The 65,412-nt window shown below is 44.9% G+C and overlaps 5 protein-coding genes across 7 annotated transcripts; 3 read left to right on the top strand and 2 right to left on the bottom strand.

The window, feature by feature from the left end:
• Positions 1–14,268: 14,268 nt before the first annotated feature.
• Positions 14,269–19,982, top strand: LOC147989778 (uncharacterized). 3 transcript variants are annotated; one of them, XM_087545782.1, is made up of 13 exons: positions 14,269–14,428; positions 14,512–14,583; positions 14,937–14,998; positions 15,056–15,110; positions 15,233–15,364; positions 16,199–16,338; positions 16,871–16,954; positions 17,077–17,202; positions 17,610–17,762; positions 18,444–18,545; positions 19,035–19,205; positions 19,293–19,372; positions 19,583–19,982. In XM_087545782.1, exons 1-13 carry the CDS (start codon positions 14,374–14,376, stop codon positions 19,605–19,607), a joined length of 1,257 nt encoding a protein of 418 aa, XP_087401908.1. In that variant the 5' UTR covers positions 14,269–14,373; the 3' UTR covers positions 19,608–19,982. The 3 variants fall into 3 exon arrangements, with proteins under 3 accessions (XP_087401908.1, XP_087401906.1, XP_087401912.1); XM_087545780.1 differs by having other exon boundaries at positions 14,937–15,110; XM_087545786.1 differs by lacking the exons at positions 14,269–14,428; positions 14,512–14,583 and adding an exon at positions 14,636–14,830 and having other exon boundaries at positions 14,937–15,110.
• Positions 19,983–22,659: 2,677 nt separating this feature from the next.
• On the top strand, positions 22,660–25,613 carry LOC147989777 (putative F-box/FBD/LRR-repeat protein At5g44950). Its single transcript, XM_087545774.1, has 3 exons — positions 22,660–24,498; positions 24,590–24,718; positions 24,851–25,613. Exons 1-3 carry the CDS (start codon positions 22,912–22,914, stop codon positions 25,241–25,243), a joined length of 2,109 nt encoding a protein of 702 aa, XP_087401900.1. The 5' UTR covers positions 22,660–22,911; the 3' UTR covers positions 25,244–25,613.
• Positions 25,614–27,906: 2,293 nt separating this feature from the next.
• Positions 27,907–33,004, top strand: LOC147989776 (uncharacterized). The gene is made up of 4 exons (XM_087536088.1): positions 27,907–28,217; positions 28,644–30,633; positions 31,603–32,556; positions 32,636–33,004. The coding sequence occupies exons 1-4, from the start codon at positions 27,907–27,909 to the stop codon at positions 33,002–33,004; spliced, it is 3,624 nt and encodes a 1,207-aa protein (XP_087392214.1).
• A 548-nt stretch (positions 33,005–33,552) lies between these two features.
• On the bottom strand, positions 33,553–35,140 carry LOC147989775 (uncharacterized). Its single transcript, XM_087514449.1, has 3 exons — positions 34,825–35,140; positions 34,572–34,718; positions 33,553–34,107 (listed from the first exon to the last, which is right to left on the bottom strand). The coding sequence occupies exons 1-3, from the start codon at positions 34,885–34,887 to the stop codon at positions 33,583–33,585; spliced, it is 735 nt and encodes a 244-aa protein (XP_087370575.1). The 5' UTR covers positions 34,888–35,140; the 3' UTR covers positions 33,553–33,582.
• Positions 35,141–39,024: 3,884 nt separating this feature from the next.
• LOC125529856 (uncharacterized) lies at positions 39,025–42,495 on the bottom strand. Its single transcript, XM_087514399.1, has one exon. The coding sequence runs from the start codon at positions 42,359–42,361 to the stop codon at positions 39,344–39,346; it is 3,018 nt and encodes a 1,005-aa protein (XP_087370525.1). The 5' UTR covers positions 42,362–42,495; the 3' UTR covers positions 39,025–39,343.
• Between the last annotated feature and the right edge of the window lie 22,917 nt (positions 42,496–65,412).

Raw genomic sequence — 65,412 nt, 5'->3', positions numbered from 1 at the left:
GCTTTCCTGATGTCCTTCTACATATATATGTTGGTTGTAATCTTCTTGAAGAATGCAAGTACTTGTTATTCCATTCTGTTCTTGTAGGTGAATGGAACTCCGTTGAGGACTTCTACCCATGTTGAAGAGCATCTAGCTTTTGTACTGGCAGAGCGGTCTATTTATAGATCCCAATATTTATGATTGTGTGGATCTGGGTGAAGTTTGAAGTTCTTGGGTATGCAAGATTCGATGGTTAAACTGGTTGATGTCATGTGAATGAGTGTATGGAAACTGGTTGTTGTGATGTGAATGAGTGTATGTAGTTTCACGTGTTCTGTTTTGTATAGCATATTGTAATAAACTTATTTTAGCTGTTATTTGAAGATTTTCATATGCTTTCTCTCTTCTGTCTGTTTGATATATACATATATATTGCTTATTAATAAGCTGTGAAAAATCTGACATTTGGGACACATCTGTAAACTGGAGCTGGGAAAAAAAAGCTGGAAATAAAAAATAAATTGACTGCAAATGTTGTGCGCTAGAAAATAAAAAGGCCAAATATAGGCCAGGCCCATGTAGATAACTGAAATTAACATAATATACATATATTAAAAGGGTTTGCTTAAAAAATAATACATGGGCCGAATTACTGGGTCAGACCCATGTAGCTAATAAAAGCACAGGAAAAAACATTAAAAAGGCCGAATTGTTGGGCTAGGCCCACATAGAAAATCGAATTGGACTGGGCTGAATCTTGTGCCACGTCAGATTGCCACGCTGGATGCCTACGTGGCCTGGGGAGGTTGCTAGTGACCAAAACGCCACAGTAGACGTATTTTGGTCATAAACGTCTACGACCAATCCAGAAGAAAGGTCGCTATAGTCAGTTTATGACGACCAGCTTTTGACCTTATGTTTTTGGTCACAAAAAGGTCACAAATGAAAATTTGTGACCATTCAGTGACCAATAGTGGTGGTCACAAGTTGACATATTTCTTGTAGTGCCCGGGAGGGTGAGCGCGTTCTTCTTGCCACCCACGTCGACCGTGGGTTTTCCTTGCCTCCTCATCCTTTCTTCCGAGGGTGTCTGAACTTCTTTGGGGCTCAACTCCACCATTTTACCCCCAACTCAATCGTTTATCTTGCCGCGTTCATTTCCTTGTGTGAGAACTTCCTGGGTTGTCAGCCTCACTGGGGTCTTTTCAAGCATATTTTCACTTGTCGCTCCCAGACAGTGAAAAAGGCTAATCCGAGTGACGAGAGGACCCAAGTGATCCAGATGTGTAGGGGTCTTGGCATCCAGACGAGGGGGAAAAGCTCCTTTCCGGCCATGATTCTTCCCGACTCAGTTCGCGGATGGCAGTCGACCTGGTTCTACTGTAAAGACAGTCGACGCCAGGGCAATCGACTGGCCTCCCTCCCTTTACCATGGACCGAGTGGAAAAACCCTCCCCTTTGAAGGTGCTCCCGGAGGAGAAGGCGCATGTGAAGGTGTTGGTCAACCGAGTGGTCCAGCTTATTCGTGACGGGGTCACTAGTATGGATCTCTTGGAGGTCTTCCTTCAGCGGCGCATCCAGCCTCTCCAAGCCCGAGACCATCCGATGTGGATGTATTCGGGTCTTGAAGACTCCACTCGGATCCACCCGGAGGAGGTCGACAACGACACACTGGAGAAGTGGCTGTCGAGCATCACCGGGAACAAGGACAATCCCAAAGGGGCCAGGAGAGTTCCCCCATTCGACCAGTCGCATGCACCAGAGCAGGTCTGATTCTAAGTTTTTGCTTGTAATCTGAATTCACTCACGCAGATGTCTGTATTGCGTCAACTGACTTTGTCCTCCCTGCTTTCTTTCAGGCCATTATTGAAATGTATTTGATGCCCAACGGGGAGCAAGAGCAAGCTCTGGAAGGCGAGGCGAGTGGTGGAGAAAGTGGCGAGTGGACTTCCGATGGTGAAGGGGATGGAGGAAGCGGCGACTCAAGTGATGGGGAAGAAGTCGAGTCGCCTCCTCGCATAGAGAGACGATCCAAGATTGACCAAGACCGGCCGAGTGCCCGCGACAAGGCAACTGCTCAGGATGGTCAGTCTTTGAAGCGTCCTCGGGTCTCTTCACCAACCACGACTGAGAAGGCGCCAAAGCACCTCAAAGTTGTAGAGTCGAAGACTCGGAAGGCGCTGCCGAAGATCAAGATCGATATCCCTGTCGCCTCCGCGTGAGTGTCTCCCCTTGTATTCGCTCGACGCTCCGCGCTGTTGCTGTTTGTTTTTCTTATTTCAATTGGACGAACTTTGGAATTGTCAGCGCTGCCACTTCCAGGACCTCAGCTTACAGGGATGATGATGAGGTGATGGAGGATGCGGTCACTTCTAATCCGGGTATCACTTCTGCCATACTGTCTTTGTTCAGTCGATTCAACTGCAATGTGCACCATTGGGTGACGTTATTTTGGCAATTGAACTTTGCACAGCTCCCAACATTATTGACCTCCCTGATGATGATGAAGAGCCCGAGAGGCCTTTGTCAAGGAAGAATAGGCGAGCTCCTGCAAGCGAGGCGCCACAGTCGACGCTGAGGGCGGAACCAGTCGTTTAGGACACTAGTGACGTCAATCGGGGTTCTGTTACCTTCGCTGAGCCCCTGTCGAGTGCCTTGCCTTCTTCGTCGGCTGCTCAGGCCCCTGTCGACCCGCCTTCAGTTTTTGCGACCCATCATGTCCCAGAGGACGAGGTGAATGCTGCTAGGGAAGACATACGCCAGGCGGGCATTATGATGGAGAAGATGAAGACGGTGCGGGACGCCAGCCAAGCCGCCTATGATGCCAGCTCGGCTCTCGAGAGCAACGTTCAGGTTAGTCGGCTATCTGAAGATTCTTTCCGAAAATCTTTGCATCTGTACACCCACTGGGTGCATTGGTTAAAGTTTTGGACTAGTGGGGGCACGCTGAGTGCACCCACTGGGTGTAGTCCCCGAGACTACGGTGGACTGCTGGCAGTCGACTGTAGTCTTTGTATTTTGTCAAGTAAAAACCGAACTGGTAGTTTGTTTCTTCCGCTCGATCTGGTCGAGTGGGATCAGAACCGGTGGGGGCACGCAAAGTGCACCCACTGGGTGTAGTCCCCGAGACCGTGGTTGACTGCTGGCAGTCGACTGTGGTCTGAGCTCTACTTTGTCTCCCTTTTTTTTGAACTCGACTCCGGCGGGCCGGTTGAGTGGGATCAGAACCGGTGGGGGCACGCAAAGTGCACCCACTGGGTGTAGTCCCCGAGACTATGGTGGACTGCGGGCAGTCGACCGTAGTCTTAGTACTTAATGTCTTCATCGTTTTTTGCTGTGGAATAATTTCTCCCCTTTGATTTCAGGAATCTTGTGATCTTGGAGCTCGCTTCGCTGATTTGGAAAGGTAGCAGATTCAACTGAAACTTGACTTGGAGCTGGCCAGGACAGAACTGCAGACGGTCAGAGACGGCGCCGCTGGTAAGACAAGTTTGTCGACTGGTCAGTTTTAGGCTCGAGCACCCTTCTGCTATTTCTGAATCAATCATTATTTCTTTGCAGAAAAACTGAGAGAAGCTTTGGCGAAAAAGGATCAGGATTTGGCTGCTGCCCAGAAGGAGGCTGACGACAGGACCACTCTGGCCAAACAGAAGCTGGCTTCAGTCGGCCAGTTGGAAGAAGAGAATACCAGGATGAAGACCGCTCTGAATGACTCCAACAAGGAGTGCTCGCGCTGGAAGAAGGCGAATCTAGTTCAAGGCGAGAAAATGGAAGGCATTGCTCGCAGGAGGGATGATCTGGAGAGCTGTCTAAGGAGTCTTGCCAAGAAGCTGTACATCAAGCTTGAAGGTGCACATTCTGTTCCGACTGATTTTTTTTGTGTCGACTCAGTGTATGAAAATTGACTTATCCTTGGATCGTGAATGCAGAGTTTTGCCAGAACTTTGAAGAGGAGACTAGGCGGATCGAACCAGGTCTGGATCCAATCAACTCTCCCGTGAAAGATGAAACTGCCATGAATCTGCTCCGACTGGAATCTCGCATCGACGGTGCCGTGGACTACTTGGCGCGACTGAAGGTCGCCATGTCACAGATCGACCCGTCACTTTGGCCAGAGGCTACGCTCCAAAACGATCTTGAGTCTCTGATGACTCGACTTAATGGAATCCCGGACCGAGTGCAGGAGTGGAAGAAGTCTTCTGCTCGGTGTGGCGCTGATGTGGCTCTGTCCTTGGTTTGTGTCCACTGCAAGGAGGTGCGACAAGACAAGCTGGCCGCAATCAAGGTCGCCAACACCCAGAAGCACGACTTCCGAACTTTTATGGAGACTTTCATAGCTGCCGCCACTCGGATTGTCGATGGCGTCGACCTGGATGAGTTCGTCGAGCCTGCCAGCCCTTCTCCCGCGGAGTGAACAAACTCTTATGTCCCACCTTAAATTTGCCTCGGAATGCCGAGTGGTTTTTGTAACCGTTAAACTTTTTCGGGCTGCGTGCCCGAGTACTTCGATCTGTGATCCGGAACCTTTAGAATTTATCTGAACTTGGTTTACCGTTGAATATCTTTATGAATCTCCTGCTGAGTGAACCCATTCTTTATTCGAGACAACTTTCTGTATTCGCAGCGCAGCTCCAAAGGAGGGGGAAGCAGTCGACCCATGTCTTGTATTTGTGGCGAAGCTCCCCAGGGGAAGGTGGCAGTCGACCCGTACTTCGTTACTGTAGAGCGGGATGAATCGCGCATTGTATTTGTGGCGAAGCTCTCCAGGAGAAGGTGGCAGTCGACCCGCCCCTCGTCGTCCTTGAGGATTGAGATGTGTTTCGTACTTAGGCGAGTACTGGACTGCAGCTAAGCCCCCGAGTGGGAGGATCGCTCTCCACTTAGGCGAGTGCCGGACTGCAGCTAAGTCTCCTAGTGAGAGAACCTAGGCGAGTACTGGACTGTAGCTAAGCCCCCGAGTGGGAGGATTGCTCTCCACTCGGTAGGATTTTTTCAAACTTAGGCGAGTGCCGGACTGCAGCTAAGTCTTCAGTGAGAGAACTTAGGCGAGTACTGGACTGCAGCTAAGCCCCCGAGTGGGAGGATCGCTCTCCACTCGGTAGGATTTTTTCAAACTTAGGCGAGTGCCGGACTGCAGGTAAGTCTCCTAGTGAGAGAACCTAGGCGAGTACTGGACTGCAGCTAAGCCCCCGAGTGGGAGGATTGCTCTCCACTCGGTAGGATTTTTTCAAACTTAGGCGAGTGCCGGACTGCAGCTAAGTCTTCAGTGAGAGAACTTAGGCGAGTACTGGACTGCAGCTAAGCCCCCGAGTGGGAGGATCGCTCTCCACTCGGTAGGATTTTTTCAAACTTAGGCAAGTGCCGGACTGTAGCTAAGTCTCCTAGTGAGAGAACCTAGGCGAGTACTGGACTACAGCTAAGCCCCCGAGTGGGAGGATTGCTCTCCACTCGGTAGGATTTTTTAAACTTAGGCGAGTGCCTGACTGCAGCTAAGTCTCTAAGTGGGAGAACTTAGGCGAGTACTGGACTACAGCTAAGCCCCCGAGTGGGAGGATTGCTCTCCACTTGGTAGGATTTTTTCAAACTTAGGCGAGTGCCGGACTGCAGCTAAGTCTTCAGTGAGAGAACTTAGGTGAGTACTGGACTGCAGCTAAGCCCCCGAGTGGGAGGATTGCTCTCCACTCGGTAGGATTTTTTCAAACTTAGGCGAGTGCCGGACTGCAGCTAAGTCTCCTAGTGAGAGAACCTAGGCGAGTACTGGACTGCAGCTAAGCCCCCGAGTGGGAGGATTGCTCTCCACTCAGTAGGATTTTTTAAACTTAGGCGAGTGCCTGACTGCAGCTAAGTCTCTAAGTGGGAGAACTTAGGCGAGTACTGGACTGCAGCTAAGCCCCCGAGTGGGAGGATTGCTCTCCACTCGGTAGGATTTTTCAAACTTAGGCGAGTGCCTGACCGCAGCTAAGTCTCTAAGTGGGAGAACTTAGGCGAGTACTGGACTGCAGCTAAGCCCTCGAGTGGGAGGATTGCTCTCCACTTGGTAGGATTTTTCAAACTTAGGCGAAACGGATTCGCAGCTAAGCCCCCGAGTGGGAGGCTGGCTCACCACTCGGTAGGAAACTGTTTTTACAAACTTAGGCGAAGCGGATTCGCAGCTAAGCCACCCACTGGGGGATTTCTTACGAAAACAAAAACAATAATAATCACTGGGAAAATTATAACGCTCTTGTCTTTTGATAAATAAACTACAGGAGTTCTTCTTATTACATCTCATCCGAGTGAGAATTCAAGTATAAAAGGGGCGGAGTAGCTCCGCATTCCAGGCTCGTGGCTCATCGATCTGGCGATCGACATTGTAGAGGTGGTATGCTCCATTGTGGAGGACTCTAGTGACTATGAAGGGGCCTTCCCAAGTAGGAGCGAGCTTGTGTGGTTTCTGCTGATCCACTCGGAGGACTAAGTCTCCTTCTTGGAAGGCTCGGCTCTTCACGTTTCTGGCATGGAATCGACGCAAGTCTTGCTGATAGATGGTCGATCGAATCAAGGCCATTTCTCTTTCTTCTTCTAGGAGGTCGACTACGTCCTGCCGGGCTTGTTCTGCTTCATCTTCTGAGTAGAGCTCGACTCTGGGAGCGTTGTGAAGCAGGTCACTTGGTAAGACCGCCTCGGCTCCGTAGACCAGAAAGAATGGGGTTCTTCCGGTCGATCGATTCGGGGTTGTCCTCAATCCCCAAAGGACTGAAGGGAGCTCGTCGACCCTTGCACCTGCTGCGTGCTTGAGATCGCGCATCAACCGGGGTTTCAGTCCTTTGAGAATTAGGCCATTTGCCCTTTCTGCTTGTCCATTCGACTGGGGGTGAGCGACCGAAGCATAGTCGACCCTAGTGCCCTGAGAGGCGCAAAAGGCCCTGAACTTGTCGGAATCAAAGTTTGACCCATTGTCCGTGATGATACTGTGCGGAACTCCATATCTGAATATTAACTCTCTGATGAAACTGATAGCGGTGCAAGCATCGAGATTCTTGATAGGCTTGGCTTCAATCCATTTGGTGAACTTGTCGACTGCTACCAGCACATGAGTGAAGCCGCTCCTGCCTGTTCTCAGTGGCCCAACCATGTCCAGCCCCCAAACAGCGAAGGGCCAGACGAGTGGAATGGTTTTCAGGGCTGACGTGGGCTTGTGCGGCATATATGAGTAATACTGACATCCTTCACATTTGTCGACTATCTCTTTTGCCATCTCATTGGCTCTCGGCCAGTAGAACCCCGCTCGGTATGCCTTAGCCACAATGGTCCGAGAGGACGCATGATGACCACAGGTCCCCGAGTGGATATCGTTAAGGATCAGCTGACCTTCTTCTGGCGTGATACACTTCTAGCCGACCCCAGTCGCACTTTCTCTATATAACTGTCCCTTTATGACTGTAAAGGCCTTGGATCGTCGGATGATCTGTCGAGCCTCTTCTTCGTCTTCTGGGAGTTCTTTCCTTAGGATGTACGCGATGTACGGTTCTGTCCAGAAGGGAGTGATAACCAACACTTCCATGATTAGATCGACCATAGGTGGAACTTCAACTTCAATCGGATCCGTGGTGCTTTTTGGCTGCGGGGCCTCTTCCGTGAAGGGATCCTCCTGGACTGATGGTGTGTGGATGTGCTCCAGAAACACATTGCTGGGAATGGCTTCTCTTTTGGAACCTATTTTTGCCAAGTCATCAGCTGCTTGATTTTTCAGTCGGGATATGTGGTGAAGCTCTAACCCCTCGAATTTCTTCTCCAGCTTTCTCACTGCATTGCAATAACCAGTCATGGCTGGACTTCTGACATCCCATTCCTTCATCACCTGATTAACCACCAAATCTGAGTCGCCATAGACCATGAGGCGACGGACGCCGAGTGAGATGGCCATGCGCAACCCATATAAAAGTGCTTCGTACTCTGCCTCGTTATTGGAGGAATCAAAGTGGATTTGAAGAACATATATGAGTTTATCTCCTCTGGGGGAGACCAACACCACTCCGGCACCGGAACCACTCAGCATCTTGGAGCCGTCGAAGAACATAGTCCAATGCTCCGAGTGAATCTGAGTCGGCAGCTGCTGTTCAATCCACTCGGCGACGAAATCTGCGATTGCCTGGGACTTGATAGCCTTCTTTGCCTCAAACTTGATATCTAGGGGAAGGAGTTCGATCGCCCATTTTGCCACTCGACCAGTTGCATCCCTGTTATGCAGGATCTCTGACAATGGAGCGTCACTGACGACTGTAATTGAATGATCAGAGAAGTAGTGAGCAACTTTCTTTGTGGTCATGTAAATCCCATATACAAGCTTCTGATAGTGAGGATATCTTTGCTTTGATGGGGTCAAGACTTCAGAAATATAATATACTGGGCACTGAACTTTGAAGGTTTTCCCTTCCTCTTCCCACTCGACCGTAAGTACCATACTGACGACTTGTCCTGTGGCTGCAATGTAAAGCAGCAAAGGCTCCTTGCTGATTGGGGCAGCAAGCACCGGCTGGGTGGAGAGCAGAGCTTTGAGCTCTGCAAATGCTGCATCAGCTTCAAGAGTCCACTCGAACTTGTTGGACTTCTTCATCAATCGGTAAAGAGGCAATGCCTTTTCACCGAGACGAGATATGAAGCGACTTAGGGCGGCCAAGCAACCAGTAAGCTTCTGGATGTCGTGCACTCGCACAGGGCTTTTCATTCGGAGTATAGTGCCAACTTTTTCTGGATTGGCGTCTATTCCCCGTTCGGAAACAAGAAAACCGAGTAACTTTCCGCCAGGGACTCCGAATGTGCACTTTGATGGATTAAGCTTGATATCATACCTCCTGAGGTTGGCAAAGGTTTCAGCAAGGTCAGTCAGCAGGTCAGAACCCTTCCGTGACTTGACCATGATATCATCCATGTATGCTTCTACATTTCGACTGATTTGAGTGAGTAAACACTTCTGAATCATCCTCATGAATGTGGCTCCGGCATTCTTGAGGCCGAACGGCATGGTAACATAACAGAAGCACCCGAATGGAGTGATGAAAGCTGTCTTGATCTCGTCAGGTCCATACAGACGGATCTGATGGTACCCGGAATAGGCGTCCAAGAAAGACAGTCGCTCACATCCCGCGGTCGAGTCGACTATCTGGTCGATGCGGGGGAGAGGAAAATGATCTTTTGGGCAGGCCCAATTGATATGTTTAAAATCAATGCACATGCGAAGTGACTTGTCCTTCTTAGGGACCATGACAACATTGGCGAGCCACTCGGAGTGGTAGATTTCTCGGATGAACTCCGCTGCTAAGAGCCGAGCCACCTCCTCGCCAATAGCCTTTCTCTTTTGGACGGCGGACCGTCGGAGATGTTCCTTGACAGGTTTTACTTTTGAGTCGACTCTCAGGCGATGCTCAGCCAGCTCCCTGGGAACACCTGGCATGTCAGAAGGCTTCCATGCGAAAATGTCCCAGTTCTCACGGAGGAACTGGATGAGCGCTTCTTCCTATTTGGGGTCGAGTGTTGTCGAGATATGAGTCGGAGCGGCGCTGGGGTCGGTCGGGTGGATGTGAGCTGTCTTCGTATCGCCAGTCGACTGGAAAGCTGACTCTGTAGCGGGCTTCTTGGCTCGCAACAGATCACTCGGGTCTACAGTCTTCTGGTATTCCTGCAACTCCACCACCGCCATCTGTGCGTCGGCGATCTTCGAACCTTTATGAAAACATTCTTCCGCTTTGTTCCGATTGCCCGTAATGGTGATCACACCTTTGGGGCCAGGCATCTTCAATTTGAGATACACGTAGCATGGTCGGGCCATGAAGCGTGCATAAGCCGGCCTGCCCAGAATAGCGTGATAGGCACTCTGGAAGTCCACAACTTCAAACGTCAACTTTTCTTTGTGGTAATTCTTGGAATCACCGAAAACCACATCAAGAGCAATCTGGCCGAGTGATTCAGCCTTCTTCCCAGGAATGACTCCATGGAAACTCATGTTGCTGGCACTGAGTCTGGACATCGGAATGCCCATCCCTTTCAACGTCTCAGCGTATAATATGTTCAAACCACTGCCACCATCCATCAGGACTTTGGTCAGTCGAGTGCCTTCAACAACTGGGTCGACCACCAAAGCTTGCCTCCCAGGGATGGCGATGTGTGTTGGGTGGTCGGACTGGTTGAATGTTATGGCAGTCTGAGACCATTTCAGGTAACTAGGTGTCGCCGGAGCGACCATATTCACCTCTCGGTTAATAACTTTCAGTCGACTTTTGCTCTCAACATCAGCAAAAATCATCAGGGTGGAATTGACTTGAGGGTATCCATCATCACTGTCCTCTTTGTCCTCGACCTTGCATGACTCCTTTTCCTTACCCTTGGGTTGCTTGCCCTGGAACTGCTGGATCAAGAGTCGACACTGCCGAGTGGTATGTTTCGGGTAAATAAAATTACCCTCTTCATCTTTCTTTGTGTGGACGAGACACGGTAAGTCCAACACATCATTTCCCTCCTGGTCTTTAACCTTTTTGGGGTTCCAAGGCCCTTTAGGTTTCCCTTTAGACTTTCCTTGGGCCAAAGCTAAGGCTTCCCCGGGAGCCGCTGGCTCGGCTTTCCGCTTCTGTTTCTGACTGGAATTGCCTCCGGTTTCTTGGGCGACTGACTTGAGCTTGCCACTCCTGAGTCAATCCTCATCTTCGCCGTTAGCGTACTTGGTGGCAATCTCCATCATCCGATTCAGGAACATATCTCCGGTTCGACCGAATTTCAAATTCAGTTCTCTGTACTTGACGCCTTCCTTGAAGGCACAAACTGCTTGGTGGTCAGGCACATTCTCCATCGAGTGATGTAACGTGATTCATCTCTGGATGTAATCTCTCAAAGTTTCATTCGGCTTTTGCACACAAGACCGCAGTTCCGTCAGTCCTGCTGGTCGCTTGCATGTGCCTTCAAATATGGTGACGAACACTCGGGAGAGATCTTCCCAAGTGTAAATGCTGCTAGGCGCTAGCTGGTTTAGCCACGCTCTGGCCGAGCCCTTCAACATGAGAGGCAGGTGCTTCATGGCCACTTCATCATTGCCGCCGCCAATCTGGACGGCCACTCGGTAGTCCTCAAGCCAAGTATCGGGCTTGGACTCGCCAGTGAGCTTACTGACTCCAGTCGCCAACCTGAAATTGGGAGGAATCATAGCAGCCCTGATGGCTCTACTAAAGCACTCTGGCCCCGAAACATGTACTCTGCTGCTGGCAGGCGCATCTCTGTCGTGGCCTTCTCGGTGAGCCCTGTTCCTGTCGACTAGACCTTGGACGAGGATGGATCTCGCGTCAAAGCCTGGCCCTCTGGGGTCGACTGGAATCCTTCGCCCACCACTATGAGGGCGCCTATCATCCTGCTCGCGAGGCACATACGACTCGCTCCTCGAGGGAGGCGTGGGCACTCGACGTCGACCGTCACGATCGACTCCGTGATCATACTGCTCATGGTTCCCATACTAGTCACGCCGGTCTCCACGTCCCTCACGCCTCGGGGGCGATCTCGGGCTGTGAGCCAACTGGACTGTGTCCGCGGCAACGGATCTGCTGTGAATTCTGTTCCGCGACTGAGAAACAGCGGAATTCTGATCTCCTACTGCCCGGAGTAACGCTCTGATCTGCAGCAAGCCTCTACCAGCCTCCGACTGGGAAGGCTGAATCGACTCTGCTATACGGGCCGCAGCTGCTAAATTCTGAATCAGAGTCCGATATACCTGCGGGGGCGGGAAGAGCTGACGTCGACTGGATTTGGGAACCCGTTGTCGCGCATGCTCGTCGAGTGCTCGCTGGAGGTTCTCCAGTCGAGTGCGCTCGGCCAAGTTTGCCAGGCGCGCGTCCTCCAAGGCGCGAGCCTCGGGGGTTTCTCCAACGATAGGAGTGTGCAGCGCATCCACATTCCGGCGGCGAAGTTCTTCTCTCTACAGCGACGTGAGAGGCTCGGGAAGATACTCCTCATGGGGACGCGACGGGTCGCCTCCTCCCGCGCCTCCGTCGGTGCGGGTAAAAACGGGGGGACTGGGCGGTCCATCGACCATCAGAACCTCCACCGCCGGATCGCTGCTGTCACACTCGGATGCAGTCTCTTCGGAGCCAGTCGAACAGGCCGTAGAGGGATTCATCGGGCTCGATCGCCGCGACTTGAGGGATGGCCGACTGACGGGCCACCGCGTGTCTCACCCACCGCTGAAGTCTCGACCGACCGGAGCGCTTGCGTCGGCGGGAAACGGGGAGGGAGGACAACACAGGAGCCGACCGGTAGGGGGTCGACGGTTGCCGCAGGAGAATGCCGCAGACGCACGCGCTAAAGTGCGTTGCCCCGCGGACAGGGAGCGTGTCCACGTCGAGCGGAGCCTCCTGAAGTCAGGCGGAGTCGTCGGCGATGAACGTGAGCGCGCCGAGACGGATCTCGCGGCCCTCCACCAAAACTCCGTCGAAAACCATGACGATTCGGGTCGGAAAAGATCGCAACTCCTCCAACAAAACGCTAAAACACCCGCCCCACGGTGGGCGCCAACTGTCGTGGTTCTAAGTCTGACAGTAATGTAGGGGGGTAAGTATGGAGAGGCGAGATCTTAGCTATGGAGAAGTTGTAAGGACACAAGGTTTACGAGTTCAGGCCCTTCTCGGAAGAAGTAAAAGCCCTACGTCTCGGAGCCCGGAGGCGGTCGACTGGATTATGTGAGTATGAGTTACAGAGGTGCGAACCCTTGTCTCGGAGGAGGGGGGTGGCTTATATAGAGTGCACCAGGACCCCGGCCAGCCCACGTTACGAAGGGTTCAATGTACATTAAGGCAGGGCGTTACTGGTATCGCTAGTAATAAAGTGCTACGATGACCATAAAAGCTACTTAATGACCGACCGTTAGCGTGCGGAGTGACTTTGGGTCTCCTGGCCGTCGAGTGATTGGATCTTGGTCGAGTGTCTTCGAGTCTGTCGAGCGAAACACCTCCAAGTCGATTGAAAGGTGATTTCTTCTAGAGATGTCCTTGGGTAGGGCAGTTAGGACAGGTCCGTGACCCTACCCTAGGTACATAGCTTCATCATATACTCTAGGCAAGAAGATCTCTATTAGATAGTAAGTGAATGTCTTATTTAGAAACTTCTTATGTGTGTTATGTCCTTTCAAGAATACTCCCGATACTTATGTGGGTTATTAAGGTTAATTTTACTGGGTAGATCTCATGAGGGGTGATGTGTCAAGCATTGGCCTATAATAAGGTAAATTATTATGTCTGATCTATTCCATGTGTGCTTTGGGTGTAATGCCATTATTAGGTTTTTCTGATCTAAGTGTTTAATCGTACTTAATAGGTACTCCCCCCATTTCAAAAACAAGTGTCGCTGATTTAATACAACTTTAGTACCTCATTTTTATTAGAACTTCGTGTGGCAACCAAAGTAGACTACTAGATGTAACATGCACACATGAAAAGCCCGAGATTGCGAGAAGGGGCTCAGTGGCATTGATCAACAACATGATCTAGATTTTGATTCCTGCATCGATGTCGTCAAACATTTTAGCAGTAAATTTAACTTGATCAGCGAGTGCACTCTCCTATCTCTCCGAGACAATCATGGACCGATCAGTTTATGGTCATTTAGTGACTGAAATTAAGTCTTTAATGATTGGTAGCGCGTTTATTCTTCAGAAGCTTTATAGGTATAGATTGCCTGGTAAGGTATAGTTGCTCTAAGCATGTCATGACTGTGTGGCTCGGCATGGGACCCCATATATTGAGGATCCCTTGCCTCTAGAGTGTAACCCTGATATCTTGAAATAAACTACTATTGATCTCGCAAAAGGAAAACTTGATCGTCACTGAAGAAGAGGTCGATAGAGCAAGTTCAAATTCAAAATTCATATTTTGAATCAAGAAGCAAGGCAAGGGAAAGGTCGTGACCATTCCTTGGCTCGGATGCCTCCTACAGTGTAAATTTGTGCATGGACAACACGACTCGAAAGAAAGGGCTTCAGGCTTGACATTTGGGCCGGGCTTGGACCTCATTTTGCAACCTGGAAGGTACTTCAGTCCAGACTTGGGCTTCTCTTTTCCGAAATTTTGGGCCGGGCTTTTGGGCTTCGGGTCGGGCTTACACATGCAAACACTAGAAAACAACATTTGGGCCAAGCTTTTGGGCTTCAAGCTTGATTTCAGGCTGCGCTCGAGAAAAGAGTGCATTTCGGGCTTTGGGGCAGGCTGGGGGCTGAGAAAAGAAGGGCGGACTTTTACAAGCCCGGCCCGAAACCCGGCCCGGCATATGCCCGGGTTTACTACAGGGTCTCACTGTCGCCTGCTCATTTCCCGCCCTTTTCACCCCCCGCACATTCCAGAAGCTTCTTCCCCGTCACCACCACCGCCGCCGCCGGCGAGGATGGGGACCCGTGCCCTTCCGCTCCCTTGCCAATTCGAGCTCCTCCTCGGCGAAGGTACGTAACCTAACCCACTCGATCTGCTACACCTCTCCCTCCCTCCGCCGGCCTTCCAACCCTTGGATTTGCTGCTCGTGCAGACCGCGACCGGTGGCCGCCGGAGGCCAGGTTCATCGAGGCCGCCCACCGCGGCGACGTCCGCGGCATCAAGGGTAAGGCCCTCCGCATCCAATCACCCCCTTCACCTCCTACGTCAGTTCGCTCCCTCGCCACATTCGGGGGCTTAGGGTTTTGTCACCGTGAGGCTTCCGATCTGGCCGCGGAGCGGAACACCGGCTCCCCTCTCCCGGATGTCGATTTCGCCTGTGATTCCGGCTCGAGCGCACGCTGGGGCTTGATGACTCCTCGGGGGATTTTTCTCCGTTGCGACTTGTGGCTGAAATTGGCACTTCTCAAGAAGTAATCAGTGGCGATTTCTTCCCGATTTGGGGGTAAAATTGACCCTTTTCTGTCATGGTCGATGATTCCAAAATAAGATTGTACCCTTCTTTTGTGTGAACTCCAGAGATTGCAAAGGAGCTGGACGTGCACGGGCGCGGGATCCCGGTGACGGTGGCCAGCACGAGCTACATGGGCATGAACGCGCTCCACGCCGCCGGCGGCCGTGGCAGGCTGCCCGCGTACGAGTACCTTGTCGAGGAGGTCAAGATGGACATCAACAAGCCTGACACCTCCCAGGGTACACAATTTGTTCGTTTTCAGTTCACGCCTGTCTGATTCTGAACCCATAGTTTCGTGGCTCGGCCATCATCAGTTATAACTGGGCTGTCTGCAATGTGCCTGTGTGGATCTTATTGCTAGATTATTCACCCGTGGAGCATGCCGTTACCTATGCCAACCTTCCTGCCGTCAGGTACCTTCTTGATCATGGCGCCGATGTGCATCAACAACGTTCAGGAAACATCAGTCTTCTCCATTCAGCTGCAGCTCATGGTACAAACACAAGGATCTTCCCTTCGTTGTTACTTTCCTCTGTCGCTAGACTATGCCTTAGCTTCATGCTCAGGTTGCCTTGCTCCCTTGTTTTGTGCTGGACCTTTTTCTGTTTGAGAATTGTCTTGTGTTATACAGATCATGCATGTAGCATCAGATGTTATGTTGGAGAACCTTTAGCTGAATCTGAAGGGAATGCTATCACGATAAATATAAATTGATTTATTTTACCAAGCCCAGCCAACCTAATATAAACAATTTTCTTGTTGCCGTAGATAAATTAAAACATGGCTGAGTTTTTTTTTTGAGGAATATGGCTGATATTATTTGCTTCTCATGTCCAGCGGCTTCTGAATAGCGATTAGCTTTATGAAACTCTAAGCATAGTTGTCATATTAGTTTGGATTTTTCTGCTCACATTTGTGTAAAGAGTACATGTGGCATCGTGTTGTGACCAATTTATTTTGGCACTGCACTATTTATCCTTATAGTCTGTGGAGCTTCTCTCGGGATATCTACTTCATAATCATATGGTATTTTGTTTTAGCCATTGAAACTAGTTTCCCAAGAAATGTCTGCTTACGTAGTATGATATGCAAGTTTCCTGGGTATCTGTTTCATACACTATTTTCCTCACAAATGGTGTTCATTTAGTATGATTACCTGCTTCTCATGATATCTGTTTATGGCAACTCCTTCCATGTGTCTGTCAGCGAAATGTGAACCAACAAAGTTGCTTCCCACCAATAGTAATTGAAACTTTGTTGCTCAAAAACGTTTTTGGTCATATACTGTTCATAGTGTTATGACCTTCCTTTTCTTTTCTTTTTTCAGGGCACTGTGAAATAGTAAAGTATCTTCTCTCTAGAGGAGTGGATATTGATGCACAATCAATTATTGGGACACCACTCGCTTTTGCTGCTCAGAAAGGACATGCTACTGTTGTGAAGATACTTTTGCAGCACAATGCAGATGTAATGTTCAAATCTTCATTTATCTGTTGTTGGCTTTCAACTTCATTTCTCTCTTTTGCTACATTCTCAAATTGTTCCCACCTGTATTTGAGGCCATTATTGCTTGGTGACTAACCATGTCATGCCAAAAGTTAGGAACGCGTGACTTAGTTGGTTATACATTTGGTTCGCTGGCAAGAATCCTTTCCTACAGCTGTGGTCCTATGTGTCACCGGCCTCACAAATGCGTGGAGGGTACCCTTTGGCTTGGCATAGAATGGCACTTTGTAGGCACGATTAGTAAATATTGGCAATCTTCGTAAATCAACCAAATAGGCCCTGCTCATAGCTGTTAATGTGTTAGCCACACGAGGCATGCTAGGACCGGTGACCCACACAACAATTCTGAGGAATCAGTGGGAGCAAAGGTACATATAACTTTTATAAGCTACACTCTTAGAAAAGAAGTATCGGATCAGCTTTGCAAATTCAATCTTTCTCTTGGAATTGTAATATTTTGGCATGAAATTGAACCTCTTTATTTTTTTTTCAGCCCAACAAGGGTACTTGTATTCTTGGACCTTTAGACATGGCGTTACACAAATCTAATGTGTCTTGTGCGAAGCTATTGATTCAGGTATTGTATCCTCTTTTTGTACTGCAGTAGGAATGTAGATTTCTATAAACTGATGTTCAATTTAGTCATTTTTGTATTCACAACTAAACAAATGATTGGCTTGTCATTCTTGCATCTGATAGGGTGGAGCTAATGTGAGCGGTGCTGGCCCTTGTTATAATCCCTTGGTAACGGCTGCAGAGAAGGGCTTAACTGAAGCTATCAAGTGCTTGTTGGAAGCTGGTGCAAATCCAAATGTTCTTGACCAGGTCAGAATGCTCATTTTGTCACATATTCTTGTGTCTTGCCTGGCTTTGTAGTGATATGCAACAACTATACGAGTTATGCGAGTAAACCTACATGATGCTATATGTAATATAAAAATAAAAGGCTGTGCTAAGTTAGCTTTCTTACATAAGCGTGCTACTGTTTCGACTTGTCTTATACTGATATGCAACGACCGTAACTGTAGGAGTTATGATGCAAGTAGACCTACTTGATGCTATCTGCAGTATAAAAATAAAAGGCTGTGCTAAGTGAACTTTTCTGAATAAGCTTGTTACAGTTTCACCACTTCTCCTTTATGCCATCTCTTTGTAAGTTTGTGTCATGAACATTTGCTTATTTCTTAATGTTGAATATTAATTTTTGTAAAGCTTCCGTTGTTCCTCAACAGTTTGGTAGATTGCCAATAGAATTGGCTGCTGAGTATGGTACACGGGAAGACGTTGAGATGCTTTTTCATTCCACCTTGCCAATTTCAACTGTGACAAATTGGAGCGTTGACGGTATCATTAGTCATGTGAAGATGGAAATCAAGCAGCTTGAGGTATGTCACGCTAGCAAATTTTCTTTGCACTCACAACAATTTTGTCCCATGTTAACTCTCTACGCAATGTTGGCATCGATGTTTAGCTAAAACTTCATAGATCAAGAACTAGTCAATGCGCTCGTGTTTTTTATGTGCCTGCTTTGCAGTCTAAGATCCGTTCCTGAAAACTCATCTGATGTGAATGATGCTTTATTGGATAACTTATTTTGCTTGCATGTTAATTCATTAACAGGTGTACCAATTAATTTTCTTAGAAAGCTCTCTTACTTCATTTACTGTCTGTAGAAAGTGACAACTGGGATTTTCAAATCTCTCATTGATGAAAACTGTCCCTTGTCTTTTTCCTTGAGGTTGAAACTGTTAACCTGTATATTATACACGCTATATCGGTACATGTAATCATTTGTAATCCTAGTCTCTAGGCTAGTCCTATTCCTTAGGATCCACTACCGGGTCATGCTACATGCCTTCTTCCATGGTAGTTAGTTAGACTAGCTCTATATATGTGACGGGACATGTAGTGTAAACATTACACACTGAATATACAAGTTAGCGGCAACTGTTTCTTGAGTTCATTCACTTAACGTTGACATCATTTCTAGAGCACTGTTTCTCCCTGACACACATTAGACCTCTTAATATGTACGTATACCTGACCAAGTTATTATGTTTGCCCAGGATGACAATTTTGTCCAAACGAGGGCTTCTGACCTGAAACAACAAGGGGATGAAGCATTTAAGAAGCAGGATTATCTGAATGCGTCAGTGTTCTACACACAGGTATATTCCTGGGCCTTTTATTCCTGTGTAAACTGTAGGTACAGGCGTACAGCCATGAAACATGTTCCTCCATTAGAATTTAAGTTTATTTATAATTAATATTACTTGACCTTGGCAATGTCTAAAAATTAACCAGTTACCTCGATCGTAATGCTCACATGAACCTGTTAAAGACTAGTCACTAGTGAGAGCATCTCGTTGCATGTATGGAGTGTTAACTTAACAGTGTAGACTAGAGAGTTTTCATGCCTAGAGCTAGTGGTAACCAAAAATTGTGATAATTAAGTTTAAATAAATAAATAAGAATAGTGACACATTAATCTCCGCTGTTCGCTTTGCTGTGAGGAATTTCAGGTGCGAGTTGATCTTTTATCACAGTTTAACTCCTCAGTCCTTGTACCTGTGGACCAAATGACAAATTATTGGTCTAAACCGAGCAGCATGGAATGTGGCAACACCAACAATTTTTCACTGTTTTGTGTGCTGCAGGCTCTGAAGATGGATAACTTCGACGCGAAGTTGTTATCAAACAGGAGTCTTTGCTGGCTTCACATGGGTAATGGGGAAAGGGCTTTTGGTGATGCACATGAATGCATAGCGCTTTGCCCGAAATGGGCAAAGGCACACTATCGGCTAGGCGCAGCTTTTATGTTTATGGAGGTGCAGTAGAATAGCTCAGGCTGAAAATTACGTTGCTCCTTTCATATCTGCTGTTTGATTCCAAAAAATGCGCCTGCCTTTCCTTAGGATTACAACGGTGCCTATCAGTCTCTCTCTCGCGCTTTAGAGCTGGACCCTGAAAGTAAGGAGGTCGAGAAATTATTCTGGTGAGAGATACTTCTGCCTTCTTGTGTTTTGTCGATTGCTATGGTAGAATTCAGTTCTTTTCATTATTCTGATCAGCTGATAAGAGATAAAATCCGTCTCGTTGTATTTTCTTGAGTGTTATTTGTCAGCAGTTACATGCTTTGGGTGTTTGCCATCTTCGGTAGAATCGAGTTCTTCATTTCCATGTTCTGATCAACTGATCCTTGCAGGGAGGCAATGGAACTAATGAGTTAGCTGCTCCACGCCGACAACAGAGAGAAGCTCATGCGGAATGGGGAGATCTTTACCTGTTCTCTCGGACAAAAACCGCTTAACTTTGAATTATGGTGGCCTTTTTTCATGTAATTCTTTGACCGCAGCAGCAGCTTAACCTTAGAGCAGAACACATTACTGGCTACTTATTATGAGTTTTGTGAAATTTGCATCATGTTTGTACATGGTAGAAGTGTGGCAGTGGATGATGAATTGAATTGGCTAAGTTAGAGTGAAGTGTTTGGTTGAAGATTGTGGTATTGCATTTGCCAGTTCCCATATTTTGCACTGTCCAATCTCTGTACCCTACTGAGCATGTAAACCCTAGTATTTTTTTGATTTGTATTTGCCCGTTCCCATGATCTGTTTTTTTTTGAAAGATCCAGCTCGGCTGGCTTCATTTGATTTAGCAGAAGAGTGATAGAAATACAAAGTTTGATCAGAGCTATCATAGCAACAAAACAAAATAAGGTGAAAAAAGAATGTTCATGGGGGGTGGCTTTCCATTCCCCCAAAAAACTCTCTGACTCTAGGTTTTATCTCGTGCCTAGATCCCGGAACGGGGGCTCGATGGCCTTGGCTCCAGCAAGGTGCCTAGATCCCCGAACGGGGGTGATTTTCCCTGATCGCCCTGATGATATTTGACGGATCCACTTCCTTGTCTCTAAAAACACAATTGTTTCTCGCGTTCCAGAGCTCCCAGGTTGTTGCCATGATCATGATTCTTTATTCCTTTCCTCCCCTCTTTGTTCGTGTGAGAGATGATTTGGCAGGTCGTTGATGTTGTGGACGTCTGTTCTCTTTGTTGGGGGGCCAGTGAAGCGCAACCCCTCCACTTTGCAACCTCTGTCCATACTGCCTTCGATAGATGACAGTTCCAGAATAGATGGACTCATGGACGGATGTTTCTAAGTTTCTTCTGCAGAAGTGGCAGAAGTAGGAGTTTGGCCATCCATGATCTGTTGATGATACTAATTCTTCCAATCTCTCAAACTTGGCATTGTAGTACTGTTTTCCTGTTGAAATGCTTGCTGATCTCTAACTAAACCATTTCATTTGCTTCCTTTTGATAATTTCGGAAAATCGAAGTCGGCGGCTGCCTTTAGTGTTCCTAAGGTGTAGAAAATCACATCAGTCCTGGTGAAGATTCTGCTGATGAGCCTGGCCCTGTTCGACCGTAGCTCCCAACTGGATGTATATCCTACTTCACGGTTTAATCACGGTCGTTTTGAAACCTGGATACTAGGTTCATGTACTTTGAAACTTGTACTACGTTGGCGGGTAATCTGTTTAAAAAATGAATGCTGAGGTTCTGACACACAATTTGTGATAAAAAATTGAAATGAATTAGTGTTTTGAGATCTGATTTTGTCCGTACAATTTGTGGCTTTTAAAATCTTGGAACATTTTAATTCTTGTTGATGATGTATATGCATGTAAAGGCGGCATGTGAATTTGGAGAAATCATGTGTTCCCAAAATCGGAAGGCGGCTTCTAGGCGCCGGTAGGCCTGCTCAAACATCTTTGTACACTGGTTCTAGCGTCCCCGCACCATGGTTCCAGCAAACGAAATAGCCGGTCACAACAAAGAACGTCCCGCTCGTCGCCGCTTGTAGCACCTGGCTCCACTGGTGGCCGGGCCGATGGATGCCGGTTCCATCATATACCTACAAGGGTTCCAGCTTCTACGCTTGGTGGGTGTAGCGCGGCCGCCCCCGCCCTCCGTTCCCAGTTGCCGTTTGGCCTCTCATCACCGGAGCTCGCCGGGTTGAACCCATTACGCGACGCGTGAGAGGGAGGTGGAGGAAGAGAGGAGTTACTGCTAGTTGTGAGGTAGAAGATGAGGAGTGAAAGCTGCGGCGAAGTAAAATGAATGGCTGTGAAACCGACGCTTGAGGGGGTGTTTGTTTCAGAAGTCCTATGACTTTTTCTAGTCCTAGGACTCTTCAATAGAGTCTTTTTCTAGTCCTTATAAAAAAAGTCCCTTCCGTTTGGTTCATAGGGACTTTTTAGGGACTTTCTAGTCTCTGCGACTAAAAAGTCTCTGAACTAAACACCCCCTGAATAGATAAAGCCCTTTCCAGTGCTCCATCGTGGACAGGTGCTAAGCATGTCACATAAGCGAGAAAATGACATGGCATCGCAATTAAAAGAGGAGAGAGAGCAGCACTTTGGTAACCCTAGGAAGAACCAATGCCGAGCGCGTGAACCTAGGCAAACTATTTAAATGAAAGATACTGACCAATGCATGAAAGAGTGTAGGTGATAATCATTAAGGTTGCTGCCAATGCATGAATGCTTAGATGAGGTGCTAAGCACATTAAATAGCTTAGCAACTATACTCCCCAATGCATAGGTGCTTAGCTTATGGTTGCTAAGCTTCATTTAATAATTTAGCAACTAAAGCTCTTCATGTATTGGTGGGCTACCTTCCTTTAAATGTTTTGCCTAGGTTCACGCGCTTAGCATTGGTTCTTCCTGGGGTCACCACTCATCTCTCTCCTCTTAAATAACTTGCCACATCAGATTTTTTGCCTATGTGAAAGGCTTAGCACCTGTACAAGGTGGAACATTGGGAGGGGTAAATAAAGTAAGCTTAGCAACAGTAAGTTAAACACCCATGCATTGAGGGGTTGAGTTGCTAAGCTATTTAATGCACTTAGCACCTCATGTAAGCATCTTTGCATTGGAAGAGTTCTAAGGATAAAAGGAGGCGCGGAGTGTGGGTAGGCCTAGCTGCACATGTGGATGTGTACACGCGAGGTACGCCGTTCCGCCGGACGGCCGATTCTAAATGTTTCCCAAATTGAAAGCACGCCCAAACTGGATCACCGAAAAATAAAAATGTACACAAACACAATTCCCCTGTGTGATTTATTTTAAAAGACCCGGTGTATATTCAGACCCATTCATCAAATTTTTTCCTTAGAGCTGCAAACCAAAAATTCTGCTGCCGCGTGGGACCCACTCATCAGTGAGTGAACCTTTTTATTTATTTCTTTCTTTTTGTTTTCTTCCCTTTCTCCTCGTCCGTTCACTTCCTCACTTCCCTAAAAAAAAAACCTCTTCCTCACCATCTGGCAGAGCGCCGCCGCCGCCCCTCCCCTTCCCGGCCACCGCCGTCGTCCCGGCGCCCCACCCCTAGCTCAAGTACTGCCGCGTCCCGGTCGCCCCTCCCATCCTCTCTATTCCCGGCCGGCGCTCGATTCCAGGTCTGGCCCTCGATTTTTCCCCATACCCGAAATCCCCAACCAGACCAAACCCTCCGTCGTCTCCCTCGCCAGCCATGGAGGCGGCGGCGGCCGCCGCATCGGCTGCAGCGGCGGCGGTGACTGCAAAGGAGGCGACGGATGCCGCCAAGGACGCGGCTGCGGCGGCTTCGGCTGCGGCTTTAAACGCCAAGGAGGCGGCTGCGGCGGCCTCTGCTGCGGCTTTAAACGCCAAGGAGGCAGCCGTGAGGGCCTCTGCTGCGGCCTTGGATGCCGAGGAGGCAGCGGCTGTGGCGGCGACTGCAGGCCAGGCGGCGACCGCTGCGGCGGCAGCTATGCAAGCTTCCCAGAAGCGTAGGTTTGCGGATGCGGCGTTGGATGCCGAGGAGGCAGCGCCTGCAGGGCAGACAACGGGGCCGATAAATGCCGAGGTCGCAGCGCCTGTGGTGGAGACTGCAGGTCAGGCAGCGACCGCTGCCGCGGCAGCTATGCAAATGCAAGCTTCCCAGAAGCGTAGGTTTGCGGATGCGGTGTTGGATGCCGAGGAGGCAGCGCCCGTGGCGGTGACTGCTGGGCAGGCAGCAGGGCCAATAAGTGCCGAGGAGGCAGCGCCTTTGGCGGTGAATGCAGGGCGGCCGGCGGCCGCTTCGGCGGTGGCGACGCAAGCTTCCAAGAAGCGTAAGTCTGCTGCTGTGGCGTTAAATTACAAGGTGCCAGCGCCTGCGACGGTGACTGCAGTTGAGGCGACGCCGGTGCCATTGCAAGCATCCAACAAATGTAAGTTCCCGATCATTGACGTGGACCAAGATCCACCAGGGAGCAGAGACGTCGATGATGCGGGGAGTGTCGATCACATCGGCCGCCTCCCGGATGCCGTTCTCTGCAGTATCGTCTCTCTTCTCCCCACCAAGGAAGGTGCCCGCACGCAAGTCATCTCTCGCCGATGGCGTCCGCTATGGCACTCCGCTCCTCTCAACCTCGTGGTGGACCAAGAACTCAACAGCAACAACCACAATTTGGGCGACTTGATTTCAAAGATCCTCTCTGTGCATCCTGGCCCCGCACGCTGCTTCTCGCTCTGCCTCTCTAGTAGCAAGTATCATGGCAAGATCAAAGGCTGGCTTAGTTCCCAAGCCCTGGACAAGCTACAGGAGTTTGAGCTCATCCCCAAGCACTGGTTTGACGTCAGGGATACGTTCTACCTACTGCCATTGTCCGTCTACCGCTTCGCGCCCACGCTCCGTGTGGCCAAGTTTGGCGGCTGCCGTTTCTCCGACTGGATTGTGAAGCTGTCGCTCAAGTTTCCGTGCCTCAAGCAGCTCACCCTGGATAGAGTCGCCATCTCGGAGGACGCTCTCCAGAGCATGCTCTCTGGCTGCTATGCCTTGGAGAGCCTTGAGCTAAAGAAAAATTCTGGCTTTTGTCGCCTCTGCATCAGCTCCCAAACTCTTAAGAGTGTAGGCTTTTGCACTAACTGGTTTAAAGAAAGTGTCCCTTTGCAAGAGTTGGTCATCGAGGATGCCCCGTGCCTTGAGAGATTGCTACCACTTGTTCCACAGGTTGGCCCAAGGACCATACGGGTAATGTCGGCACCTAAACTGAACATATTGGGTGCACTCTCTACAGGCATAACAGAACTTCAGCTTGGAACCACAGTTTTCCGGGTAGCAGCAGTCTTCATCCATTGCTCATTCAGCATTCCTATATGCAGGCTGTTGTTCTTATGAATGCACTTGTTTTTTTATGTCTTTGCACAATATGATTGCTGTTGACTTGACAACCAAAATGCACAGCGTGAGGGTGTTGGTTCTTGACTACACTAATCTGGATATAGTGGTTAACTTCCTCAAGTGCTTCCCCTGCTTGGAGAGGCTGCATGTCTTTGTGAGTACATTAACATAGCTGCTTGCTTTAGATGTCAAAATCAGAATTTGAGTTGCTGTGTTATCTAGCCAGTTATCGTATTGCTAACCTGTTGGTAACTTCTTTTGCATTATTTGTTCTCTCCATTTCCAGTTCCAGTCAAGGATGAGTTGTATTAACCCCCAGGAGTATGACCCACCGGAACTGATTGAATGCCTTGAGCTGCATCTAAAAGAAGTACTGTTGAAGAATTATAATGGCACCATCCCTTTGTGTATTGACTTCGCCAAGTTCTTTGTTTTGAATGCGAAAGTGCTAAAGAAAATGAAAATCACATTGCCTTACCACCGGCAGTACAACTGGTTTGCTAATCAACACCGGCTGCTGCGGACCAAAGATAGAATTTCTCAAGATGCTCGGATTGAACTGAGATGCGGCAATAATGTTTATTTCAGAGACAACAGGAACACCCATGATTTGTCAATGGCTGATCCTTTTGACGTGCCCTCCAGCGGATGTAAAAAGTGTAGTGGATCCCCATTTTGAAGATTGCCTTGTCTAGTGTTCAAAGCCCAACTTTATGTCGCTGCTTTTGTTTCTAGCCTGACGCTCAAAGAAAGGATCTACTTCACTCTGTGATGGAATGTTTTGTGGCTTAGTCAGAATTATACCTGGTGGCGGAGGAGGTGGTGTCTAAGCTCAGGCTTCAAATCCGAACTTGCCGCTTGAAGGGGTTCGTCAGTAGTTTATTTTATATGTGCTATTGCGCTGGTTTAGATCTGTAATGCTTAGTTGGTTGTGGTAATCTGTTTTGTTGTTTGGTCCTGTAATTTAAGCTGCTGATGGAAGCAGCTAGTACTATATTTATCTACTGTATCCTATAACTTGCTTTAGTGAAAAAAGATGATGACCTTCATGCCTTCTGTCTCAAATTTATCCCTTTGCAATTCATGTCAGAATGTTTGCAACCTTGTCTCTGCTAGTTTCAGTGAATAGTGCATCTTTGGTTTGTAGAAGTGTTCATTTATCGTTCCAGCTTTCAGGTGATAATTTGATGTCATGAAACCATGTAGTGGTCTAGCTTACTTGATTTTTCCTTCTCTGCATATACGCAATAATATTACTCCTCCTTACTGATTTGTGCGGCAGCATCTATACTCATCACATTGGTGTTTAGGCCGCCTATTAGTTACTGCAATATATATATTTCAGCAATATGGATATTTTTCTATGATCATTTCTCTATCTCTGTATGGTACAGGGGTATACGGTATTACCCTTAGTTGGCACTTGCCCGTAGTGACCATGCATAGGCAACAAGAAGCTATTTCATGTTAATAATTAGTAATGGTAGCTACTGGTTTTTGCCAGCTTGGTAATTCCTCAAGAAATGTTTGGTCTGTTACACAGTTTTTGTGTGTTTATAATCCTTTTCCGTTTGGTAACTTCATTGTCATGGTTATTATTACCAGCCTGCATACATACGTATATCCTCTGTTTTTTTTTTGGAGTGATCTGGGTGTTGATTTCATTTAATGAACACATGCCACTTTTGAAGTCATACAAGCTTGAAAGCACACAGGTTGAACCTGACGCCTGCCCCGTTCCGTTAGCTTGCTTGGATTTTTTTGAGTTGGCTCTGCATCGAATTATCCATTTTCGTCTTCATTCCTATCTATACTGCAGCAGCAGTACATATATGCTCTGTGGGAATGTATTTAATTTGAGCATCCTATGCTGAAGCAAAGCACATTTTGTGATTTTCTTCTAGTATTAACCAGCAATACCTGCTTAATGTTCCATGGCAGGGTCGAGGCATTGAGCAGTGCGAATTCAGAGGTGCAGTGGCCTTGACATAGGGGATCAGCTTTGGCAGGTGAGAGGCAAGGAGCCTGGTCATATGATACTGTGATGTACACGAAAGCGCGGCACTGCCAGCTTCAGCTATATATTTTGGATATTTATCTTATTATTAAGCTATGGACTGCTGTCATGTGCATCAGCAGGAAGCTGTGAGATCATCATGTGAAAGACACGAAGGAAGCTGTGATGTTTGACGAGGACACTAGGTTTCTGGACGAAGATGATTAAGCAACTCTAGCTGGCCGTGATGGCGCAACATCGAAATGCTTAATTAGTAGCTAGGTCTACCTGTCGCACAGCTGATGAATTGTTTGGCAGACCAATCTGGTTCAACATGTGAATGTGTTGAGATCTGAAATGCAGTTGACAGTGAGATAAGAGTTGATATCTGTGCCGATTAATTAAGGGAACCAGAATTGGATGCCCGGTAGTATGATTTTCATTCCGATGATTTAAATTCTCACAGTATGGGATGCAGGTTACTTGAGATGTAGAATTCTACAGTAACATGTAGAGGCCTGGGTATGTACTCCCTCCGTTTCTTTTTACTCTGCATATAAGATTTGGTCAAAGTCAAACTTTATAAAGTTTGACCAACTTTGTTGGAAAAAATATGAACATCTACAACACTAAAGCTATATGGTATGAAAATTAATTTCATGATGCATCTAACAATATTGATTTCATATTGTGAATCTTGATAATTTTTTCTATAAACTTAGTTAAAGTTGATAAAGTTTGATTTTGACCAAATCTTATATGCAGACTAAAAAGAAAAGGAGGGGGTATGTACTGAGGACACATCCCAGAAATATGGGAGTCTGAAGATGGAAACTGGGACCTGAAATTGAAATGCAAGCATTATGTTTTCTTACATACAGTACATAGGATCCAGGTTAACCTGGGAGTTGCTGTTTCTTTTACTGAAAATCCAGGGCTGCTGCGCACTAGAATAGATGCATATCGCTCACTACGTACGTCCAACTTGGATCATCCAGGTTAACCTGTTGCTGTTTGTAACAACAACAAAAAAAGAGTTATTTACCCAAAACCATCACACTTGGGGCTAGGGTAACAGCTCAGTACCAGATTTGAGCCAAGTCACAAAAAACCACCAACTCTGGGCCTAATCGGTAACGCGGAGCACTGACGGGCCGATTTAGCCACGAAAACAGCGAAACCGACAGGTGGGACCCACCTGTCGGGCCGACGTGGCGCGGGCTGACGGAGGCCGTTAGACGGAGGGGGACGGTCGTTTCCGCGCCCGCTGATTAGGTCACGCACCCGCCGTTTCCCTGTCCAATCCCCGATTCAGTTTCCTCCCGCGCGTTCCTCCAGCTCCACTCATGGCGACCAGCTCCGGCGGCGGCGATGGCGGAGAAGGAGTCGACGGCTCCGGCGGCGATGGCCGTTCTAACAGTGGCCGCCGCCCGCAATGCGACCCCGATGGCAAGTCGGTCCCCAACCCCAATGGCGATTCGGACTCGACGGCGGCGGCTTGGGGTAAAGCTGTCTTGCGGCTGCCGTCCCAATATGCGGAGGAGGCAGAGAAGGCAGCTGCGGAGGAGGCGGAGAAGGTAGCTGCGGAGGCTGAGAAGGCGGCGGCGGCTGATTCGTTTGGGGAGGAAGTACCCCCCTTGCATCCATCTGAATCCAGGTAAATCTTAGTGCAAAATACCTAGGGTTAGGGTCTAGCAGTACTGGTTGGTTAGGATACCTAGTGTCAGTTCTAGCTATACCTAGGGTTAGGCCTAGTTGATTGCAGCAATATTGTGCTGAATATGTAATAGTTTTTATTGTGCTACTGAATGAGAAACTGCATTTTATTATCTGAATATTATACATAGATCTTAATTGTATTTTATTATCCTCATACATAGATCTTAGTGAATGAGGAACTGCTTATTAATGACATGTTGTTCAGAGTTGTTTGTACTGAATATTGCTGTTAGTCAGTGTTTTTGTACTGAATATTGCTGTTATTCAGTGTTGTTTGTACTGAATATTGCTGTTATTTAGTGTTGTTTGTACTGAATTTTTTAACTGTACTGAAAATGTTGTTATTTTGTTTTGTATTGTGTAGGCCTGAGGAGCCATGGTCATTATATTTTAAGTTTCCTTCTAAAGATGCTGCCAGAAAGTATGCCCTTGTGAAGATGTATGAGAGAGACATCACTTATGGCAGTTTGCTTAATGTGATGGTCAGAAATGGATATGGAAGTGATGACAGTATTTGCTACCTGAGGAAGGATGGCATAGGGATGCAAGGGATATCTGTCATCACAAACAACACTGAAGTGGATGATATGATAAATCAATTTAAAACCAGCCAGACATTGTGTTTGTATGTTAAAGAGGGGAAGTTATATAGGAAGAGGAAGCAAGCACCAGTAGAACCTGAAGAAGTGGACCCAGCTGAAACAGTTGTAGATTTGACAGTGGACCAACATGTTGTTTTTGCTGTTAATGAGTCAGGTGTTGTGCACAAAACAACAGATCATTATGGTGGCTCATCATATGTTCTTGGTACACAAGAAAGTGTGAACTATATGCCAATAAAAACAATTCCTCCACCATGCCAGCCTGTTGAGCCAGAGAAGGCAGATGCAGAGCATGAAAATAATGCATTGCAGCAAGTCAACACTCAAGTAAGTGTGAATTATGCAGATTTCCAGTTTGATACAGATGAGGAGGAGCTTGCAGCTACTGAGGACCCATCTGATGAAGATGATGATGACTCAGTATTTGATGAAGACTTTGTAGCTGATCTGGACATCCCAGATGCAGATTCAGATTCCATGGACTATGAAGAAGAAGATAATGTAGCTAGAGAAGAAGAACAGAGGAGGAAAGTGGACAGTGATCTGAAAGACACAATTGCTGACATTAAGAGGAAGAGAGCTCAATACATGAGCAGTACACACTGTGAAGGGGACACAGACCCTGAAGATTTATATGACATAGACTTGGAGGAAGAGGATGATGACTATCAAGAGATAGCAGTTCCTGAGCCTGTTGAGAAGAAGATAAAGAGGCCTGGGCCTACTAGTAGGTCCCACTCTAGTGCTGACAGAAGCATGAATGAGGACTGGTATCCATCTTCAGAAGAGGATGATACAGGCTTTGAAGCTGATGATGATGGCAATGAACCAATGTCCTTTATAATCCCATTTGGTAGAAGGAGCAGAGCTAAGAAAAGACCACCCAGGGTCTGGTATGATGAGGGCAGGCTGCATCCAGAGCAGCAATTCCAGCTTAGGCTTTGTTTCAGAGATGTGTACCAATTTAGAGAGGCTCTTCTGAATTTGCATGTGAAGCAACTTAGAAGATACAAATATCACAGAAACTGCAGTGATAGGGTAATAGTGTGTTGTGATGGAGAGGGCTGTCAGTTCCACATGGTTGCAGCAAAGATCACTAATGAGCCCACTTTTTGCATTAAGAAGATGATATTGGAGCACACATGTCCCACCCAATCTGAGAAGACAAGGATTAGCTCAAAGTGGCTTGGCAACAAAATGCTTGAAACTATCAGATCAGACCCCAACACTACTGTACCTGCTATAGTTGACAAGGTTAAGAGGCAGTTTGGTGTTGAGGTGCCCAAGATGATGGCATGGAGAGCAAAGAGGAAAGCAAAGGACATTGTGCTTGGAGATCACAAGAGGCAATACAAGAGGCTGAGAGATTTTTTGGAGACTGTGAAAGCTACAAATCCTGGATCAAGATGCATTGTCAGTACTGTGAGTGGAAAAACAAGAGAAAACCCAACTGCAGGACCAAGGTTTCATGGTCTTTTTTTCTATTTGAATGCATGTGTTGAGGGATTTTTGAATGGATGCAGGCCATTCATAGGCCTAGATGGTTGTTTCATTAAGTTAACTAGTGGGGCACAAATACTAGCTGCTACTGAAAGGGATGCAAACAACAATATGTATCCCATAGCATCTGGAGTGGTTGGAGTTGAAGACACACCAAATTGGTCCTGGTTTTTGACTCAACTGAAGTATGCCCTAGGAGGGACTGAAGAGGGAAAATTTGGAAAGTACACATTCATGTCTGATAGACAGAAGGTGAGTTCATCTACATTAGTTCAGCACTTAGTATAATTAGTTCATTATGTTGTTTTGCATTTAGTCTAATTAGTTCAGTACTTAGTATAATTAGTTCATTATGTTGTAATGCAACTTGGCGACACTTTGGTCAAGATAGCCTAGGGTGACCCAAAAGGGCCATCATAGCCTAACCAACCTTAATTTGAGCCCACCTACCCTAGTTGCCACTTGTCGAGTGGTACTGTAACTTGCCGACACTTTGGTCAAGATAGCCTAGGGTGACCCAAAAGGGCCACCATAGCCTAACCAACCTTGATTTGAGCCCACCTACCCTAGTTGCCACTTGTCGAGTGGTACCGCAACTTGCCGACACTTTGGTCAAGATAGCCTAGGGTGACCCAAAAGGGCCACCATAGCCTAACCAACCTTGATTTGAGCCCACCTACCCTAGTTGCCACTTGTCGAGTGGTACCGCAACTTGCCGACAATATAATATTACTACAACAATTAAACTGAAATAAATCAATATAATATTACTACAACAATTAAACTGAAATAAATCAATATAATATTACTACAACAATTAAACTGAAATAAATCAATATAATATTACTACAACAATTAAACTGAAATAAATCAATATAATATTACTACAACAATTAAACTGAAATAAATCAATATAATATTACTACAACAATTAAACTGAAATAAATCAATATAATATTACTACAACAATTAAACTGAAATAAATCAATATAATATTACTACAACAATTAAACTGAAATAAATCAATATAATATTACTACAACAATTAAATTGAATTAAATCAATATAATATTACTACACCAATTAAATTCAATTAAATCAATATAATATTACTACACCAATTAAATTGAATTAAATCAATACAATTAAATCATTATAATTTCTTTTCATAATTTGTTTTCATAATTTCTTTCATGTTAACGAATTCAAAATCCTTTTCAGGGTCTGTTGAATGCAGTCACAACAGTCTTTCCGAACTGCCCTCATAGGTACTGCTTGAGGCACATTTATGCCAACTTTCAGAGAGCAGGATTCAGAGGGGAAGACTTGAAGAAATGCATGGATGCAGCTGCATATGCTTACACTGAACATGACTTTCAGTTGGCAATGGAGAGCATGAAGGCTGAGTGCAAGGCTGCTTGGGAGTGGATGTCAAGGATTCCTCCAAAAGCTTGGTCAAGACATGCAATGGATACTAACTGCAAAACTGATCTGGTTGTCAATAACTTAAGTGAAGTTTTTAATAAGTACATACTTGATGTAAGGAACAAGCCAATTGTCACCATGATCAATGGGATCAAGGACAAACTTATGGTAAGGTATCAGCAAAAGAGAGAGGGTGGACTAGTTTCAAGATGGGAAATTGCACCAACTTATGTTGAGAGGTTAGAGGTGAACAAGAGATATGCAAGGGACTGCAAATCATTGATAGCTGGACCAGGTCTTTTCCAAGTGAGTAGTGGGGATAAGACCTACTCTGTTGACACTAATCTGAAAACATGTGGTTGTAAGAAGTGGGACATCTCTGGAATTCCTTGCAACCATGCTTGTTCTGCCATCTACAGGTCTAAACAACTACCAGAGGACCATGTAAATGTTTTCTTCAAAAACGCTATGTACTTGGAGTCATACAAGCCTATCATTTACCCAGTTCCTGGTCCTGATTGTTGGGTGAAAACTGCAACTCCTGACATTGACCCACCTCAGTTCAAAGAAGACAAGAAGGGACCAGCAGAAGAGAAAAGGAAGAAAGGCAGATTTGAGCCTCCTCAAGCAAAGCAGACATCAAGGATGGCTACAATAACTTGTAGTAACTGCAAGTTGCAGGGCCACAAATACACAAGTTGTGCAAAGCCATTGAGGCCAGATCTGCAAATCAGGAAGAACAAGCACATGGTATGTTTTTTTTGACTTCCTTCTCTGTCTCATCACTCATTAAGTATCACTGAAATTTATCCAACAAAAATAATTGCAGGAAAACAGGACAGTCCCTGCATGGCAGCAAGGTGGAAGCTCAACATCTGGTACAACAACTCCTAGGGGTGCAAGCTCTACATCTGCTTCAAGGGGATCTGCTGCTGGTGCTTCAAAGGGCAAATCTGCTAGAGCTGCTGCTACATCTGCTAGAGCTGTTGGTTCATCTGCTAGAGCTGCAAATTCTTCTCCTTCTGGTATTGGTACTGCTGCTGCAAGGAGAGGTGCAAAAACAGGTGCAAGAAGTTTCAATCCTCCAAGAACTACTGCAGAAGCTTCAACTAGCCAGCCAACAGGAAATAGGCCTAAAAGGGCAAGATACATGAGCAAAAGGATGGAGGGGTACTTCTATGCCAGTGGGAACTATTGAGAGTTCTTGTTTGACTATGTATCCAAGTGCATGTGTGCTCCATCAGGCACTAGAGCAATTTATGTACCTATCTATAATTATGTGCTTGCTAAACCTATGTATGGATCTTGGTTTTATGCTATGAGGAACTGCTATCTATTATTCTTGTGTACTGCTATGTTGGCTTGCTTCAATCATCATGTACCTATCTATAATTATGTCTACATTTACTCTGTACTGCTATGTTGTTTGCACTCCCTGATAATCACATTATGTGCATAATAATAATGCCAGAAAGTTCCTGGTATACTCATGCCATAAGTTACTAGTATTTCAAATTTTTCTGTGCACAATAATCAAACTATCACACCAGTTTCACCTGGAGTGAAGTAAATATGATAGAGTACTCAATATGATACAAGAGATAGCACTACAAATTAAGTTCAAATTCATGCCATAAGTTCAAATTCTAGACTTGCAGATAAACTGCATAATTCAGTACAAATTTAACCATTACAACAGTACAGTGCACTTCTAGTAGGGCTGATTATTCAGTGCAACAGAGCACAACTACACAAGTACAATGCCACATTACATAACTAAAATTCATCACAGATATCCTTCAACTTCTTGATCTTGTCCTTGTAGCCATGCTTCTGTTTCAGCAAATCAGAGATGATGTACTCTAGCTTTTTCTTCTCTTCCTTTAGTTGGTCTCTCTCTGTGAGCACTTGGTCTCTCTCTACCACAAGCTTGTCCCTCTCCTGCTCTGCCTTTGCCCTGAGTAACTGATGTAGGTTTGTGCAACCATGGTCTGCCAGCTTCTTCTTCTTCATCTCCTCTTTCAGATCATTGAGAGCCAACCTAGTATTGCCCAGCTCAGTAATAGCATCCTCTTTGTCAGCCACCATTTTTGCAAAATCAAGTTTGAAAAATCTCAGCTCTTCTTCCATCTTCCTCTTTTCTCCAACTAATTTGTAATTCTGATCACCAAGCTGAACATTGTCTCTCACCCTGTCATTGATTTCTTTGTCATACATGCCCCACAATTCAGTTAGGCAGAACTGCATAGCCACTGACCACTCAGGGTCTATCCACTCCAGATAGTTGCACTTTAGTTCAGCCTATAATTCAGAAAAAAATATTGTCAATCATACTACACAAGAGCCTATCAAATTAATATGTGTTGTCAATAAGAAAGCCTATCAACTTGTGTTCATTTAAATGCACAAACAATTAAGAAAGCCTATCAAATTAATATGTGTTGTCAATAAGAATTTTTTTTCACTTTTAACATCATATAAACTAAATATATGTTGTCATTAGTAAGTACAAAAGCATAATTTCCTACTGGCACTACTTAATTATTTGAGCAACTTACACTGCCATAGCATAATTTCCTACTGGCACTAACAATGTTGTACACTACTTAATTATTTGGAGCAAATTACACTTGCGTAGCATAATTAAATCCAACTGTGGGCAATGACAATTGTTCACACTAATAAGCAGAGCAAAATTTCCTTCTGGCATTTGAATGGAGCAAAAACTAACTAAGGTTAACTAAATACAGTACTAACCAACATACCTTCTCCTCAGCGCAAGCAAGAAAACGTCGGCCAGTGTCCGTAGATTCAAATGCTACTAGCCTGAGGCAAGGCTCGCGATGCAGACAGCGAGAGGAGAGCTCATGAGCAATGCCACTCCATTCATAGCATGGGATAGTCTTAGGAAGCTTAAAACCAAAGAGATTGAAGAAATCAGCGAGTTGACTCTAAGAAATCCCCAACTCAAGAACCCTAATCCTAACCCTAAATGCTGGAATCCCCAAATGCACGTACCTGGCTAGTCACTGACTCGTCCTCCGAAGAAGAAGAGCTTGACCCCTCGCTCCAAGAAACCATGGCGGACCGGCGGACGGCGGCGAGACGACGGTGGCGGCGGCGGCGGCGGTCGTCGAGGTCGAGACAGAGGGGTCGGATGTGCTCTGGTGCGGTCTGGTCCGACCAGCGACCCGCATGGCCCACTAATAAGCGGGCGCGGAAACGGCCGTCCCCCTCCGTCTAACGGCCTCCGTCAGCCCGCGCCATGTCGGCCCGACAGGTGGGTCCCACCTGTCGGTTTCGCTGTTTTCGTGGCTAAATCGGCCCGTCAGTGCTCCGCATTACCGATTAGGCCTAGAGTTGGTGGTTTTTTGTGACTTGGCTCAAATCTGGTATTGAGCTGTTACCCTAGCCCCAAGTATGGTGGTTTTGGATAAATAACTCACAAAAAAAACATCCCTTGAGAGGCTCCGGGCACGATTGCCATGCTGGAGCAAGCAAAGCAAACATCCAACGCCGCAGCACAACTACCGACATACCAAACTTACACAGGACCAGAAAGTTGCAGGCATTTACTACATCGAAGAAGAAAAGGCGATGTCGTTGGGCGCCGGCAACAAATGTCGAGGAAGCAGGCTGGGATCCACGGGGAGGGGCTTTGGCTCTCCAAGCACGCCGTGGTAATGGTCATTCACAAATCACAAAAGGTCTCTTAAGAAAGCATTATGTTTTTATGTTGAGGAAGCCCCAAAACTAAAGATGCAAACTATCATATTGGAAGAACAACCTATTGAAACATTTTGAATTGAGATACATTTGATGTAAATAATGGTTTTAAATAAAAATTGGTCAATTCTCAGAAGTTATGGTAAATTAAATCTGGCATGAAAAAATCACAACCGAAGTGGACTCAAATGCTAAACTGTTTCTTATAAAAAAATACACTTGGAGAGACATAACCGCAGATCCTAGGGTACAATGAATCAAAAGCTTGCTAACACAAAATCCAAGCCACAAGAGATGCATCAGCTAAATTATCAGTGAAAGCAAAATGTACCGCTTGTTGCTGTGAGGGCGCTGATAGGACAATATTAATCAAATCGGAAGCAAAATCGCTAAATCAGCCACTTCATGATACCTGAATTTGATAGATGAAGATGGGGACCAAATACCTAACCAGAATTTCACCTCCATGGAGGCATGGACAATGGAAGTAGTCCTTGCTACTTCAGGTTAATTTATTGGAGGACCTCTCGAATATCCATAGCTTGTTGGTATCCATGTCCTTGATGCACCAAGGTAATCATATCCTCGGTGTTTCCCTGCAAGCAATATCTCAATTAGCGACTACATGTTCAAATGAAAGAAACACCCTTGTCGATTAAGGGCACCTTCATAAATCAAAATACATGCGTAAAATTCAATCAGATATATTTTTGGCATGCTTCAGCTTCTGAGCACAATTCCTGGCATGATAATTGGGACTAAAAATACAACTTGGCATGAAAAGTTTTTTTAACTGTTGGCATTAAAAGTTTTAGCAAGAAGTTCTGGCAGGAGCACCTGGCGGCTAGCCATGGAAATAAAGTTGAGCATTTTTTTCTGCTAATTTTTCTTGTGTCTGTGTGTGTGCGCGCTTAACTGCACAAGATAGTTCTATACTTATACAGATGCAAATATACTGAATCTCCTTTTTAAAAGTTACAATGGAAAAATCTAGAAGAAATTCTAAGTTAAGAATAATAAAAGTAATAGTACTGATCACCACAGTAACCGAAGGAACACCTTAGCAGGTGGAGCATGCCCATGCCCATAGAAGAGTAGGCAACAGTTTCATACGAGCCAAGGCCAAGGTCTCCGATGAAGACCATCTGATCTATGGTTGCCTGCAAGCCATTTTGCAGTTTGACCCACGAGACTGAACCATGTCGACGCCAGGATTGCATTTTCCTGCCAAACATATAGTTGTGAATACACCGTCATCAATCTTTTCTTGGTGAGAAATCACTTATGGCCCGAAAAATAAATACACTGTAATACCTAGAATTTACAAGGTTTGGTTCTGAAATAAGTCGGGGATGTTGACCAAGCTTTGACCTTTTAACCATCCATCTTATGGAAAACCCAAACCAGCGGCTCACTTCGCTTCGTCGAGCAGCCCTAATACGAGTATTAACTTGTACGAAAAAGAGTCCAGATGAATATTTAGTGAACGCAGGTCATGTATGTTTAGAAAAGAATAGAGATAAACAGAAATAAAACTCCCCCTCCTACCAGCCTCCTATTGCTACGCAAGCACAAACCTACGCACCGCCACCGCCTAGGCTTATATAGTTCAAGATCATGCACATCAAAGCCTTTATCACTTGCTCCAGACCACAATGAAATGCTACTGCTGGAGACAGGCAATTCCACATGTCTGGGCTTGTGATGCCTAAGGGCTAACAGGAAGCACACAAAAAATACAAGGAAAATTGGAACAGTAAGCATTTAGAAACTGTAGGTAACTGATGTGGAGACGCCATGTTCAGAATAAGTTTCTTTAGCATAGTGGTCATATTATTTCCTGGCATTCCTACACTTTGTCACCAAGCAGCAGCGCAAAAATTAATACATCATGATTAAGCAAGTTCTACTAACTTCCGCTTAACAACTCACACACCTTTCTACCATTTTCCATCAAGTCAAGGTTAAAAAGCAGAATGCTATGAAACTTTCAGCACCTTTCTACCATAATAACTACATATTTACATAGCTTCTTATTAAGACCTGCAATGTGAAATAAGAGTTCGGTTCGGAATAAAGATCCCACGACTTACTTTTGCTCCGTCGATCATCATATAATGCTAACTAAACCCTGCAGTTTATACTAGAAGAGTCGACCACAGCTTTCCACGCTGATGACTCCACCCATAGTGAATGAAATACTGCCTCTTAAGCATAGTGATTGTTTTATCTTTCTACAGACCTGCTGTGGCAATCCAATCTGTAATTGTAAATCGTAGAAATTAGCAGCACAGGCAAATGGGATACACACGATGTGGCCTGTAGGTAACGGAAGTAAAGATGCTATGTTCAGAATAGGCCTCTTAAGCACAGTGATTATTTTATTTCCTGCTTGTGTGAATCCCTGCAGTTCTTCCCAAGCAGTAGTGCACTGGTTACTACATCATGATTCAGTGAGCTCTACCAAATTTTGGTTAACGACTCACTCAGGATGATAAGATAATTCACCAGGGCATTGCAAAGTACAGTTCAGGATGTGTCTGTTTGCCATATAGGGGGGGATCCTGTGCAGCTTTACACCATTTTCTACCAAGTTACTGTAACAGAAACATAATATTGTGAAACTTTCTAGCTGACATACCCACATAAATCATTCTGAGATGAGTGCACAGGTATTAGAAGAGCCAAACATGGATGAGCAGGAATCAGGCAATTATTAGAAATCCCTCTCAAAAATGCCCAGAGCGCCCACATGCCCCAAAATAATCATCTCCACCAAAATTTCTCAGCACACTCAAAAGTTTAAAATCACACTAGCCACAGATTTGTTTACATCTCAACTTACCAGGACAGGATCCTGAACAGGGGTACTCCAGTCCTTCGGATCTCTCTTTACAGACTCCTCCCATGTCAAGTTCGGTCTACCCTGACCTCTCTTGACATTGTCAGCAGTTCAGCATGCTTTAGCCGTCCACTATGCACTGGAGCTTCTGGAGGCCTGCACTTAATATGCCCCGAAACAACCATCTTCACAAAAATTCCAATAGCACATCAAAATTTAAAAATCACATTAGCTACAGATTTGGTTACATCTCAGCTTACCAGGACAGAAGAACAGGAGATAACAGTTCCATTCATATGAGCCAAGGCCAAGGTGTCCCATGAAGACTTTTAAAGTTCATCTCTGGTTCCCCGCAGGAGATCCCACATATATGTGGCTTGCAATGCCTAGAGGCTAACATGAAGGACACAAAAAAATACAAGAAAAAGTGGGACAGTGAGCATTTAGACAATGTAGGTAACTGACGTAACTATGCTATGCTCGGAATAAGCCTCTTTACCATAATGGTCATTTTATTTCCTGGCTATGTTTATTCCTACAGTTTTTCACAAAGCAGTAGTGCACAAATTACTACATCATGATCAAGCGAGTTCTACTAACTTTTGGCTTAACAACACACGAGAATACATTTCTACCATTTCCCATCAAGTCAAGGTTTTAAAAGCAGAATGTTGTGAAACTTTCTAGCTTGACATACCCACATAATAAACCATTCCTCAGCATACAAGAGCCAAATCAGCAACTATTGTAAATAACTGACCAAAATTCCTCAGCATTTCAAAATTTCAAAAATCACACTAGCTACAGATTGATTATATCTCAGTTTACCAGGACAAGCTGTGGAACAGAATGTACAGTTTCATATAAATCCCAAGAACATATCTACACTTTCTTTGGCCCGAGCCGGCTGTTTCGTGCCATGCTTGACGAAACAGAATGTACAGTTTCATATAAATCCCAAGAACGTATCTACACTTTCTTAGCCCGAGTCCGCTGTTTCGTGCCATGCTTGACGACTTTATCGTCGACATGCAGTCCCTTTCTTCGCCTCACGGAATTGATGAGCTTCTTAGCCAAGTTTGGCCCCATGTTTGAACCATCTCCGAATTCCTCAATCTCCTCCTTAGTCTTTGGAACAAAGAAGGGGTCTTGAGGAACAGCTTCCCAGTGACTGAAAGTGAGACGAGCAGTGGCCGCACCGGAACTTCCATTCCAAAGCTTTTCAGAGAATTCAGAGCTCTCGGCAACCGGCAAATGCGCGTGCACCATGTACAAGAAAGTTTCTAGTTGCATCTCCGCTTCCTGCACCTTTGCTCGACAATCGCCAAGAACAGAATAGACACTTCCTAGGCGCTCTATAGGAGTGGTCACTTCACATAAGTACATGGGTTCGACAAGCCTGGGCTTGCTCTGAAGCACGGCCGCCCGGCACGCTTCCCTGACTGCCGCTCTGTGCTGATAAGAGCAGTTGACACTATCTGGGCTGCCAGAGAATATGTAGGGCTCGACGATGAATGCAAGACCCCACATAGGTTCATCACACAAGGGCCCTGCATTTGTGACCTCCTGAAATCCTGAGATGATGATGTTCCTTAGTGCCTCATGATCAGGAACATCTGTGGATGGCTCACTGTCGTCGATAATGCCATTGCTAATCTCTGCATCATCAGACACACTCACAAACCCCAGTTTCTCTGAGACATGACACGTGCCGCGCACTAGAATACCTTCCCTTCCGTTTTGGATGGTTGTCGAACCGCTGCTTAATTTCACACCGGGCATGAGGAGGAGATTCGGACCGACTTGGGAAGGGCCTAGGGCCGAGATTTTGTGCAAGTATCCCAGCAGTGTCTTCCTATACCACTCGAGCTTAACTTCATCCGCTCGCACAGAGAGCGCTTCCAGCTCGCTCTCTACAGCACTGAGCATATCTTGCCTAAGCACTGCCACGGAACGACCATCATCATCCCGAGGACATTGTGATCCCATTGCTCTGTCGCTTCTCGCCGTTTGCCCCTTAATTGTTCGAGAAAGCAATTCCTCATTTTCCTCGAGGACCTTAACCAGAGCATCTGGAAGCCTGATGACTTTGACTCTCACAGCAAATTTCCCATCTGGAGCAATCCTCTCAACGTATCCCTGTGGATCCTTCAATCTATCTACCAAACCAACACCTTCCCCTTGGATGGTCTCCTTGAAGGATACCAAGGGCTCTGAGACATTCAGTTCGACTTTCGCGAACCTCTCCCGCAAATTCTCCACACAATGCTCCAAATGTACCTTCCCAGCTGCAGCAAGGACATGCTCACCCTTTTCTGATATGGAATACTCAACAAGTGGGTCTGCCCGGTTGAGAAGGCTAAGCCCTTCGCGGAACGCGGCCAGATCAGCCACGTTGGCGGGCTCGATCGCGACCTTCAGTATCGGAGAGACCTGGAACGCCATGCTCGCAAAGGGCCAGCAGTTCCTCGTAGATGATAGTGTGGCCGTCTTCATTATATGCTCACCAAGGCCCTTGATGGCGGCCACATTCCCGGCGCCTACGCTGGCCACCGGCCTGAGGCCCTCTCCTAGCATCTCATACAGCTGCTGAACCTCAACCTCCTTCAGATGCTTGCCTGTTGTGTCCCCTTTCACCGGATCATACATCGGTGACAGCACAAACACCTTCTGCCCCGCGTGCAAGACGCCGCTGAAGACCCGCGCAAATGCCAAGAAGCACTCCTCCGGCTCACCGGCGGCCTCCTGGCCGCGGTCGAGGGTAGGTGGCAGATCCTTGTGTTTCACCACAAACATCTTGGACACGAAGACCACCACAGGGGCGCTTGAGCTGGCGCTGCAGGCCACCACGCACCTCCTCACCTTCTCCGCCTCGGCGACGATGCCGGCATGCTCCGCCAAAACCCATGTCGGCAGCTCCCTCTCGGGCATAAGTGCCGGCGCTCTGAATCTCTGGGCGGCGACGGGGTCTGGCGTGCACTCCATGATCATCGTCATCACTGTCTCCGCAAGCGGCAGCCACGCCCTCATCACGGCTTCCAGCACGGCCTTGGGGCGGTCCTTGCTCTGCAGCTCCCGCTCCGATACCTTCAGATTGAAGGCCTGGACGACATGATCGCGCAGCCAGCTTGCGCCGTCCACCTTCAGACCATGATCATATACCTTCCACAGCCGCTTGAGCACCAATTCCACAAATATGGGCTGCTGCTTGATGCCGTTGGCCAAGGGCATAGCCTTCTTCTTCTCCTTATCCCAGTAGTATGCCCCCCATAGCCATTTCACCAGCTTGTTGGCCTGGCCGGCGCGCCCCATGGCCATCACGGCGGCGAAATCTTGGATCCGGAAGCCCCAGCCGTCGCGGGCGCAGCCGAAGACGACATTGCCCTTCTGGGGCACGAAGGTGTCCTCGCCATCGTCGGCCTGCTGGTCGGGGGCGAGCCCATCAAGGAGGGAGAAGTAGGAGCCGGAGCGCAGCGTGGAGTACACGGAGTTGGCCTCGGCGACGATGCGGCGGAGGCGCTCGTAGGCCTCCCCGGGATCGAGGCGGAGGTCGGTGATGAGGCGGTCGAGCTTGTTGAGAACGAGGCAGGGGCGGAGGCGCTCGGCGAAGGCCTTGCGGAGCGCGGCGTGCGTCTGGACGCCGAGGCCGTCGACGGCGTCCACGACGATGAGCGCCGAGTCGGCCACCCGCGCGGCGGCGGAGACCTCGGAGCAGAAGTCGGCGTGGCCCGGGGAGTCGATGAGGTGGACGCGGGTGCCGTCGCGGTGGCGGAGCAGGACGGAGGCGGACTTCATGGTGATGGCCCGCTCCTGCTCCTCCCGCAGGTGGTCCATGAAGCGGGCCTTGCCGGCCATGCTCGGGTTGAGGAGGCCGCCGCCGCCGAACGCCACCAGGTGGTCGGCCAGCGTGGTCTTCCCGTGGTCCACGTGCGCCATGATGCAGGTGTTGCGGACCCGGCGAGGGTCGCCGGCCGCCGCCACCACCATTGCTAGCTAGGGTTTGGGGGCTCTCCCGCAGGGCCTGCGCGCGTGAAAGGGGACGAGTAGGTGACCACGGCGCACGTGCCCTGGTCGCCGCCGATCGCCGCCGTCGTACGGGAGACGAACGCGAAGAGAGCGGCCGCCCCTCCCGTGGTAGTTGGGGCTGGGCCAGAGGCACCCCGTTTTATTTGTGGAGGCAGTTTTTGATCCGGCCTGATTACGAGTCGGGCTGTGACACGGTGTCCTCCTCGTTGGCGCCTTTTTGTTTTTTTAGGGTTAACATGCTTCACTTTATTATTGATCAAGAGTTGGATGAACAGGAATTATAGAGGGATTATGGGGTTCATGAGCCACACATGGCGCCCCTCCTCCGCAAACCTCTTTTTTACCGGTGTCGGGATGTACCGATGGTCCTCCCGCCAATAAGATGCTGCCAACTCAAAAGTACTAGTATTTCTGTATTTCACTCTTTCCTTCATTTAAGGCACCGTATTTAATCAGATGGGCCCACCCACATTACATCACCCATGTCACACCCACGTGACTTCAGCTTTGTCCCAGGCTTTCCAGGTACGATCGAGTCATATCTCTTACTTCCCAAGTCCAGATACAGAACATGTCATTTTTCAATCGATCAAGTTTTCTCACTTTAAACTTATTTGATTTTTCTTAATGTAGATATGAATTTGAAAAAAAGAAAATTTCAATTAATTTCAAAATCTAATTTCAGCTCGTTTAGAAAAAAAACATATTTCAATCCTTTCAGAAATATATTTCAAAAAAGAGTGAAACTTTGTATTTCAAAAGTGTTGCATAAACATTTTTATCTTTTTACAAAGTGATTTCATTTATTCCAATTCCAATTTCATTTTTCACAAGTGAAATTGATTATTGAACCATGAAAGACCTGATTTCAATTCTTCAAAAATATGATTTCAATCCTTTCAAAAACAAATATCTTTACAAAAGACTGAAACTTAGCATTTCAAAAGGGTCACATGAGCATTTTTTATATTTTATGAAGTGATTTCAGTTATTTTTTTTTCCAAAACAACTCAGCTACACATAGCTATTTCAATTCATACCTAACTGAAATATCATTTCAAATCTTTCAAAAAATATTGCAATCCTTTTAAGAAGCATATAACACTTGCATATGCTAAAATAGTCTAGTTACACTACATTGTAATATAAATTTCACATATCTATGTGTAGCTGAGCTATGTAAGTGATGTATATTTCTGTATTTCAGTAAAGTAATTACATATATTTTCAGGGAAGTAATTTCATACATTTCAATACATATATGACCGAAATAACAAATTACATATATCACAAATAGCAGTTTCATATTTTCCAGAGATCTAATTTCATATATTTTCACAGAAATTAGTTTCACAACTTGTAACCACACATTGAAATATATTTCAGGGAAGTAATTTCATATTTCCCAATACACATCTCACTTAAATAACAAATGCCAGATAAGAGAAACAACGGTTTCATATATTTCAGAGAAGTAATTTCATATATTTTCACAGAAATTAGTTTCACAACTTGCAACACCCCATTGAAATATATTCCAGGGAAGTAATTTCTCAATACATATATCACTGAAATAACAAATGACAGATAAGAGAAATAGCTGTTTCATATTTTTCAGAGATCTAATTCCATATTTTTTCCAGTTTCACATTGAAATCTCACAGAAATTAGTTTTGCAACTTGCAACAACACATTGGAATCCCAGTTTCACATTTTTTGCACATCTCAACTACACATACCAAGATGAAGGAAACGAGGAAGTTCACCAAGATGAACCTCATCAACCTCCTTCTCCACCTCCACAAGAGAACAACAACACCAACAATGAAGAGGGCCAAGAGGAAGAACAAGATGATGAAAAGGATGTTCCACCCCAACCCAAACAAAAACTCTCACGAGTTAGAGCAAGAGTTTCAAGAGATCATCCCATCGAACAAATCTCTGATGATATTCAAACATGGAGAATTACTCGCTCTAAAACTCATTTGGCTAACTTTTGTGAACATTATTCATTCATCTCTAGTATTGAACCTATCAAGGTTGAAGAAGCTCTTGATGGTCCGGATTGGGTGAACGCCATGCACGAAGAGCTACACAATTTCGAGAGGAACCAAGTGTGGACATTGGTAGAAAAGCCGGACAACAACCAAAATGTCAATGGAACCAAATGGGTGTTTCGGAATAAGCAAGATGAAGATGGATAAGTTGTACGCAACAAGGCCCATCTCGTCGCCCAAGGCTACACTCAAGTCGAAGGTATGGACTATGGTGAGACGTATGCCCCCGTTGCTAGACTTGAGTCCATACGCATCTTACTTGCTTATGCCAATCACCATGATATCACTTTGTACCAAATGGACATTAAAAGTGCTTTTCTAAATGGTGAAATTGAGGAGGAAGTTTATGTTAAACAACCTACCGGCTTTGTTAATCCTAAGAAACGTAATCATGTTTACAAACTTCACAAGTCTTGCAACCTCCCGACTTGAAATGTATTGTGAATGCTTAAATTTGTGCTAAAACTCCATCTCAACTTGAAGAACTTAAAAGTGTCACCTTTGCTTGTTGATGGTCTAATCACCCCCCTCTAGACACCTCTTTCCGATCCTTTCACCATGCCCCCACGCCGCCGGGTGAGGAGCGAGCCCTTTCTTACGCCAGAGCGCCGGCTCGAGCTCGTTGAGCAGATCCGGGCAAGGCGCGAAGCTCGGATCACCGCGGGGCTACCTCCGGATGCAATGGACCCGAAGGAGTTGGAGGATGTGGGGGGCGCTGGCGACGGGGATCTACAGGCGGAGCTGCAGGCCATCCTCGATTCCCTCTAGTCAACGCGCAGCCGGCGAAGGGGATGGCAACGGTGCCACCACCAAGTGCTCCACCGTCGCCGTTTTCCGCAAGGCAGAGGAGAAGCGGGCGCAACTGCGCCTTGTTCTCTCTGCAAAAGGGGGCGGTGGATGGAGAAAGAGAGGAGGGGGAACAAGAGCAGGCTCGCGCGCCGCCGTGGCCGCTCGACGCCGTCACCGACGACCGGCATGGGCCCAACCCGCAGCATCGAAGAAAGCCCCGCACTTCTCTACCTCTCTCTCGGTCCAGTAGGAGGCTGTGGATGGGGGAGAGCAGGAGGAAAGGAAGGGGAAGAGCGGCACGACGCTGTGGCCGAGCGGCCAATGAGGCCGCAACACAGAGAGAGAGAGACAGAGGCGGGCACGTAAGGGAGCAGACGAGGGCGCAAGAGATACCCTCTCTCTCTGCCGCAGGAAAGGAAGGGAGGCGCAGCGCGGTGGACGTCGCCGGCGGCCAGGGGTGGCGCGGCACGGTGGCCCGGCGACCGACGTGGTGCGCTGACCCGCGGTCGGATCGAGAGAAGCACAAAGAGGCGCGCCAGGGGGAAATGAGGCTAGGGTTGGCCGGGATCGCGTTTTTGTTCCAGTGAGAACGACGCTGGACCGTCGGATCGCTTTTGACGGCTGAGATTGAAACCCTAGCGCCATACTGGGCTTTTGGGCCGGAACGGAGATAGAGGCCGGCAGCAGGGCGCACTGGGCCCAAAGCCGCAGCGGCGCGCGCTGGGCCAAGGCCAGGCTGAGCTGCTATTTTTTGTTTATCTGTTCTCTGTCCATACTTTGGGTAGATTGCAAATAGTTCTTCTATGCAAAAAAGTTTTAACGAAAATTTTGTTTTAGAAAATAGAAAGGTAAACAGAAAAGGTTCTGAAAATGAAAATAGAAAATTTTCATCAAAAGAAAAGTTCATGAAGTTTATAAAGAAAACTAAAAAGTACATGATTTTTTATTCGGTGAAAGAAAAGTTTCTATAACGAATAAAAAGTTCATGAATTTTTTATTCATGTTTTTCCATTGTAAATAAAAATAAAAGTTCTCTTTTAAAAGTGAATAGAACTAAAGTAACAGATTAAATTGTTGCTTCTCTAATGCATTTTTGAACCAACCGGTTAAAATTGCTTAAGAGAGTAAAAGAGTATAGAATTGTTTTTGAATAGAATATTGTAAAGTTCCTGCTGCAAAGTAAAAGTTTTATCCTCCAATTAAATTGGAACCAACGGGAAAATTTAATTGGAAGAAATGTTCTTAGCATTGTTTTTCCCTTGTGGGTGAAATAAGATGCATATAGTTTTCGCTATGACAAAAGAAAGTGATACGTCCATTTTGCATCATGCTTTTATATCGATATTTATTGCATTATGGACTGTTATTTCACTTTATGTCACAATACTTATGGCTATTATCTCTTATTTTACAAGGTTTACATAAAGAGGGAGAATGCCGGCAGCTGGAATTCTGGGCTGGAAAAGGAGCAAATACTATAGACCTATTCTGCGCAACTCCAATAGTCCTGAAACTCCACGGAACATCTTAAAATAAATAAATAAAAATCCTCGCCAAAGATGAAGGCCAGGGGGCCCCCACCCTGCTCACGAGGGGGGGGGGGGGGCGCCCTAGCCCCCCTAGGGCGCGCCCCTACCTCGTGGGCCCCTTGGTGGCTCTCCGACATCCATCTTCTCCTATATGAAGTCTTTCGATGAGAAAAAATAAGAAGGAACTTTTCGGGACGAGACTCCACCGCCATGAGGCGGAACCTTGGCGGAACCAATCTAGAGCTCCGGCAGAGCTGTTCTGCCGGGGATACATCCCTCCGGGAGGGGGAAATCATCACCATCATCATCACCAACGCTCCTCTCATCGGGAGAGGGCAATCTCCATCAACATCTTCACCAGCACCATCTCATCTCCAAACCCTAGTTCATCTCTTGTATCCAATTCTTGTCTCAAAGTCCGGGATTGGTGCTAGCAGGTTGCTAGTAGTGTTGATTACTCCTTGTAGTTGATGCTAGTTGGTTTATTTGGTGGAAGATCATATGTTCAGATCCTATATGCATAGTATTACCCCTCTGATTATGAACATGAATATGCTTTGTGAGTAATTACGTTTGTTCCTGAGGACAAGGGAGAAGTCTTGCTATTAGTAGTCATGTGAATTTGGTATTCGTTTGATATTTTGATAAGATGTATGTTGTCTAGCCTCTAGTGGTGTTATGTGAACGTCGACTACATAACACTTCACCATTATTTGGGCCTAGAGGAAGGCATTGAGAAGTAATAAGTAGATGATGGGTTGCTAGAGTGATAGAAGCTTAAACCCTAGTTTATGCGTTGCTTCGTAAGGGGCTGATTTGGATCCATATGTTTCATGCTATGGTTAGGTTTACCTTAATACTTTTGTTGTAGTTGCGGATGCTTGCAATAGAGGTTAATCATAAGTGGGATGCTTGTTCAAGTAAGAACAGCACCCAAGCACCGGTCCACCCACATATCAAATTATCAAAGTATCGAACGCGAATTATATGAACGTGATGAAAACTAGCTTGACGATATTCCCATGTGTCCTCGGGAGCGCTTTTCCTATTATAAGAGTTTGTTCCGGCTTGTCCTTTGCTACAAAAGGATTGGGCCACCTTGCTGCACTTTATTTACTTTTGTTACTTATTGCTCGTTACAATCTATCTTATCACAAAACTATCTGTTACCACTTGTTTCAGTACTTGCAGAGAATACCTTGCTGAAAACCGCTTATCATTTCCTTCTGCTCCTCGTTGGGTTTGACACTCTTACTTATCGAAAGGACTAGATAGATCCCCTATACTTGTGGGTCATCAAGACTCTTTTCTGGCGCCGTTGCCGGGGAGTGTAGCGCCTTTGGTAGGTGGAATTTGGTAAGGAAAAATTTATATATTGTGCTGAAATTTACTGTCACTTGTTACTATGGAAAGTAATTCTCTGAGGGGCTTGTTCGGGGTATCTTCACCCCGTCCAGTAGAGCAAAGAGTTGCTCCTCAACCTACTGAACCTATTGAAAATGAAACTCCTTTTGAATTTCCTTTGGGTATGATGGAAAAACTGCTAGCTAACCCTTTTACAGGAGATGGAAAAAAGCATCCTGATGAGCACTTAATATATGTGGATGAAGTTTGTGGATTATTTAAGCTTGCAGGTATACCCGATGATGTTGCTAAGAAGAAGGTCTTCCCTTTATCTTTGAAGGGAGACGCATTGATATGGTATAGGCTATGTGATGATATGAGATCATGGGACTATAAAATATTGAAGTTGGAATTTCATCAAAAGTATTACCCTATGCATCTTGTTCATCGTGATCGCAATTATATATATAATTTCTGGCCTCGCGAAGGAGAAAGCATCGCTCAAGCTTGGGGGAGGCTTAAATCAATGTTATATTCATGCCCCAATCACGAGCTCTCAAGAGAAATGATCATTCAAAATTTTTATGCTCGGCTTTCTGAAAACAATCGCACCATGCTCGATACTTCTTGTGCTGGCTCTTTTATGATGAAGACTATTGAATTTAAATGGAATTTATTGGATAGAATTAAACACAACTCTGAAGATTGGGACCTCGACGAAGGTAAGGAGTCAGGTATGACACCTAAGTTTGATTGTGTTAAATATTTTATGGACACCGATATTTTCCGTAAGTTTATCACTAAATATGGACTTGACTCTGAGATAGTAGCTTCTTTCTGTGAATCTTTTGCTACTTATGTTGATCTCCCTAAGGAGAAGTGGTTTAAATATCATCCTCCCATAGAAGTAAAAGTAGCTGCACCTATTAAAGTTGAAGAAAAGACTGTCACTTATAATGATCCTATTGTTCCTACTTCTTATGTTGAGAAACCACCTTTCCATGTTAGAGTAAAGGATCATGCTAAAGCTTCAACTGTTGTTCGTAAAAGCAATATTAGAACTTATACACCTCCTGAGCAAGTTAAAGTAGAACCTAATATTGCTATTGTTAAAGATCTCTTGTCTGATAATATAGGTGCGAGTGCTAGTGTTATACCACATACTTTATACGAAGAAATTAAGAATGAAATTGCACCTGCTGAGTTAGAAGGTATTGATGTCACAATTAAACTTGCCAATAGAGATACTATTTCACCAATTGGAATTATTAGAGATGTTGAAGTCTTGTGTGGGAAAACTAAATATCCTGCTGATTTTCTTGTTCTTACTTCTCCGCAAGATAGCTTTTGCCCCCATTATATTTGGTAGACCCTTCTTAAATACTGTCAATGCTACCATATATTGCACAAAGAATGTTGTTACCATTGGCTTGGATGATATGGTTCATGAGTTTAATTTCTCTAAATTTAGTAAACAACATCATGAGGAAGAATTACCTAGTAAGGATGAAATTATTGGTCTTGCTTCTATTGCCGTACCTCCTAGTGATCCTTTAGAACACTATCTTCTAGACCATGAAAATGATATGTTCATGAATGAAAGAAGGGAAATAGATGAAGTATTCTTTAAATAGGAACCTATTCTGCAACACAATTTGCCTATTGAAATTTTAGGGGATCCTCCTCCACCCAAGGGTGATCCCGTGTTTGAGCTTAAACCTTTGCCTGATAATCTTAAATATGCTTATCTTGATGAAAATAAGATATATCCTGTTATTATTAGTGCTAACCTTTCAGAGCATGAAGAATAAAGATTATTGAAAACTCTGAAGAAGCACCGTGCTGCTATTGGATATACTCTTGATGATCTTAAGGGCATTAGTCCCACTCTATGTCAACATAAAATAAATTTGGAAGCAGATGCCAAACCAGTTCGTGATCCTCAACGACGTCTGAATCCTAAAATGAAAGAAGTGGTAAGAAAAGAAATACTCAAGCTTCTGGAGGCAGGTATAATCTATCCCGTTGCTGATAGTGAGTGGGTAAGTCCTGTCCATTGTGTCCCTAAGAAGGGAGGTATTACTGTTGTTCCTAATGATAAAGATGAATTGATTCCACAAAGAATTATCACAGGTTATAGGATGGTAATTGATTTCCGCAAATTAAATAAAGCTACTAAGAAAGATCATTACCCCTTACCTTTTATTGATCAAATGCTAGAAAGATTATGCAAACATACACACTATTGCTTTCTAGATGGATATTCTGGTTTCTCTCAAATACCTGTGTCAGCTAGAGATCAATCAAAGACTACTTTTACATGCCCTTTTGGTACTTTTGCTTATAGACGTATGCCTTTTGGTTTATGTAATGCACCTGCTACCTTTCAAAGATGCATGATGGCTATATTCTCTGACTTTTGTGAAAAGATTTGTGAGGTTTTCATGGACGATTTTTCCGTCTATGGTTCCTCTTTTGATGATTGCTTGAGCAATCTTGACCAAGTTTTGCAGAGATGTGAAGAAACTAATCTTGTCTTGAATTGGGAAAAGTGCCACTTTATGGTTAATGAAGGTATTGTCTTGGGGCACAAAGTTTCTCAAAGAGGTATTGAAGTTGATAAAGCCAAGGTTGATGCTATTGAAAAGATGCCATGTCCCAAGGACATCAAAGGTATAAGAAGTTTCCTTGGTCACTCTGGATTTTATAGGAGGTTCATTAAGGACTTCTCAAAAATTTCTCGGCCTCTGACTAATTTATTGCAAAAAGATATACCATTTGTCTTTGATGATGATTGTGTAGAAGCATTTGAAATACTTAAGAAAGCATTAGTCTCTGCACCTGTTGTTCAGCCACCTGATTGGAATTTACCCTTTGAAATTATGTGTGATGCTAGTGATTATGCTGTAGGTGTTGTTCTAGGGCAAAGAGTTGATAAGAAATTAAATGTTATTCATTATGCTAGTAAGACTCTAGACAATGCTCAAAGAAATTATGCTACTACTGAAAAAGAGCTTTTAGCAGTTGAATTTGCTTGTGATAAGTTCAGATCTTATATTGTTGATTCTAATGTAACTATTCACACTGATCATGCTGGTATTAAATACCTTATGGAAAAGAAAGATGCTAAACCTAGACTTATTAGATGGGTTCTCTTGCTGCAAGAATTTGATTTGCATATTGTTGATAGAAAGGGAGCTGAGAACCCCGTTGCAGACAACTTGTCTAGGTTAGAAAATATTCTTGATGACCCACTACCTATTAATGATAGCTTTCTTGATGAACAATTAAATGCTATAAGTACTTCTCGTAGTACTCCATGGTATGCTGATTATGCTAATTATATTGTTGCTAAGTTTATACCACCTAGCTTCACATACCAGCAAAAGAAAAAGTTTTTCTATGATTTAAGACATTACTTTTGGGATGACCCACATCTTTATAAAGAAGGACTAGATGGTGTTATTAGACGTTGTGTACCTGAGCATGAACAGGAACAGATCCTACGCAAGTGTCATTCCGAGGCTTATGGAGGACACCACGCTGGAGATAGAACTGCACATAAGGTATTGCAATCTGGTTTTTATTGGCCTACTCTCTTCAAGGATGCCCGTAAGTTTGTCTTGTCTTGTGATGAATGTCAAAGAGTTGGTAATATTAGTAGACGTCAAGAAATGCCTATGAATTATTCACTTGTTGGTGAACCGTTTGATGTTTGGGGCTTTGATTATATGGGACCTTTTCCTGCCTCTAATGGATACACACATATTCTAGTTGCCGTTGATTACGTTACTAAGTGGGTAGAAGCTATTCCAACTAGTAGTGCCGATCATAACACTTCTATTAAAATGCTTAAGGAAGTTATTTTCCCGAGGTTTGGAGTCCCTAGATATTTAATGACTGATGGTGGTTCACACTTTATTCATGGTGCTTTCCGTAAAATGCTTGCCAAATATGATGTTAATCATAGAATTGCATCTCCTTATCACCCTCAGTCTAGTGGTCAAGTAGAGTTGAGCAATAGAGAGCTCAAATTAATTTTGCAAAAGACTGTTAAGAGGTCTAGAAAGAATTGGTCCAAGAAACTTGATGATGCATTATGGGCTTATAGAACTGCATATAAAAATCCTATGGGTATGTCTCCGTATAAAATGGTTTATGGAAAAGCATGTCACTTACCTCTCGAACTAGAACATAAGGCATATTGGGCTATTAAAGAGCTCAACTATGATTTTAAACTTGCCGGTGAGAAGAGGTTATTTGATATTAGCTCACTTGATGAATGGAGAACCCAAGCTTATGAAAATGCCAAGTTGTTTAAAGAAAAAGTTAAAAGATGGCATGACAAAAGGATACAAAAGCGTGAGTTTAATGTAGGTGATTATGTATTGCTATACAACTCTCGTTTAAGATTTTATGCAGGAAAACTTCTCTCTAAATGGGAAGGCCCCTATGTTATCGAAGAGGTCTATCGTTCTGGTGCCATAAAGATCAACAACTTCGAGGGCACAAATCCGAAGGTGGTAAACGGTCAAAGAATCAAACATTACATCTCAGGTAATCCCATAAATGTTGAAACCAATATTATTGAAACTGTAACCCCGGAGGAATACATAAGGGACACTTTCCGGAACGTTTCAGACTCCGAAAAGGAATAGGTATGTTGTACGGTAAGTAAACCGACTCCAAAACAATTATTAAGGCAATATTTCGCTGTTTTGGAATATTTAGAAAAATAGAAAAATAAGTAGCAGTCCGGGAAGGACACGAGGGTCCCACGAGGGTGGTGGGCACGCCCTACCCCCCTGGGCGCACCCCCTACCTCGTGAGCACCTCGTGTTGTTGGGGAACGTAGTAATTTCAAAAAAAATTCCTACGCACACGCAAGATCATGGTGATGCATAGTAATGAGAGGGGAGAGTGTTGTCTACGTACCCTCGTAGACCGTTCGCGGAAGCGTTATATCAACGCGGTTGATGTAGTTATACGTCTTCACGTCCGACCGATCCAAGTACCGAAAGCACGGCACCTCCGAGTTCTGCACACGTACGGCTCGGTGACGTCCTCGCCTTCTCGATCCAGCAAGAGGGGCGAAGTAGTAGATGAGTTCCGGCAGCACGACGGTGTGGTGACGGTGTTGGTGTAGAACGATCTTCGCAGGGCTTCGCCTAAGCACTGTGAAAACTATGACAGAGGATAAACTAGAGGAGACGGGGTTGCCGGCACACGGCTTGGTGTTTCTTGTTGTGTCTTTGGTGCTAGCCCTGCCCCTCTATTTATATGTTGAGCCCTGGGGTCGAAACTTGGAGTAAAAGCCTCCACAAAGTCGGTTTCACCCGAAAGGCAAGAGTCCTTCTCGGACTCCAGGGCCAGACGCCAGGGTTCCCGGCGTCTGGACCTAGACGCCAGGGACCCTGGCGTCTGGCCCCTGGACTCCGCAAAGCTTCCTTTTGCGCTTTCCAAAAACCTTGTGGGCTTTCCCCTTTGGCCCAAATAAAGTGTTCTCGTACCCAAACATTTCGGGAAACATCTGGAACCCCTTCCGGTGACCAAAAACTATTATCACATATATCAAACTTTATCTCCGGACCATTCCGGAGTTCCTCGTCATGTCCATGATCTCATCCCGGACTCCGAACAACATTCGGTCACCAACATACATAACTCACATAGTACTATATCGTCAACGAACGTTTAAGCGTGCGGACCCTACGGGTTCGAGAACTATGTAGACATGACCGAGACACCTCTCTGGTCAATAACCAATAGCGGGACCTGGATGCCCATATTGGCTCCTACATATTCTACGAAGATCTTTATCGGTCAGACCGCATAACAACATACGTTGTTCCCTTTGTCATCGGTATGTTACTTGTCCGAGATTCGATCGTCGGTATCTCAATACCTAGTTCAATCTCGTCACTGGCAAGTCTCTTTACTCGTTCCGTAATACATCATCTCACAACTAACTCATTAGTTGTAATGCTTGCAAGGCTTATGTGATGTGCATTACCGAGAGGGCCCAGAGATACCTCTCCGACAATCGGAGTGACAAATCCTAATCTCGAAATACGCCAACCCAACATCTACCTTTGGAGACACCTGTAGAGCACCTTTATAATCACCCATTTACGTTGTGACGTTTGGTAGCACACAAAGTGTTCCTCCGGCAAACGGGAGTTGCATAATCTCATAGTCATAGGAACATGTATAAGTCATGAAGAAAGCAATATCAACATACTAAACGATCGGGTGCTAAGCTAATGGAATGGGTCATGTCAATCAGATCATTCACCTAATGATGTGATCCCGTTAATCAAATAACAACTCTTTGTTTATGGTTAGGAAACATAACCATCTTTGATTAACGAGCTAGTCAAGTAGAGGCATACTAGTGACACTATGTTTGTCTATGTATTCACACATGTATTATGTTTCCGGTTAATACAATTCTAGCATGAATAATAAACATTTATCATGATATAAGGAAATAAATAATAACTTTATTATTGCCTCTAGGGCATATTTCCTTCAGTCTCCCACTTGCACTAGAGTCAATAATCTAGATCACATCACCATGTGATTAACATCGATAGTTCACATCATCATGTGATTAACACCCATAGTTCACATTGCCATGTGACCAACACCCAAAGGGTTTACTAGATTCAGTAATCTAGTTCATATCGCTATGTGATTAACACCCAAAGAGTACTAAGGTGTGATCATGTTTTGCTTGTGAGAGAATCTTAGTCAATGGTTCTGCCACATTCAGATCCACATGTATTTTGCAAATTTCTATGTCAACAATGCTCTGCATGGAGATACTCTAGCTAATTGCTCCCACTTTCAATATGTATCTAGACCGAGACTTAGAGTCATCTAGATTAGTGTCAAAACTTGCATCGGCGTAACCCTTTACGACGAACCTTTTTGTAACGTCCATAATCGAGAAACATATCCTTATTTCACTAAGGATAATTCTGACCGCTGTCCAGTGATCTACTCCTAGATCACTCTTGTACTCCCTTGCCAAATCAGTGCAGGGTATATAATAGATCTGGTATACAGCATGGCATACTTTATAGAACCTATGGCCAAGGCATAGGGAATGACTTTCATTCTCTTTCTATCTTCTGCCATGGTCGGGCTTTGAGTCTTACTCAACTTCACACCTTGTAATACAGGCAAGAACTCTTTCTTTGACTGCTCCATTTTGAACTACTTCAAAATCTTGTCAAGGTATGTACTCATTGAAAAAACTTATCAAGCGTCTTGATCTATCTCTATAGATCTTGGAGCTCAATATGTAAGCAGCTTCACCGAAGTCTTTCTTTGGAAAACTCCTTTATGCTTTACAGAATAATTCTACATTATTTCCGATCAACAATATGTCATTCACATATACTTATCAGAAATGCTGTAGTGCTCCCACTCACTTTCTTGTAAATACAGGCTTCACCGCAAGTCTGTATAAAACTATATGCTTTGATCAACTCATCAAAGCGTATATTCCAACTCCGAGATGCTTGCACCAGTCCACAGATGGATCGCTGGAGCTTGCACATTTTGTTAGCACCTTTCGGATTGACAAAACCTTCTGGTTGCATCATATACAACTCTTCTTTAATAAATCCATTAAGGAATGCAGTTTTGTTTATCCATTTGCCAGATTTCATAAAATGCGGCAATTACTAACATGATTCAGATAGACTCTAGCATAGATACGAGTGAGAAACTCTCATCGTAGTTAACACCTTGAACTTGTCGAAAACCTTTTGCGACAATTCTAGCTTTGTAGATAGTAACACTACTATCAGTGTCCGTCTTCCTCTTGAAGATCCATTTATTCTCAATTGCTTGCTGATCATTGGGCAAGTCAACCAAAGTCCAAACTTTGTTCTCATACATGGATCATATCTCAGATTTCATGGCCTCAAACCATTTCGCGGAATCTGGGCTCATCATCGCTTCCTCATAGTTCGCAAGTTCGTCATGGTCTAGTAACATGACTTCCAGAACAGGATTACCGTACCACTCTGTTGCGGATCTCACTCTGGTTTACCTACGAGATTCGGTAGTAACTTGATCTGAAGTTACATGATCATCATTATTAGCTTCCTCACTAATTGGTGTAGTAGTCACAAGAACAGATTTTTGTGATGAACTACTTTCCAATAAGGGAGAAGGTACAATTACCTTATCAAGTTTTCTACTTTCCTCCCACTCACTTCTTTCGAGAGAAACTCCTCTGGAAAGGATCCATTCTTAGCAACGAATGTCTTGCCTTCGGATCCGTGATAGAAGGTGTACCCAACAGTTTCCTTTGGGTATCCTATGAAGAAGCACTTCTCCAATTTGGGTTTGAGCTTATCAGGTTGAAACTTTTTCACATAAGCATCGCAGCCCCAAACTTTAAGAAACGACAGCTTAGGTTTCTTGCCAAACCATAGTTCACACGGTGTCGTCTCAACGGATTTAGATGGTGCCCTATTTAACGTGAATGCAGCTGTCTCTAATGCATAACCCCAAAACGATAGTGGTAGATCGGTAAGAGACATCATAGATCGCACTATATCTAATAAAGTACGGTTATGACGTTCGAACACACCATTACACTATGGTGTTCCAGGTGGCGTGAGTAGTGAAACTATTTCACATTGTTTTAATTAAAGGCCAAACTCGTAACTCAAATATTTTACCTCTGCGATCATATCGTAGAAACTTTTATTTTCTTGTCATGATGATTTTCCACTTCACTCTGAAATTCTTTGAACTGTTCAAATGTTTCAGACTTATGTTTCATCAAGTAGATATCCCCATATCTGCTCAAATCATCTGTGAAGGTCAGAAAATAATGATACCTGCTGCAAGCCTTAATATTCATCGGACCACAAACATCAGTATGTATGATTTCCAACAAATCTGTTGCTTGCTTCATTGTTCTGGAGAACGGCGTTTTAGTCATCTTGCCCATAAGGCATGGTTCGCAAGCATCAAGTGATTCATAATCAAGAGATTCCAAAAGCCCATCAGCATGGAGTTTCTTCATGCGCTTTACACCAATATGACTTAAACGGCAGTGCCACAAATAAGTTGCACTATCATTATTAACTTTGCATCTTTTGGTTTCAATATTATGAATATGTGTATCACTACGATCGAGATCCAACGAACTTGTTTCATTGGGTGTATGACCATCGAAGGTTTTATTCATGTAAACAGAACAACAATTATTCTCTGACTTTAATGAATAACCGTATTGCAATAAACATGATCAAATCATATTCATGCTCAACGCAAAAACCAAATAACACTTATTTAGGTTCAACACTAATCCCGAAAGTATAGGGGAGTGTGCGATGATGATCATATCAATCTTGGAACTACTTCCAACACACATCGTCACTTCACCCTTAACTAGTCTCTGTTTATTCTGCAACTCCTGTTTCGAGTTACTACTCTTAGCAACTGATCCAGTATCAAATACTGAGGGGTTGCTATAAACACTAGTAAAGTACACATCAATAACATGTATATCAAATATACTTTTGTTCACTTTGCCATCCTTCTTATCCGCCAAATACTTGGGGCAGTTCCGCTTCCAGTGACCAGTCCCTTTGCAGTAGAAGCACTTAGTCTCAGGCTTAGGATCAGACTTGGGCTTCTTCACTTGAGCAGCAACTTGCTTGCCGTTCTTCTTGAAGTCCCCCTTCTTCCCTTTGCCCTTTTCTTGAAACTAGTGGTCTTGTCAACCATCAACACTTGATGTTTTTCTTGATTTCTACCTTCGTTGATTTCAGCATCACGAAGAGCTTGGGAGTTGTTTCCATTATCCCTTGCATATTATAGTTCATCACGAAGTTCTACTAACTTGGTGATGGTGACTAGAGAATTCTGTCAATCACTATCTTATCTGGAAGATTAACTCCCACTTGTTTCAAGCGATTGTAGTACCCAGACAATCTGAGCACATGCTCACTAGTTGAGCGATTCTCCTCCATCTTTTAGCTATAGAACTTGTTGGAAACTTCATATCTCTCAACTCGGGTATTTGCTTGAAATATTAACTTCAACTCCTGGAACATCTCATATGGTCCATGACGTTCAAAACGTCTTTGAAGTCCCGATTCTAAGCCATTAAGCATGGTGCACTAAACTATCAAGTAGTCATCATATTGAGCTAGCCAAACGTTCATAACGTCTGCATCTGCTCCTGCAATAGGTCTGTCACCTAGCGGTGCATCAAGGACATAATTCTTCTGTGCAGCAATGAGGATAAACCTCAGATCACAGATCCAATCCGCATCATTGCTACTAACATCTTTCAACACAATTTTCTCTAGGAACATATCAAAATAAACATAGGGAAGCAACAACGTGAGCTATTGATCTACAACATGATTTGCAAAGTACTACCAGGACTAAGTTCATGATAAATTTAAGTTCAATTAATCATATTACTTAAGAACTCCCACTTAGATAGACATCCCTCTAATCCTCTAAGTGATCACGTGATCCAAATCAACTAAACCATAACCGATCATCACGTGAGATGGAGTAGTTTTCAATGGTGAACATCGTTATGTTGATCATATCTACTATATGATTCACGCTCGACCTTTCGGTCTCCGTGTTCCGAGGCCATATCTGCATATGCTAGGCTCGTCAAGTTTAACCTGAGTATTCTGCGTGTGCAAAACTGGCTTGCACCCGTTGTAGATGGACGTAGAGCTTATCACACCCGATCATCACGTGGTGTCTGGGCACGACGAACTTTGGCAATGGTGCATACTCAGGGAGAACACTTCTTGATAATTTAGTGAGAGATCATCTTATAATGCTACCATCAATCAAAGCAAGATAAGATGCATAAAAGATAAACATCACATGCAATCAAATATAAGTGATATGATATGGCCATCATCATCTTGTGCTTGTGATCTCCATCTCCGAAGCACCGTCATGATCACCATCGTCACCGGCGCGACACCTTGATCTCCATCGTAGCATCGTTGTCGTCTCGCCAATCTTATGCTTCCACGACTATCGCTACCGCTTAGTGATAAAGTAAAGCATTACATCGCGATTGCATTGCATACAATAAAGCGACAACCATATGGCTCCTGCCAGTTGCCGATAACTCGGTTACAAAACATGATCATCTCATACAATAAAAATCATCATCATGTCTTGACCATATCACATCACAACATGCCCTGCAAAAACAAGTTAGACGTCCTCTACTTTGTTGTTGCAAGTTTTACGTGGCTGCTACGGGCTTAAGAAAGAACCAATCTCACCTACGCATCAAAACCACAATGATAGTTTGTCAATTTGACTCCGTTTTAACCTTCGCAAGGACCGGGCGTAGCCACACTCGGTTCAACTAAAGTTGGAGAAACAGTCACCCGCAAGTCACCTATGTGCAAAGCACGTCGGGGAAACCGGTCTCGCGTAAGCGTACGCGTAATGTCGGTCCGGGCCGCTTCATCCAACAATACCGCCGAACCAAAGTATGACATGCTGGTAGGATGTATGACTTATATCGCCCACAACTCACTTGTGTTCTACTCGTGCATATAACATCAAACCATAAAACCTAGGCTCGGATGCCACTGTTGGGGAACGTAGTAATTTCAAAAAATTTTCCTACGCACACGCAAGATCATGGTGATGCATAGCAACGAGAGGGGAGAGTGTTGTCTACGTACCCTCGTAGACCGTTCGCGGAAGCGTTATATCAACGCGGTTGATGTAGTCGTACATCTTCACGTCCGACCGATCCAAGTACCGAAAGCACGACACCTCCGAGTTCTGCACACGTACGGCTCGGTGACGTCCTCGCCTTCTCGATCCAGCAAGAGGGGCAAAGTAGTAGATGAGTTCCGGCAGCACGACGGTGTGGTGACGGTGTTGGTGTAGAACGATCTTCACAGGGCTTCGCCTAAGCACTGTGAAAACTATGACGGAGGATAAACTAGAGGAGACGGGGTTGCCGGCACACGGCTTGGTGTTTCTTGTTGTGTCTTTGGTGCTAGCCCTGCCCTTCTATTTATACGTTGAGCCCTGGGGTCGAAACTTGGAGTAAAAGCCTCCACAAAGTCGGTTTCACCCGAAAGGCAAGAGTCCTTCTCGGACTCCAGGGCCAGACGCCAGGGTTCCCGGCGTCTGGACCCAGACGCCAGGGACCCTGGCATCTGGCCCCTGGACTCCGCAAAACTTCCTTTTGCGCTTTCGAAAAACCTTGTGGGCTTTCCCCTTTGGCCCAAATAAAGTGTTCTCGTACCCAAACATTTCGGGAAACATCCGGAACCCCTTCCGGTGATTTTCGGAACCCTTCCGGTGACCAAACACTATTATCACATATATCAAACTTTATCTCCGGACCATTCCGGAGTTCCTCGTCATGTCCGTGATCTCATCCCGGACTCTGAACAACATTCGGTCACCAACATACATAACTCACATAGTACTATATCGTCAACGAACGTTTAAGCGTGCGGACCCTACGGGTTCGAGAACTATGTAGACATGACCGAGACACCTCTCTGGTCAATAACCAATAGCAGGACCTGGATGCCCATATTGGCTACTACATATTATATGAAGATCTTTATCGGTCAGACCGCATAACAGCATACGTTGTTCCCTTTGTCATCGGTATGTTACTTGTCCGAGATTCGATCGTCGGTATCTCAATACCTAGTTCAATCTCGTCACTGGCAAGTCTCTTTACTCGTTCCGTAATACATCATCTCGCAACTAACTCATTAGTTGTAATGCTTGCAAGGCTTATGTGATGTGCATTACCGAGAGGGCCCAGAGATACCTCTCCAACAATCGGAGTGACAAATCCTAATCTCGAAATTCGCCAACCCAACATCTACCTTTGGAGACACCTGTAGAGCACCTTTATAATCACTCATTTACGTTGTGACGTTTGGTAGCACACAAAGTGTTCCTCCGGCAAACGGGAGTTGCATAATCTCATAGTCATAGGAACATGTATAAGTCATGAAGAAAGCAATAGCAATATACTAAACGATCGGGTGCTAAGCTAATGGAATGGGTCATGTCAATCAGATCATTCACCTAATGATGTGATCCCGTTAATCAAATAACAACTCTTTGTTTATGGTTAGGAAACATAACCATCTTTGATTAACGAGCTAGTCAAGTAGAGGCATACTAGTGACACTATGTTTGTCTATGTATTCACACATGTATTATGTTTCCGGTTAATACAATTCTAGCATGAATAATAAACATTTATCATGATATAAGGAAATAAATAATAACTTTATTATTGCCTCTAGGGCATATTTCCTTCACGTGTGCGTTCTGGACTCCGTTTTCTTGCACGATACATATTTTGGTCGGTAAAAATTCATTATATAACTTCCCGAAGGTTTTGACTCCCGTATCACGCAAACCTCCTCTGTTCTTGTTTCGAGCTATTTTCTGTCAGGGTTTTCCAGGCTAGGCATCATGTTGTCTCCCTCCTCCAACAATGGTGACAACGATGCTTGGCTAATGAAGATAGATCTGAAGAGGGAAGAACCCACGAGGGTCAACGAGGATGAAAGGATCAAGAAGGCCACGGAGGATCAAGCTCCAGCAGCAAAACACACCCTCCAACTTGATCATAACCTTCTTACCCCAACTGAGATCGAAGCTTTCAAGATGATTGAGTTAGCTCGTATACAAAACAAGTATCTCACACAAGAAAATATTTTGTTGAAGGAGCATATTGTTACACTCAAGGGCATTATTCGCAAGCTGGAGGACCTCTTACGCTCGATGTGCGATTATCCGTCACCACCACCTTCTTCACCGACAAAGGAGATATAATCACATGGGTATGGGCACTCCCCTTGGCAACTTCCAAGCTTGGGGGAGGTGCCCCGGTATCGTACCACAATCACAACTCCTATCTTTACCATTTTTCTTAGTTCGATCCTATTAGTAGTATCTTGATCTAGTGGAATAAAGTTTATGGCATGATCTAGTCTTGAGTTTTGCTTTTTGATCTCTCTATGTAATCGAGTCCGTGAGCTATATATAATAAAGATTAGTGTTGAGTCAAGGGCTTGATTATTTTGCCATGATCTTGGATGAATAAAAGAAATAAGAAAAGAATAAAAAGAAACAAAGAGTTCCTATTGATCTTATTGAGAGTAATGACTTCACATAGAAAGAGTATGATGATTAAAAGTTGTTGGGAGTTGGTAGACATAGCCTTGGTCATCGTTGCAATTAATAGGAAGTAATAAGGAAAGAGAGGTTTTCACCTATAGATATATTATCATTAACATCTTTTATGATTGGGAGCAGTCATTAAAATATGACATGCTAAAGAGTTGATGTTGGACAAGGAAGACAACATAATGAGTCATGTCTTTCTTATATCTGAGATAAAGTATGTTGTCATGGATCCTCTAACTTGTTGAGCTTGCCTTTCGCCCTCATGCTAGCCAAATTCTCAGCACCAAGTAGAAATACTACTTGTGCTTCCAAATACCCTTAAACCAGTTTTTCCATGAGAGTCCACCATATCTACCTATGGATTGAGTAAGATCCTTCAAGTAAGTTGTCATCGGTGCAAAGCAATAAAAATTGCTCTAAATATGTATGATTGATTGGTGTGGGAGAAATAAGCTTTATACGATCTTGTGATGTGGAAGTAATAAAAGCGACGGACTGCATAATAAAGGTTCATATCATAAGGGGCAATATAAAGTGATGTTCTTTCGCATTGAGATTTTATGCATCCAACCATAAAAGCGCATGGCAACCTCTGCTTCCCTCTGCGAAGGGCTTATCCTTTATTATTATCTTCTACCTTATGCAAGAGTCATGGTGATCTTCACCTTTCCTTTTTCATTCTATCCTTCGGCAAGCTCAGCATGTTGGAAAGAACATGATATATATATATATATATCTAATTGGATGTAGGGGAGCATGAACCATTATTGTTGACATTATCCTTGAGGTAAAAGGTTGTGGGGCAAAACTATAGGCCCCTATCTTTCTCTGTGTCCGATTAAAACTTCATAACCACAAGTATTGCGTGAGTGTTAGCAATTATGAAGGACTAAGTGATAGTTGAGTATGTGGACTTGCTTTTTAGCTGACATAGACTCTTTCCGATGTTATGATAAATTGAAATTGTTTCAATGACCGAGATTATAGTTTGTCGGAGCCCAATAAGGTTTATGATTTATACTTTTGCATTGTGAATAGATCATCACTTGAACATAAGTAATCATATGACAAAATCTATATATGTTGTTGTTATGAGAATAATCATGATGCCTTCATGTCCGTATTTTATTTTTATCGACGCCTCCACATCTAAACATGAGGACATATTTATTGTTACCGGCTTTTCGCTTGAGGACAAGCAAGGTCTAAGCTTGGGGGAGTTGATACGTCCATTTTCCATCATGCTTTTATATCGATATTTATTGCATTATGGACTGTTATTTCGCTTTATGTCACAATACTTATGGCTATTCTCTCTTATTTTACAAGGTTTACATAAGGAGGGAGAATGCCGGCATCTGGAATTCTGGGCTGGAAAAGGAGCAAATACTAGAGACCTATTCTGCGCAACTCCAAAAGTCCTGAAACTCCATGGAACATCTTAAAATAAATAAAGAAAAATCCTCGCCAAAGATGAAGGCCAGGGGGCCCACACCCTGCTCACGAGGGTGGGGGGCGCCCCCCCTAGGGCGCGCCCCTACCTCGTGGCCCTCCTGGTGGCTCTCCGACATCCATCTTCTCCTATATGAAGTCTTTCGATGAGAAAAAAAAAAGGAACTTTTCAGGACGAGACTCCGCCGCCACGAGGCGGAACCTTGGAGGAACCAATCTAGAGCTCCGGCAGAGCTGTTCTGCCGGGGATACTTCCCTCCGGGAGGGGGAAATCATCACCATCGTCATCACCAACGCTCCCTCATCGGGAGAGGGCAATCTCCATCAACATCTTCACCAGCACCATCTCATCTCCAAACCCTAGTTCATCTCTTTTATCCAAATCTTTTCTCAAATTCCGGGATTGGTGCTAGCAGGTTACTAGTAGGGTTGATTACTCCTTGTAGTTGATGCTAGTTGGTTTATTTGGTGGAAGATCATATGTTCAGATCCTATATGCATATTATTACCCCTATGATTATGAACATGAATATGCTTTGTGAGTAATTACGTTTGTTCCTGACGACAAGGGAGAAGTCTTGCTATTAGTAGTCATGTGAATTTGGTATTCGTTTGATATTTTGATAAGATGTATGTTGTCTAGCCTCTAGTGGTGTTATGTGAACGTTGACTACATAACACTTCACCATTATTTGGGCCTAGAGGAAGGCATTGGGAAGTAATAAGTAGATGATGGGTTGCTAGAGTGACAGAAGCTTAAACCCTAGTTTATGCGTTGCTTCGTAAGGGGCTGATTTGGATCCATATGTTTCATGCTATGGTTAGGTTTACCTTAATACTTTTGTTGTAGTTGCGGATGCTTGCAATAGAGGTTAATCATAAGTGGGATGCTTGTTCAAGTAAGAACAGCACCCAAGCACCGGTCCACCCACATATCAAATTATCAAAGTATCGAACGCGAATCATATGAACGTGATGAAAACTAGCTTGACGATATTCCCATGTGTCCTCGGGAGCGCTTTTCCTATTATAAGAGTTTGTTCCGGCTTGTCCTTTGCTACAAAAGTATTGGGCCACCTTGCTGCACTTTATTTACTTTTGTTACTTGTTGCTCGTTACAATCTATCTTATCACAAAACTATCTGTTACCACTTGTTTCAGTACTTGCAGAGAATACCTTGCTGAAAACCGCTTATCATTTCCTTCTGCTCCTCGTTGGGTTCGACACTCTTACTTACCGAAAGGACTACGATAGATCCCCTATACTTGTGGGTCATCAGAAAGATATTTGTTTTAAAGTTAAAATATGGTATTGTTATTTTCTGACCAACGTTGATGATAACGATGCTATAATTCTATGAGTCTTATGTTCAAAGTTTAAATCTCTGATAAATTTTGTAGCAAAGTGATCAATTTTCAGAGAACGGATAAAGATCAAGAAAACTAGAGAAATGTATATTTCTTGTACCCGCTGCAATAAAGTTGATGATGATGATTAATTCTTAGCAAAGTTGTTTAATAGAAATACTATCATCACATCGTTTATGAGTTATATGCATTATTTCCATTTCCGCCCAACGGTGATATGAAATTAATGTAGAAGGATGATGTTTATTCTAATGCTGCCACAACG

The sequence above is a fragment of the Triticum urartu genome, chromosome 1A (assembly GCF_056163025.1).
Source record: "Triticum urartu cultivar PI428250 chromosome 1A, HENAU_Tu73, whole genome shotgun sequence".
Classification (NCBI taxonomy): domain Eukaryota; kingdom Viridiplantae; phylum Streptophyta; class Magnoliopsida; order Poales; family Poaceae; genus Triticum; species Triticum urartu.
Note: the sequence above shows the minus strand (reverse complement) of the source record. Positions and strands in the feature narration are given on the sequence as shown.

What these genes read in the sequence shown, in the direction of transcription:
- LOC147989778 (XM_087545780.1), top strand. Translation starts at nt 14,374, where the DNA reads ATGGGGACCCGTGCCCTTCCGCTCCCTTGCCAATTCGAGCTCCTCCTC. An exon ending in TTTTGCAGCACAATGCAGAT is followed by an intron (nt 16,339 to 16,870) that starts GTAATGTTCAAA and finishes TTTTTTTTTCAG; the next exon opens with CCCAACAAGGGTACTTGTAT. An exon ending in GAGGTCGAGAAATTATTCTG is followed by an intron (nt 19,373 to 19,582) that starts GTGAGAGATACT and finishes TGATCCTTGCAG; the next exon opens with GGAGGCAATGGAACTAATGA.
- LOC147989777 (XM_087545774.1), top strand. Translation starts at nt 22,912, where the DNA reads ATGGAGGCGGCGGCGGCCGCCGCATCGGCTGCAGCGGCGGCGGTGACT. An exon ending in TTGGAACCACAGTTTTCCGG is followed by an intron (nt 24,499 to 24,589) that starts GTAGCAGCAGTC and finishes ATGTCTTTGCAC; the next exon opens with AATATGATTGCTGTTGACTT. An exon ending in TGGAGAGGCTGCATGTCTTT is followed by an intron (nt 24,719 to 24,850) that starts GTGAGTACATTA and finishes CTCCATTTCCAG; the next exon opens with TTCCAGTCAAGGATGAGTTG.
- LOC147989776 (XM_087536088.1), top strand. Translation starts at nt 27,907, where the DNA reads ATGGCGACCAGCTCCGGCGGCGGCGATGGCGGAGAAGGAGTCGACGGC. An exon ending in TTGCATCCATCTGAATCCAG is followed by an intron (nt 28,218 to 28,643) that starts GTAAATCTTAGT and finishes TGTATTGTGTAG; the next exon opens with GCCTGAGGAGCCATGGTCAT. An exon ending in TCATGTCTGATAGACAGAAG is followed by an intron (nt 30,634 to 31,602) that starts GTGAGTTCATCT and finishes AATCCTTTTCAG; the next exon opens with GGTCTGTTGAATGCAGTCAC.
- LOC147989775 (XM_087514449.1), bottom strand. Translation starts at nt 34,887, where the DNA reads ATGGTTTCTTGGAGCGAGGGGTCAAGCTCTTCTTCTTCGGAGGACGAG. An exon ending in ACGAGTCAGTGACTAGCCAG is followed by an intron (nt 34,719 to 34,824) that starts GTACGTGCATTT and finishes TTTGGTTTTAAG; the next exon opens with CTTCCTAAGACTATCCCATG. An exon ending in TTGCTTGCGCTGAGGAGAAG is followed by an intron (nt 34,108 to 34,571) that starts GTATGTTGGTTA and finishes TCTGAATTATAG; the next exon opens with GCTGAACTAAAGTGCAACTA.
- LOC125529856 (XM_087514399.1), bottom strand. Translation starts at nt 42,361, where the DNA reads ATGGTGGTGGCGGCGGCCGGCGACCCTCGCCGGGTCCGCAACACCTGC.